Source organism: Juglans regia, chromosome 11, assembly GCF_001411555.2.
Source record: "Juglans regia cultivar Chandler chromosome 11, Walnut 2.0, whole genome shotgun sequence".
Taxonomy (NCBI): Eukaryota; Viridiplantae; Streptophyta; class Magnoliopsida; order Fagales; family Juglandaceae; genus Juglans; species Juglans regia.
The window spans coordinates 36,543,542-36,604,087 of NC_049911.1; the positions used below are offsets into that span (position 1 = coordinate 36,543,542).

The 60,546-nt window shown below is 37.3% G+C and overlaps 9 protein-coding genes and 2 long non-coding RNA genes across 19 annotated transcripts in view; 4 read left to right on the top strand and 7 right to left on the bottom strand.

Moving 5' to 3' along the window:
• LOC109005220 (probable phospholipid hydroperoxide glutathione peroxidase) overlaps positions 1–747 on the top strand; it is a 3,536-nt gene extending 2,789 nt beyond the window's left edge. Inside the window, exon 6 of the mRNA XM_018984038.2 lies at positions 462–747. Within this exon, the coding sequence (XP_018839583.1) occupies positions 462–494 (33 nt within the window). The 3' untranslated portion in view covers positions 495–747. The remainder of the gene's footprint in view (positions 1–461) is intronic.
• Positions 748–1,941: 1,194 nt separating this feature from the next.
• On the top strand, positions 1,942–4,664 carry LOC109005215 (probable folate-biopterin transporter 6). The gene is made up of 4 exons (XM_018984031.2): positions 1,942–2,705; positions 3,366–3,461; positions 3,705–3,878; positions 3,965–4,664. The coding sequence occupies exons 1-4, from the start codon at positions 2,016–2,018 to the stop codon at positions 4,553–4,555; spliced, it is 1,551 nt and encodes a 516-aa protein (XP_018839576.1). The 5' UTR covers positions 1,942–2,015; the 3' UTR covers positions 4,556–4,664.
• A 2,081-nt stretch (positions 4,665–6,745) lies between these two features.
• On the bottom strand, positions 6,746–23,641 carry LOC109005212 (protein RRC1-like). The gene is made up of 18 exons (XM_018984028.2): positions 23,447–23,641; positions 22,905–22,993; positions 22,665–22,800; positions 22,451–22,496; positions 15,187–15,247; positions 14,923–15,075; positions 14,441–14,560; positions 14,175–14,340; positions 13,265–13,377; positions 12,952–13,023; positions 11,172–11,393; positions 10,834–10,892; positions 10,637–10,721; positions 10,404–10,541; positions 9,874–10,098; positions 8,975–9,777; positions 8,337–8,503; positions 6,746–7,319 (listed from the first exon to the last, which is right to left on the bottom strand). Exons 2-18 carry the CDS (start codon positions 22,977–22,979, stop codon positions 7,018–7,020), a joined length of 2,943 nt encoding a protein of 980 aa, XP_018839573.1. The 5' UTR covers positions 22,980–22,993; positions 23,447–23,641; the 3' UTR covers positions 6,746–7,017.
• A 1,914-nt stretch (positions 23,642–25,555) lies between these two features.
• Positions 25,556–29,111, bottom strand: LOC109005211 (enhancer of rudimentary homolog). The gene is made up of 4 exons (XM_018984026.2): positions 28,907–29,111; positions 27,261–27,354; positions 26,472–26,592; positions 25,556–25,918 (listed from the first exon to the last, which is right to left on the bottom strand). The coding sequence occupies exons 1-4, from the start codon at positions 28,907–28,909 to the stop codon at positions 25,828–25,830; spliced, it is 309 nt and encodes a 102-aa protein (XP_018839571.1). The 5' UTR covers positions 28,910–29,111; the 3' UTR covers positions 25,556–25,827.
• LOC118343856 lies at positions 25,938–26,470 on the bottom strand. The gene is made up of 2 exons (XR_004797646.1): positions 26,366–26,470; positions 25,938–26,226 (listed from the first exon to the last, which is right to left on the bottom strand). It is a non-coding gene; the product is annotated as an uncharacterized LOC118343856 (long non-coding RNA).
• Positions 29,112–29,553: 442 nt separating the features above from the next.
• LOC109005201 (L10-interacting MYB domain-containing protein) lies at positions 29,554–37,006 on the bottom strand. Of its 3 annotated transcripts, none has more exons than XM_018984013.2 (9): positions 36,680–36,795; positions 34,451–34,791; positions 34,138–34,288; positions 33,293–33,633; positions 33,072–33,222; positions 32,189–32,529; positions 31,964–32,114; positions 30,578–30,918; positions 29,554–30,269 (listed from the first exon to the last, which is right to left on the bottom strand). In XM_018984013.2, the coding sequence occupies exons 2-9, from the start codon at positions 34,781–34,783 to the stop codon at positions 29,769–29,771; spliced, it is 2,310 nt and encodes a 769-aa protein (XP_018839558.1). In that variant the 5' UTR covers positions 34,784–34,791; positions 36,680–36,795; the 3' UTR covers positions 29,554–29,768. The 3 variants fall into 3 exon arrangements, with proteins under 3 accessions (XP_018839558.1, XP_018839555.1, XP_035538979.1); XM_018984010.2 differs by lacking the exon at positions 36,680–36,795 and adding an exon at positions 36,833–37,006 and having other exon boundaries at positions 29,555–30,269; XM_035683086.1 differs by lacking the exon at positions 36,680–36,795 and having other exon boundaries at positions 29,555–30,269; positions 34,138–34,262; positions 34,451–34,619.
• A 2,307-nt stretch (positions 37,007–39,313) lies between these two features.
• On the top strand, positions 39,314–41,623 carry LOC109005203 (L-type lectin-domain containing receptor kinase IX.1-like). Its single transcript, XM_018984015.2, has one exon. It carries the CDS (start codon positions 39,514–39,516, stop codon positions 41,476–41,478), a length of 1,965 nt encoding a protein of 654 aa, XP_018839560.1. The 5' UTR covers positions 39,314–39,513; the 3' UTR covers positions 41,479–41,623.
• An 887-nt stretch (positions 41,624–42,510) lies between these two features.
• On the bottom strand, positions 42,511–46,532 carry LOC109005205 (probable folate-biopterin transporter 2). The gene is made up of 5 exons (XM_018984017.2): positions 45,649–46,532; positions 44,300–44,559; positions 44,095–44,190; positions 43,857–44,027; positions 42,511–43,406 (listed from the first exon to the last, which is right to left on the bottom strand). The coding sequence occupies exons 1-5, from the start codon at positions 46,013–46,015 to the stop codon at positions 42,807–42,809; spliced, it is 1,494 nt and encodes a 497-aa protein (XP_018839562.1). The 5' UTR covers positions 46,016–46,532; the 3' UTR covers positions 42,511–42,806.
• A 1,099-nt stretch (positions 46,533–47,631) lies between these two features.
• On the bottom strand, positions 47,632–51,148 carry LOC109005202 (ubiquitin C-terminal hydrolase 22-like). The gene is made up of 3 exons (XM_018984014.2): positions 50,013–51,148; positions 49,390–49,508; positions 47,632–49,141 (listed from the first exon to the last, which is right to left on the bottom strand). Exons 1-3 carry the CDS (start codon positions 51,125–51,127, stop codon positions 48,363–48,365), a joined length of 2,013 nt encoding a protein of 670 aa, XP_018839559.2. The 5' UTR covers positions 51,128–51,148; the 3' UTR covers positions 47,632–48,362.
• Positions 51,149–52,182: 1,034 nt separating this feature from the next.
• On the top strand, positions 52,183–55,451 carry LOC109015594. Its single transcript, XR_001999938.2, has 3 exons — positions 52,183–52,366; positions 52,933–53,081; positions 54,922–55,451. It is a non-coding gene; the product is annotated as an uncharacterized LOC109015594 (long non-coding RNA).
• Positions 55,452–55,822: 371 nt separating this feature from the next.
• Positions 55,823–59,004, bottom strand: LOC109005209. Of its 7 annotated transcripts, none has more exons than XR_004802775.1 (4): positions 58,831–59,004; positions 57,533–58,054; positions 56,528–56,667; positions 55,823–56,277 (listed from the first exon to the last, which is right to left on the bottom strand). XR_004802775.1 is itself a non-coding variant. In XM_018984023.2 (3 exons), exons 2-3 carry the CDS (start codon positions 57,945–57,947, stop codon positions 56,579–56,581), a joined length of 504 nt encoding a protein of 167 aa, XP_018839568.1. In that variant the 5' UTR covers positions 57,948–58,120; positions 58,831–59,004; the 3' UTR covers positions 55,823–56,578. The 7 variants fall into 7 exon arrangements, 2 of the variants coding, with proteins under 2 accessions (XP_018839568.1, XP_035551398.1); XR_004802774.1 differs by having other exon boundaries at positions 57,533–58,076; XR_001998433.2 differs by having other exon boundaries at positions 57,533–58,120.
• Positions 59,005–60,546: the final 1,542 nt, after the last annotated feature.

The following is a 60,546-nucleotide window of genomic DNA, read 5'->3' on the forward strand; positions in this document are numbered from 1 at the left end:
GCTAGGCTCTATGTTGTGGTTTAACTGGTATACATTTGGAACTATTAGCAGCTTCATACCCAAGGTTCCGGCGTCTGTTAAGAAGTTTATGATGTTGGTAGTGAACTAAGACTGTGAATGATGCTACCACAAAACTTTGCAAGTTAGTTCACATGTAATTGGGTTCTAAAAAGAGAATTCACTGCTCATCATTTTATTTTTTGGGGGGGATTGGGGGCACCACTTTTATTTGAATTTCAAGGTGGTTAATCTGCAAAGACCAATAAATAAATGGTATCATGTGATGATGCTTCTACCCATTGGATTTTCTGTTTATATTTCTAAGATCATGTGTTTACCTGTTGATAATGAATTCTTCCGAAACTTTTACCTGCATGAGTGTCCTCGTACATATTCTTTCATGTAACAAGTACTGGAAGAAATTACTCTGCTTCTCTGATGTATTGCTTCAATTATTTCAGAAGGATATCCAACGGCTCCTTGCAGCATCATAGAACTGCGAAGGCATGCATGGATCATCAGCTATGCTGAGGGGAAAATAATGTTGGGGTATATCTAATGTAGGGGTATATCTATATATATCTGGATTACTCGTTACTCAAGCAGACATAGCTTCTATGCAATTTATAATTCTAAAGTTGCTCCCTTTTCCCCCTTCCCCACCCCCAATTTTCTGTGCTGTTATTAATAAATTGCTTAATACAGGTCTACAGCAAGAGAGCCTCTGTGCGTGCGTGTTTGGGTTTGGGTTTGAGTTTGAGTTTGTGATTGTTTATCATAACTTTGGCAGGGAAAATGGGTTGGACCTCTCTTTATGGGAATACTGGAAGATGAAAAGGGAACTTAAATCACATATTAACAACGAGTCATCCCCATATTTCTTTCATTGGGTTGAGATTGAATTTACCAAACGAGGCTTTTTGCTTCAGGCCATCTTATTTAATCTATCTCATATGCCAAAACAAACGGGGCCTTACTAATATTTATGATTGTGTCCAAGTTTTTCACTTCAGGTCTCGAGGTTTTTTTCTTTAGAAATATATAAAAGCCGGGACACATGACCTGCATTAAATAGCTGCAGCACCAAACTAAAAAGACGGAGGAACTTGAAAAGAAATGGGATTTCAATGATGATTATCAGCCATCTGTCTTGGACGCATTTTTCTTGTTTCCCATGATTATCATAGCCACTTTGACATGCATGCATTGTGAGTTGCCCTGCAAAATATTACATGAAGACCTTCGTACTGACTGTATCATCAAGTATCCATGCAGTTCATACCTCTCAATAACTGGGTAACATATTACGACAAAAGCTGCCGTTATATATTTTGTGAGCTTTCGAACCATAATCTTGTATGACAGGCAGGTAAAGATTTGTGGCCCGTTCTGGAAGTCAAAGCCATGAATTTGTACGATACTTTTGTGTTTAAACCCGAACTCTGGCTTAAATCCTTACCCAGCGCAGACTGCATCCATCCTTCCCGTCGAATACCAAGACTTTTGATTTTTGAAAAAAATAAAATAAACAAATGGCGTATCTCGATACTTTTGGTCCTTTGGCGTATCACGGTAGCTGATGAAGATTTTGAAATATTCAATGCTTATAAGAATACACCTTCCCCAGTTGTGTTTGATCGTTTCTGTATTGTCATATAATAATTGAGTCCTTTTATTTAAGCTTCACATTTTATAGATTTATTTAAAAACATGTTATTTTATCTTTTTATCTTGTTTTACATACAAATATATTTGAAATTATTTTTATTACGTAGATAAAAAAATAAAATAATATATTTTTAAGTGAATATGTAAAGCGTGAATCTTATGTCTAAAATTTTTTATAATAATTTTATATAACTCTGTTGGAAACTCAAAATTGTCCCAAGTCCACCACAAAGTCAATACTTTCAAGTTTACGTTTCCGTAGAATCCCAAAAGCTCGCTGATACACCTGGATATATTACCCTCTTGCGTCGCCTTCTCAGATCTGTTTTCCCTCCTATGCCTCAGGCATGGATGCTAATTTAGAAACCGAAAAGCTCGTCAAAAAACCTGTCCATCCCTCTCAGCTGTCCCCCAATCAAACTTTAAATCATAATGTTCGTCATTCTCTATTAAATTGCTCAACAAGTACTACTACTCCTGTTCTTTCTATCCTTCTTCAACCGTTTCAATGGCTACAAATGCTCTCTTCCCTGCTAAACCCGAGCTTTGTCCTCGGCATATTTCTCGTTCACGGCCTCAGCCAAGGGTTTTCCGGATCTTACTTCAAAGTAGTCTCTGACTACTACTGGAAAGACGTCCAGAAAGTCCAACCCTCAGTGGTACAGCTGTTCTTAGGCCTCTACTACATTCCATGGATCATAAAGCCAGTCTGGGGCCTCCTCACCGATCTCTTTCCGGTCGGAGGCTATCAGCGTCGCCCATATTTTATTTTAGCAGGCGCTCTCGGGACGGTTTCTGCAACAGTGGTTGCACTTGGCGGAAGTATGGCTGTGGTGGTGGCGTTGGGTAGTTTGATAGGCGTAACTGCAGCCGTAGCGATCGCAAGCGTGACCATTGACGCTTGTATTGCAAGAAACAGTATCGAGATCCGGTCATTGGCGCCGGACCTCCAGACCCTTTGTGGGTTCTGCTCGTCGGTCGGTTCTCTTGTTGGGTACTCCACCAGTGGGTTTTTTGTTCACCATCTCGGAGCTCAGGTTAACTTTTATTTTCGTTTTTTTAAAAAAAAAGTCTACGTTGTTCTTTTCTCCCATGCGAGATAAAATATTAGTTGATGGTAAATATAATGTTAATCAATCGAGTTCATAATTTCATATCCCAACATCATATTTTAACTCATTACGTAGACTAGCCGTTATATATTTTTTATTTTCTAGCTTTGTCTTCTATTTAAAAAGAATAATTTTGAAATAATAGAATCTTTTATTAAAAAATTAATTTTTTTTTCAAAGCGATTATGCAACGATTGTATAATTTACGATTGTAAATATCTTTTATCATGAAATGAAAAAAATTAATTTTTTAATAATGAATCTCACTTTTTTTCAAAATAATTACGCGATGTTTACGTATTTCACGATTGTACGTCAAATTAATCCAAGAAATTAGATCCGTGACTGCCATCTTATAAATATTTTCAACTATTGATATCAAGACAACTAAAGTCGTGTAATTCAAGTGATCTGATTTCTATATATGAACTTGAACTATTGTACGTTAGAGATCAGTTGCTTCAGTTCATTAAATGACATATTGTATGTGTTGCCTATGAAAAACTGTTTTTGAATTAATCTGATATAACATTATTTTAATTCTTTACATTGCTCGTTCAATCTGTCTATCGTTCTTTGACGTAGGAAGCATTGGGTCTTTTGGCAGTCCCACAAGCCTTATTGATAGTGCTGGGTTTCCTGTTTTACGAAACGAAATCTACCATCCATTCTGAGAAGAAGGTTTCCTTCATTCTTTCCCTTTCTTGTACCTTGTAATTGTTCTACTGCTGTTTATGTATATATATATATATATATATATATGTTTTCTATCATGAAAACTATATATTCTCTTTTATATGCTTAGGTTAATTACTGATAAAAAATATATAGAAATTCCCATTGTCACGTACGTACGTACGTACGCCATTTTGGTCTGCAAACTGAATCTAGCTACTTTCTGTGTATATATGTACTCTGAGTTAGGCAGTACATAAGAAAGTAGGAGTGGCAATGAGGGCAATGCAGGAAACAATCAGACGCCCCCAGGTGTGGAAGCCAACACTTTACATTTACCTATCTTTGGCTCTCAGTATAAGTACTCAAGAAGGGCAGTTTTATTGGTACACTGACCCTAAAGCTGGTCCTGCATTTTCTCAGGTTAATTTCCCACTACGTACCCTCTCTCCTAGCTTTCTCCCTAAAGACACATTACCAAAGTTATTTTGCTCTGTATATGCATGCAGGAGTTTGTTGGGATTGTTCATGCATTCGGTGCGTTGGCGTCCGTGGCAGGGGTTCTAATCTATCACAAAGTTCTGAAAGACTACCCATTTAGAAAGCTACTGTTTTTGGCTCAGCTGCTGTATGCCGCATCCGGTATGCTCGACCTAATTTTCATGCTTAGGTGGAACTTGATTCTTGGAATTCCCGACTATTTGTTTGTTGTTATGGAGGAATGTGTGTCCAGTACAGTGGGTAAAATTCGATGGATGCCCATGGTCGTGTTGAGCACACAGCTATGCCCTATTGGCATTGAAGGTACATTTTTTGCACTACTGATGTGCATTGATAGCCTTGGTTCGCTTTCGTCTAAATGGGGAGGAGGAATCGTTCTTCATATATTCCATGTCACAAGGACTGATTTCACAAACCTATGGTTAGTCGTTTTAATTAGAAATTTGCTGAGAATTGGAACACTTGCTTTGGTTTTTCTTGTTCCCAATGCTGTTCAGTCAGATAACCTACTTCCATCGGATCTTTTGACAAAGAATTCGACTCAGAGCATAGATGATGAGAGCTTGCAACTTGTTTCTATGGAGAAGGAAACAGAATGAGCAAATGGAAGTAATAGTAGAAATAATTGATCTACCAAAGTCGAATAACGATCTAAATTGATTCATTTTACATATTCTTCTTCTACTGTGTATAACACTATTATAGCTAGGCCTGGTCCACTCTTTACACAACCATATTCATATTTTAAATGAGAGTTACTTTGGCAAAACGAGTAATATCATTTTATAAAAATACACTCATTTTAAAACATAAGTGGAAAAAAGTTGTGGAAAGAGATATACGTGCATCATTACTCTTTTTATTTTTTTTGTACTGCACTTTTTCACAGCAGTTTATTGTCACCATATTCACGTCTATTATTTCAGCATCTTAATTAAATAAATACACGAGGATACCGTGTTAAGAATAGTGAAATTTGACTTCACAGACACACAGCAACATGCATAGCCGTTTGTTGTTGTCCTTAAAAGGATTACTTACCCCATGAGCATTTTCAAACTCCCCAAGGCAATCATCAAGGCAATTAATTCGCTAATGCATAAATTTTGGTGGGGTAGCAGAGGAGACAAAATGAAAACCCAATGGCTGCCATGGAAACTGCTAGGAAAGAGCAAAACAGAAGGGGGTCTCGGCTACAGGGAATTTAATCTTTTCAATCGAGCTCTACTAGGAAAACAAGGCTGGAGACTGATTCAACAAAAGGATTCTTTAGTGGCTAAAGTATTAAAAGCCAAGTATTTTCACAGAATAGATTTTATGCATGCAAAATCGGTAGCTACCCTTCTTATGTCTGGAGAAGTATGATGGAGGCTAGACCAGTCCTTGAAGAGGGTTTGATATGGCGCATTGGGAACGGAAAGGAAGTCAACATGTGGAGGGATAAGTGGATCCAGCAACCAACCTCTTACAAGATTCAGACTCCTCGGGTTGAAGGTATGGAATACTGGACAGTAAACAAACTGATAGATGACCAGACGAAAAGCTGGAAGTTGGACCTTTTGAAGAACATACTCAGTGAAGAAGATATCAACAACATATCTAAGATCCCTATAAGATGGAGGGGTAGTGCGGATAAACAAGTATGGAGGTGCACCAAAGATGGGATATACACAGTGAGGAGTGCTTACCATCTCCTCGGGGATATGGAGAAACAGGTAAAAGGGCAAGCTTCTCAAGGTGCAAACGGTAGAGAGAGTTGGACCCATATGTGGAAGTTAATGGTCCCCAATGCAGTTAAAATATTTTTGTGGAGAGCTTGTCACAATTCGCTGTTGACAAACCTTAATCTCAGCAAAAGGAAGATCACGGAATCAAACATTTGTCCAGTGTGCAAAAGGGAACCCAAAAGTGTAATTCATGCATTATGGTCATGTGTTGCGGCACAGGATATATGGGGAAACTGCTCAAGGAAGTTTCAGAAAATGAAAGTCAGATTCCACTCTTTCAAGGACTTATTGAGCTACCTAGAATCAGAAGCAAGCGAGGAAGATTTCGAAGTTTTCGCAACCACAGTGTACCTAATCTGGAAGAGAAGGAATGAATTGGTATTTGAGAAGAAATTCAAGAACCCCTCCAAGCTCATCTATAACAACTATCAGAAACTAAGAGAGTATAAAGAAGCAAACGAAAGCGGTCTCTCCAGACAAAATGAAAGGACCTGAGCTGTAGAATGGACTCCTCTGCAAGTGAATGACTTTAAAGCAAACTGAGATGCAGCTGTTGACAGATCAAGGTGCAAAATAGGTATAGGGGTGGTGATGAGGAACTGGGAAGGGAAGGTAATTGCTACCATGAGATCTCAAAGACCTTTGTTTCCGGAAGCAAAGTTGGCCAAGGCATTGGCAGCTCTAAAAGCAGTTATTTTATGTAAACAATTACAGCTTCAAAATCTCATATTGGAAGGTGACGCACTCAGTGTGGTTCAAGACATTAACGCAGAGAGGAGAGATTGGAGCACAGTTGGTCTGATGATTCAAGATATTAAAGTAGAACTCAGAGGAATGAAATCCTGGGCATTTCAACATGTATCTAGATCATCAAATCATATAGCCCATAGTTTAGCAAAGGATGCTATAAAACTCTCCAAGGAGAGCATCACTCTGGAGGAAGCCCCTCCATGTATCCATCATTTGCTGGAGTAATGAAATGCAATTTGTTTCGAAAAAAAAAAAAAAAAAAGGATTACTTACAAACCACCATGTTTTCAGGTTTTTAGAAACACGCAACTCTCCAAGCAATTAAGAACTTTACTCGTTCGCCGCTGTTAACCAAGTTCAAATTTTTATATTTGCAACCAAAATACATCTTGTTAAAACGTGATTAAGCAAAACAGAAGAAGATTTTACTCCTTGAGGTTTATAACAGGAAAGGGAAGGAAACCTTCTTTTCATAACGATTTGATATAACCGTTTCATGGCAGGCAATCTGGCCCAACTACATGGAGTCTCCTCATCTCAAAACATTCCACCTTGATTCTCAAAAAACAGACCCTGCAAGTGGCTCACTTCGGTCTTCTCCTCCTATCCCTGTCCCTTTCTCTGCCCCTGTCCCTGTCCCTGTCCCTGTCCCTGTCATGGTCATCCCTCTCTCTGCTTCCACTCTTCTCACGGTCCCTCTCCCTCTCCCTCTCGTTTTGAATATCATGAGTTCTATCTCTATCCCTGTCTAATGTGTGTTCCCTTTCCTTGTCTCGATGTGATGATTTCCGTGGTGGGCTCTCACTTTGGCTCTGGCTGCGGTGCCTCTTTCTTGAAGAGTCACGGGCATCATCCCGTCTGTCCCTCCTCTCTGAAGATGTTCTCTCTGCAAGTTTAAATGTAAAGGAAAAATAGCCTATCAACATCAACCCTAAGCATGAACAATCAGGAATCTTGAAATTTACCCTAAACGTGTTCTGTGTGTGCAATACTAAAGGAAGATTACAATTTTCAAGACTAAGCATTGTTCAACTACCACATACATGGCATCGAGTATATTAAAAACCATACTTAAACACTCCTTTAATCATAGAATAAACTGCATAGTCAGTCCAGCAAATACCCATCTTTACAATCAAGCTAAACAAAGACAAAAATAATAAACTTTAAATTCACGACGATTTTGAAAGATCTAACATTGCAGCATTTGCCTTTGGTAAGCATGGTCTATCGGGAGAATTGATCACTGCAGCTTTTGATGCACTGATTAACGCTAGAACATTTAGTCATTCTAGTTAGCTAGTTCGGAAGGAGGAATACAATATTATATATCCATTGCACCCCATCTTATTAGTTACACAGGTTGACCATATATTTCTTAAAAGGCAACACAAGATTGTCAACTAACAAAAAGAGTAGGGTTCATTTGAGCACATAAAACCTTTCAGCAAAGGATTGTTGAGAATGTATTCGAATATCCCCATTAGCAACCTGATTCCAACAAGAATCAGCTGGAATTGTTTGGTTATCAGCAATTAACAAGATCTCTACTGAATGAAACTACAGTTAAGTTGCAGAGACTTCACCTCTAGTTCTATACAATACCTATGAAGACTGCACTTTCAGAAATTGTTTTTCAGGAAATCTCTAATGTCCACAGATAGGTTTTCGGAAAATTTCAGGATTTCACTCGATCAAAATAAGTTTGTTTTTCTAAGCAATCCAGGCAACTAATAAATTGAGTTATTGTTCCAATTCTTACATAATGATAGAGAAACTAAAAGGCGTGGAAAGCAATAGGAAAACCTAAAAACTAGCACAGAATAGGGAACAAAACATTACAATTCGAAAGAAATTCACAAATTCAATTTATATCTTGCCAGCTTACAAAATGAGAACTTACTATTTCCTGAAGAATCGTTGTTAGAATCTAATAACCCATATTCATATTGCAGCTGTTTCCGACGGATTGCAACTTTCCTCTCGATTTCATCTGAACTTTTAATTTCCCGTTCTTCAAGGGATTCACGATATTCTATTAAAGCCACCTCTAGACGTCTCAGCTTTTGTCTGTGTAACATAAGCACATTCACGTACTGTAAACACAAATGGACCACAAAATAAAGCAGCCTAGACACTTAATTGCCAACAGGGAACATTAGATAGTAGATGTAAATAAACTCATTAAAAGCATAGCTTCCAATAACCTATATGTCTATGGTGGTGCATTTGAAGGGAGCGGAATGCAAGAAGCTTTGAAGATAAGAGCGATCGATGGATGAGCTTAGAAATTTGTTTTTCAATACTTTACTCTATTGGTCGATTGTAATTGATTTCCAAGGCATGGCATTTCATGAATTCCTTGTGTCTCTAAATTAGCTCGCCTAGGCGTTGCTCTTTTGATCAATAAAAATTTGTTTACCAATCAAAACAAATAACTTCAAATCTAAATAATTAAGCTCCACCACTCCTTAAAAGGAAAAGAGGACCAAAGGAAAATTGGGAAGAATGAAACTAAGGCAAGCAGGTTACTACCATTACCTCTGCTCTTCATTCATTCCGTTGTCAGGTTGTGCTGAGATGCTTGTACCAGTTGCAAAGTCCATCTCATCACCCTTGCTAGGATCGTCACCAGCATTCTCACTTCCAGAAGATGAGTAGCTCAACCCCAAACCCCTAGCACTACCCTTTTGTTCATCATCGCTTTCATCATCCTCTCGAGCCCATTTAGATGCTGGCAGAACAGGATCAACTTTCTCTTTCTTTGTGAAAGCTTTCAGTTCAGGGTTTGGAATGGGAAAGGTTGGAGCCAAAGGAACAGACTCTTCGCATTTTGATTGCAAATCGTCCTCCCCATATTGGCTCCATCCAGACAGACCCACTGGCTCTGCTTCCAAAGTAGTCCCTTTACGACTAATGGAATATCTACCAGTACTCGAATGGCTCTGTGCATATTTCAAGTCATCATCTAGTTCATAGCCCCTCAGTTTTTCTGCCTCTTCCAGACTTAGCAACCGTGCAACCATCATTTCTCTACCACCAACAAGAGACAATCCGTTATGTCTGCAACGTCTCTCCAGCTCAGCAAGGGGAAGATGCATTAGCTCCTTCATTGCTGCTCCTTTGCCCATTGCCAATGCAGCATCTTGGTTGATCTTAGCTCCATCACCTGCATCTTCAGAACTAGTCTTTTTTTCTAGTTCAAGCGTATCACCAGATATAGAATGAAATGGGATGACACCAGAGCTCCCAAGCCGAACAAATGTAGCTCGCAAACCATTAACATATGCATCCGAAAACAAAAACCAGTCTGACCATACTTGCAAGACTTTGAGCACTCGTTCCTTTAGAATTTCAGAGCCATTTCAACAAAATCAGAAACAAACAAAATAAGTTAGGAGGGCCCAAAAGCCCAGAAACAAGAGATATGCAGAGCTTACCTTAAGGGCCTCTGCAGTAATTCTTCCAGTAACGCTACGAAACAAATCATTAAAACTCTCCATAATGTCGGGTAATGTTGCTTCAAATTTGGTGCGGTATGCAGATGCATTCTTTACAGGAGCACTACTATTATGAAGAACATCAGAAACGAGCATAAGCCTTGCAACTTTGGTTGGAATGGGAGTTTCCTTAAGTGTCAAAGATTCTGTCAGCACTTCGACTATCTGCAGTACAAAAGATACCAGTTAAGAAACTGAAAGTTAAAAGTAAATTTCATAAGATAATCTCAGCTTGGTCTTCCTCTATTTTCTTTTTCTATTAGTTTGTTTTAATTAAAATCTAATGAATCTCTGCTTAAATAAGCTTCTTATTAGCAAATGTAACTAGAATAAAGGTGTGGAAAACTATCAATGGTAGACTAGATGAAAAAATATACAGTTTAAATTTGAAGTATCAATTCCATTGTTCCATCCACAGAGTCAATTGTGGTAAAGGTAGCTAAATGGAATGACCCTAATATTAGTATTACCTCTCCAGCTGCATCAGCATTATCCAGGGCAAACCCCATAGCTTCCTTTATCTGACTCCTCTCTAATGTTAAAGCACGCAGCATATCCTCGAACTCATCCCTCTGTGAATCAGTAAGTGTTCTTTCCGGTTCCACGCGCTTTAGAATTTAATGAAAGAAAGGGAGGATTAAAGCATGAAACAACGTGGATAAATCAAACTAATACTGCTCATGGATTTAACACTGATAAATACCCTGCTTCTTCCTGCAGCAAATGTGGATCCGGACTCCTTCTCATGCTCTGGGCTCTTTACCAATGGCAGAGGTGGTGGAATCCATCTGGCAATGATAATAAAACAAATATCACATCATAATTGTAGTCTACTTCACCAACTTGCAGCAAGACTGGACGCCAATAGTCACTGAAATAGATAACAAAAGGTGACATTACCTTCCACTACCAGTTATCATGATAAAAGGTTCTGTTCGCCATCTTTGACGGGTATCACCCTGCATTCAAGCCAATATATAAGAACAATTTATATCTCTACGCAACAAATACACCTTTCCTTTTTCCAAATTAAGACCAACATATTTTAACTGCATAGCATTAAATAACCAGCAAGGTAATGCCTCTTAAAGAACAAAATTTAATGTTATTCTTATAAAAAAAAAAGCTTGAAGTTTTTATAAAATCTACAAGGCAAATGACACGATTCAATTCAATTGAGGCAAATAATATATTTCCCTTCTATTTTGGTGGCTGGAAGGAAAGATGATAAGATGTACCTGAGCAAAGGAATAGAGCCTCCAGACATAGTATGTATGTTCCTTTGAGCCAAGCTCAAACAAGAAGTTGAAGAGAGGATTCCCGCGACCTCTCTCCATAATAGCTTGTTCGAAGGCACATCCTCCATCCAGAACATAGAGAGCCATTGTGTCAATCACATGGTGGAGATGATCATCATTGGGTGGAACCACCGTTATATCGGGAACATTTGGTGTAAGAACCTAGTCACCCATAGGAAATAATTAACAAGACGAATAAAGTAAAAATGACGAAGTCAAATCACTGGCTTAAACATAAAGTAAAAACTATAAGATTAGAGAACCCCCCCCCCCCAAAAAAAAAAAAAATCCATCTGTGATGCCGAATTCAGAGTGAAGACGATAGAAATACAGAGTTTTGTTTGATCAGTAAAGACAACAGTAATTCAGAATGAAGCAAAGATGTGGATAAACTGGAAAAAGGTCTCCTGAGAACCATTAAAATAACCTCAAGTGCACAACAAATGACTGAATTTTCAGGACTTCTACTGGCGTACCAAGAAATTCAGATAGCACACTGCGCAAACAAAGTTAATCTCAATTATCCTATTTGGCAGTAGTAATGAAAAACTTTTTACTTCATTATTTCACCGAAAAAACTACCATAGATTTCAATGGGCTTGGCATTCATGATTCCTTATCTATTTCTAGCTAGGTGTTTTCCATTCTGTGTACTTGGCTACGCCTATTCCTCTCAAAGTATTAATAAAATCTCATTTACTTACAAAACAAAACAATAACATTTTACATTGTTACGAGAAAGCCATATCATGGTATGGAAATAATTTCAAAAACTTGCTAGTGTTTCCTGCATATGGGCTTTTGACAACGCTGAACCACCCAATAGTTTCAAAAAGTTCAAAGAACTTTTTGGGCGAGCTTATCTTTTCTGAAAACAAGTAATCAATGCATATTACTAACAAATTTTTAAGTTTTTGCTTTTCATAATGATAACAAAAAAGCAAGGATCTACCAAAAATGGAGAGCATGAACGGTAGATATAGACCATATTCAGGACCAGACAGCCCTGTTAAACGAGTTGAAACTGTCTGTCATAGTATCAAACCCATGATTGGCCATATAATTGACATGCGCTACAGAGAACTCTCTATCCACATTTGGTTTTTTTTTTTTTTTTTTCGATATGTAAAATATATATCCACATTTGTTGACACTGAAAAGAATAGATATTAAATACAAAAGAATAAAAAAAATGCATAGGTAAAAATTAGTTTTAGTTTATTTTTATCATGTCCATAGATAAGAATTGGCTAATTGAACACTAAAAAGATAATGACTTCACGAGAGAATGAAACCCAAACAAACTATAAACTTTTCTTTTTGACAAAAAATACCAATTACATCAAAATAGTTAAAGATATCAAGGTAAAGAGTAAGACTAGCTCCCTAGGAGGCCTAAAACAAAGAGCAAACCCTAAATTCAATAGAAAACAATGTAATAATATATGCACTACTATGACATTATTCTGTAATTTCTTTTATGACGTAAAACCTCATGAAGGAAAGGCCCTTCAAATCCACCCGAGTAGTAAAACCTAGATACATGACCCAACCTGCCAGAACCATGCATCAGGTAATCCATGAGAACTCCTAGTGTGGAATAAAAAATAATATGTTTTGAGCATACAGCTCATCCCAAGTATGCCCTTTGACGACTAGGCTGCACCCTAATGAGTGACAGTATTTTGTAAAAATGAAATAACAAAAACTTAAGTCCTACCAGTTCAGAATTCTGACTTGGAACAGAGGTGACCGGTGGGCCTGATGGACCGGATAAAATAACAGTGGCACCCTGTCAACCAGAAAAGGAAAATATGTAGCAGTTATCTCCTTTGATATTAACAAAGGGCCAAATCATAACAGAAAGTTGGAAGTATCAGCCATTTTGAATTATTCATTTGATAATGAGAATAATGAATGAAGCAATGTTCACATTCCTGCAAGTGTGGAATTAGCTCCACAGCATAAAAAATCTTAGAAATATATAAATGTACGAGTACACAATTATTTCAACAGAGTATCATTTAACAGACCTCCTTACTCCTGATCGCCATCTGTCCTGGTGGAGGAGCAGGTAGAGCTTGCGATGGAAGCGCAACAGACTTACCCCATCCAATCTTCAACTCATATTCATAAACGATGACTCCTGCACATAAAATACTTTGCTTCAATCCACTTATAAAAATAAAATAAAAATACTTAGCTTCAATCCCTTAATTCGGATGAAGTGAGTATATTTTAAAAATGGGTATTATGTAACAGTAAAAAACTCAAATCGATCCTAGACTAAGGACTCATAAAAGAATGATTACACAAGTATTGAACCTTTTAGCACCCCATGAGAACTAAACCAGTGAGTTTGGATGGCATAATCTTAGAGCCTTGCAGGCAACCAACCAACATAAGTCATTCAAAGGGACTGGAACCCAGAAACACGGAGGCATACATTTCAATTTCATGCTAAATTGCAACACAATCAAGTGCATACGGGGTCATTAATTAAGTTAGTGCTATCAACTATATTAGTCCACTGCCATTGAAACATACACACACCCTTAGTGACAGTGGAGCTTCTGCTTCGTGGGAAACTTCACGCACTTGAGAGACGGATCCAGAAGATAGTTATTTACAACTTTTTAAGCTCATTCAGATAGAAGTACAAAAAGTTCAAGCATATAAATGTATATGGAATTGTTTTACTTGTAATGGAAGATGTTATTTGCTTTTTTCTTTTTTTATAGGTAATGGAAGACGTTATTTGCATTTTTCCTTTTTTATAGGTAATGGAAGATGTTATTTGCTCAAAAGTTAAAGTTGTGCTTTCTTATCTGCAAAAAACTTTAAAAACATAGAAAGCAACTAAACAATACACATATCAAGCAATATAATTTGAGACAATCATCCAAATTATAGCAAAGAAAAACAGGCTTGAAGGAACCAGACCTTGCATTTCATCCTTTGCAGCCTGCCCATCAGCTCTATTCATGAAAGCTACAAAGCCACAATTTCTTTGCCGCCTTCGTTCCTCTTCAGTCCTAGGCCACATTATTTTCACACTAGCAATGGGCCCAAATCTTCCAAAAGTCCGCAGAAGAAAATTTTCATCAACCTGGAATTATTGAGAAAATAGGAAAAGATCAATGTGACATGTCATTATTCTCAGAAGCAACAAGTTTGAGAAGTTAAAGAACCAAAGAAAATTATCTTGCCGTGGGTGAGAGATTTCCAACATAGAGATTAGTAGTTTGGGGATCGCCGTCATCAAAAGACCCAGGAAGCTTTCCACTTGGGTCAAAATCATCAGGCAGCTCATCAAAGCGACTAGATGGCTGAAAACAATAACATTACAAACTTCATATATAAAAAATGAAAGATGAGAAATTGGAGCCGACAATTCAGTGCTTGACAAAGTATTGACAAAGTGGTGCAAGAGAATCCTAAATGACATCTCTGTGCTGATATCACACCATACAATTAATCTTATACATTTTTTTATAGGTAGTCAATCTTATATATTTAAGGGTGTGCGATGTGTGCACCTATTTGCCTATGTTTTCCACAACCCACCCTAACAGCCTTGCTCAAGTGCTAGAGAAACACAATAGAAGAAAATATATCTAAAATCAACGGATAAACTTGCCATTGCCTTTTCCAAAAGATGGAAAAAACGCCAGCATGGAACGATACTTACCGCAGAATGTTCATTGTGGCGCCCGTCACGCCAATGTTCACGATCTTGATTTCGCCTCTCCCTCATCTCTTGCTCATGCTTCAGCTCCTCCATGAAATGATCTATGTTTCGAGACTTTCCTTTTTCTTTTTCCTTTGGCTTATCATCCTCCTTCTATAAAGTTGAATACAGTTACCATTATAGATACCGGCAAATGACTTCTAAATTCTAAAAATAAAGTTCATTCTAAAAATAAAGTTTATAACTTCCTATCTATTCACTAACTTTCTTTTCCGATTCTTTCCCCTTAGCTGCCAGTGGAGGTGGTATGAAAGATGGAACATACCTGCAAGAAGAGAAATTAAAGGCAAAGTTTCATTAATTTGAAAGGGTAAAATTTTTTTTGACAAGTAAAAATATTATACATCAAAAGGAGAAACCAAGTACACTGAATGTATACAAGAAAACACCTTACCCAATATGACCCAAAAAGCCCAAAAAACACCAGACCTGACCCCAGCCCCTTGTTTCCCGTAGAACTAAAACTCTACCCGAACACCCAACCCCAACCCCGTGATTCTTGTCTTCACAATGCCCTCCCTTTTAGACTTCCATCTAGTTGAACTACCACTCTTAACGTCGTAATTGATTGTCCCAGAAAAGACGTTGTAACTCCCTGCTTTTCTTGAAACTTGATTTGGTTTTAAGCACGTGGCTAGTCTCAATTGCAGTGATTAGTTCTTTAAATTGGTCTTCACATCCTCCATGTGAAATTCTCACAAACCGCTGAATCTCGTTAACTTTAGGCAGAATTCAGTCCACTATTGGGGGAAGAGAGACCAAGGGAGCAACACTATCCCCAGACACAGCTTTCAACTGCACTCCCAACTCTAGACATTCCTTTACACAAGGCACCAACGCCAAACTCATTGGTTCTCCAGCAACACCATTGGTTCTCTCCAATGGTATCAGGGTTCCCATTGGAGATTCTAGGGTGACAGCAAATCCCTTCTCCTCTGGGGTGATAGCAGATCCTACATCTCCTTCAGACCTCGGCAGTACACCAATTTCCTTCAACTCTGAAGAGGGAGCCATAGTTTCTTCGGGGACCAAGGGTGTAACACCGACTATCGATCTATCCTATGTTACATGAGGCGAATGACATTCCATTACTGATGTCTCTATGCCGATACCCAATGTGGACCCCGCTTCAAATAACCCAGATTTCCTTTTGACCCGCCATACTCTCCTAGATCTAGTTATAGGGACAGGGCTGAATCCGATCTTCCGTTTTCCTTTATCTAAGTTTAAAAGATTCGGGTCTATCTTGTTTCTTACAACCCTGTTGCCTCTAGCTGAAAGCCAGTCTATTTTCATAAACAAGAAAGTTATCGTTGCCTTCAACTCGACAAGTTGGGTTTCTGGGTATGTTAGGCAAGTCACTACTATTCTTTACTTTATTATTACTTTTTACCTACTTTTCTACTATTCATTACTTTTCACCTACTTTTTACTACTATTCAATATTTTATTATTACTTTTTCATTACTTTTTTACTACTTTCACAAACATTCTCAACACTTCTCAACACTTCTCACTACCCAAACGTACCCTCCATCTCCTTTAAAGAATTGTGCATCTCTACAAGCTGGTCCTGAGGCGTGATTTGCAGACCCCCTTCACTTTGAACCCCTGAAGCATGACCCGTCTTTAGAGCTGCCACATAGGATCGCCTCACCACCGAGGATGTACTTGGGTCTTTATGCACCTCCAAGTTCTCCCTCTCTGCCATGCCACCTACATTTCTGCTATGCGACTCCTTGACAGAGCCATGTTCTGCAGCACCTTGTCCTTCCAAGCCGTCACTCCCTCTCTTGCTGAAGGAAAAATCACGCAGCACCTCCCCCATCCTTCTCCAGCCACTGCCCCCTCCTCTGGAATGAAAATAAAATTCCTCCTCCCACCACCACACTCCTCCACCGCCATATAACTTCCTAGAGCATTCGAGCAGCGATGCGCTATGAAACTGCATCTACCTTCCCCAGACAGTGGAGAAAAAATCTTGTTTCTTATCCTTTGTGCACGCTTCAATGGCCTTAGCCAGCCACTGTACTATTGTTGAACCCAAAACCAACTTAGATGTCAACCTTCAACTCCTTTCAGTAATGACCAACATGCTTCCCTCCTTCACCAGTGTAAAGGATTTAGATTCTATGACCAACTCCATAGAAGAACCCATACTGACCAACTCCCCTCCTTCAACAACCATTCGTCATCTCAGAGAAACCATAGCAAAATCTGAGACACAGGGACATGGCTGAAGACCAATGACATCAGAGATCAGAGCTTGACGCCGGAGTACTCCCAGAAGACTTGCTGAAAAACATCGACTCATTCTGTGTCGACGGCACGACCAATGGAACAGTTGGGAGGTTGCCGATGTACTCTAAGAGACAACACAGAAATTTGCGTCGAAAGGCCCTTACTGGAGTTGCCAGACTAGTCTATGGCAATGGGAAGGTGCAGATCAGGCATCAGAGATCCGACTGATACTGGCAAAACAGATCCCAGAAATAGATCCTACAAGAAAATAGGTCGCCAGTGGGATTACCAGTGTCGGACGACCCTTGGCTAGGTCGCTGGGGCCCAGCGATGTAGTCTGTGCCGGCAGTGAGCAGCCACTCGTCGACCTAGGTGGCAATGATTTAGTTTCTCTCTCACGTGTATTTCACTCTCCTCACAGGTGTTTCTCTCGTCGGCAGGATGACCAGCACCGGACAACCCTCAGCGAAGTTGCCGAGGTCCGACGATGTTGTATGTGCTGGCGGTGAGCAACCACTTGTCGGACTAGGTGGCGGCGATTCGGTTTCTCTCTTACGAGTGAAAAACCAAGTACTAATAATTAAACAAAATCCTAATTTTCAGAGAACCATACCATTTCCACCAGTTCCTTCAGGAACAACAATATAAATATTACATTGCCCACTACCATATTCCCCCACTACCAGAAAACAACAATGGGAATTTGAACCACAATGTGCAAAGAAAGCTCTGTTCCCAACCCTTGAGGTCCTCACACATTCCTTCTACCCTTCTGCTTGTTTCAGACCTTCCATAGTATACCACAAACTGCCAACACTCAAATCTACCTAGTGAAATTGAACAGTACACACCCCTAATCTTAGTGATTCAAACCACCGAACCCCCCTTTCCCAAAATGGAAAAAACACAAACTTTGGACTTTGAGCAATCAATGTGAAAACCCCATAACAAAAATACCTTAAAAAGAAAGAAGATGAAAATAAAATCAAAATAAGCAGTACAAAATGTGTCACTAGCGAGAATTAACTCAACTCTAGTAAGCAGAAACAACCAACTCCAAGAACTTAGTCGCCATCACAATCTCCCTCTAACTCCACCCAAAGAAACTCATAAAGCATTAACTCTCATGATCCTGTATATTTCCATGTGATCTGCATACATACTCTTCTCTATGTTCAAATTTTAGCTTATATAATAGCACAATTTCATGACCATTTTTTGATAAGTAAATGATATTATTTATAAGGATAGACATAACCCCAGTACACAAGATGATATACAAGATATAAAACTCATCTAAGTCGCAGTAGTGGAAACAAGAAAATCATATAAATTTAGGCCATTAAAGGCTATAGCTATGGCCCATAGAAATAAAGTACGAAAAAATAATGATTGAAACTCCTCTAGTATCCGCTCCTTATCTTCAAATGTTCAATCATTACGCTCTCACCATATGCACCACGTAATGCAAATATGGATAATCTTTCACATGGCTTTGATTTGTGAAGCACCTCCCGAAAGTGTCCAGTTGGCCAATAACTAAACCACTGTGGCAAGCATTACCCAATTTAACTCTACTTGGTTGAACACTTCACTCCACAAGGCTTTAGCTATCTCGCAATGTGGCAAGAGATGATCCACTGTCTCACCAGATTTCTTGCACATACAACACCAATCTAAAATAACAACCTGGTGCTTCCTCAGATTATCAGTTGTCAGAATCTTGCACAGGGCACCTGTCCAAGTGAAGAAGAGTGCTTTGGGGGGGCACCTTATTCCTCCAAAGCCTTCTCCATGGGAATTGAGTATTCAGTAAATGTGTAAGGGACTTATAGAAGGATCGAACCGAGAATGCATCCTTACCTACAGGTGTCCACCACAACTTATCGGCTCGTAGTCCATTCTACTTCCCAACATTGGGCCGCTCTACTGAAGGTGACATTCCACTGTACTTGGTCCCCTAATCAACCTATGAGGTCCACCATTGAAGCTTCTTGATCACATGCCACCCGAAAAACGGATGGAAAAGAATCATTTAGAGTCTCCTCCCCACACCATATGTCCCTCCAAAATTTTATTCAAGTACCCGCACCCAGAACAAATTTAGTATGGCTAGTAAACACCCCCCACCCTTGTCTAATGTGCTTCCAAACCACCACTCCATAGGCTCCGTTTGCTTCTCTAGTACACCAACCCCCCCCCCAAAAAAAAAAACAAAAAAAAAGCTTCCATGTTTGCAATCAACCACCAATTTCCATAGGGCTTCCGGTTCCATATTATATTTCCCTAGTTATTTCCCAAGTAGGGCTCGATTGAAAGTTCTCATATTTTTTTTATCCCCAACCCACCTAAAGAAATTGGCTTGCACACCTTCTCCCAACCGATTAAATGGAATTTGAATTCGTCCTCCATCCCGCTCCACAAGAAATCACGATAGAGTTTTTCAATCCATGTCACCACATAGCTAGATTTGGAAATAAATACAAAAAAATAAGTTGGCAAGTTAGAGAGAGTACTCTTGATTAGAGTCATCTGGCCTCCTTTCGACAAGTACGATCTCTTCCACCCTGTCAATCTTCTTTCTATCATCTCGATAACTATATCCCAAATTGATGAAGCCTGTGAAGCAACCTCCAACGACAATCCTAAATATTTCATGGGAAGAGAAGCGAACTAACACCCAAGTGTGCTAGCCATTTGCCGAGTGTTGCTGACGTTCCTAACTAGCACTAAATCTATCGAAGTCCAACTAATTTGATCTAAACTTCTCATAGAAGGTACTGCTGAAATCATGAGAAGCGAGGAATGAGCAAAACCCTATAAAGCTAAAGATAGTTTATAAATAGCATGGCTTACATGATTTATACCACGTATCAATTCTATGGAGCCTAGCTGGTGGTTATGCCTTGGAAGTTCTGGTTAGTGGGGATGGTTTTATGTTGATTGGTCTTAATGCTAGAACACTTTGATTAGTGTTGTTTTTTGAGGGGCATTTCGTAATTTTATTTTTGTGGGTTAGGATGGTACATTAATATTGTGGGGGAGTTTTTGTGGGGTCTTGCCTTTCTCGTCTTCTTTCTTCTTCTGATAAGGTGGCTTTATAATATCCCATACCAACTAATAAGTAATAAAGGTAGGTAATTTATGGAATCTCATAGTGCTTAGGAAGAAGAAATTTTTGCTCTTTATAATGATTCTAACGAGACTCCAATTGTATCATTGACTAGTCCTTTTAAAGAATAAACCCAGATGTGACTTGGGCCTTCCTTGGGGCGTTACAAGCTCTCTCTTGTATACTTCTAGTGTACTTTGTGCATTCTTTGGTTGTAATGAATTCCAATTACTTATTTAAATAAAATGCTTTGTACCATTAAAAAAAATACACAATTATATCAACGAATTGAAAAGTAAAAATTTACCCAAAGGTGCCTAAAACTCTTTCTTTTTGTATGCAATAAAATTTTAGTACAAAACAAAAAAGGTGCCCTAATAAATAGGATAATACAAGAGAGACACATATCTAGAAGGAGAAAAAGATACAAGAAAATTGTGAAAGGTAAGCCCATTGTAGCCTATAGAAGTTGTCCAAAGAAAGAGTATTTATAGAGCAAGTTTCAACTTTGCTCAATGTTCCTTCGTGATGCTTTGAGTTCTAACATTACTTTCCCTCCAAATACACCTTAGGAGATAAATAGAAACCAAGTAAGATTCCACCAAACCCGTTCCAAGAGTCAAAAAGGCAACCGTTGGAACACACCACGTGAGATAAGTAGGAATTGTCTTCCAAAGCAATCCAACTGAGTATGTTGCTTCTCAAAGTAATAGATCAATCCCAAGATGCCATGACTCTTCCCAAAAGCTACTCAAACCAGTCAATTCATCCCACAAAATCTTCTTTCATGATCACAATTAGGCCCATAAACTCCCAAAAATCCAAAGAAAAAACATCTTCAACATTCCTAAAAGAAAAATCACAACGTATTCTCCCACACACTCCCACTTATAAAAAAAAATAATTCTCCCACACAATCCTCCACTTTCTCCACCACCCTTTTGTCACACAAACAGAATCATTCAGAATCCCTCGAGGCTAAGTAACACCAATCCATCTGTTGGCATCCCCACAAGCTTCAAAGACATCTTCTAGAAACAAATTCCATCTTAGTCTCTTGCATACAAATTCTATCCACTTCATATTGTCAAATAAGATTTTTATTTCTAAAACAGTTCTTAGGATCATACAAACCTCTGACATTCCAAGAAAGTAGTCTTAACTAATGGGAAGAATGGACTTGAAAAGATATATACGAAATTTTGGAAACCAATACAAAGGACGAGAAATACGAACATAGAAAATCACCCATTAAGCACACCAAAAAGAAAACAAAGATATGACAATAAAATGAAATAAAAACTGTTAGTTTAATTGCTCATAAACAACCCATAGAAGAATAAGAAAGCATGTAAAATCTTAGTGAAATGTTACAGCCTTCGTAACCATTTAATTGAAATTTCAACCAAGATGTAAATGTAATAAATTAGTAGTTCCCAAGAATAGCAAGAACTAATAGATGGGGTACAAGAACATGAGTCTTTTGAAGACAAAATCTTATCTACATTGAGAAGCCAACAACATCAACATGATGGATCAAAAATTCATTATCAATTGCAAGTTCCACCCTAAATACATTATTCGCTGACAAGTTTAAAAGATCTAACTCAACTTCAATTGTGTAATAAAATATAAAGTTCTTTTTTTTTATCAGTAATTGTGTGATAAAAGATAAAGAAAGTTCTTTTCCAGCTAACAAAATGCTTTGACCAGCAATCAGTTTTGTCTTTTGAGTCAAAATACATGCAATATTCATATACCCAAAAACAAATTGATAAGTAAAAAAATAATAATATTAATACTACAAACAAAGCATATTTTCTGTAGTCTTACAAGATTCCATCATCAAGTACCAACTATGTTATATACATAAAGTGAATGAAAGTATGAATAAGATAGAAAACTACAACTTTCTAAATATTGAGATTTCAGCTTGTTTTCTCAACAATATGAATGTGATTTTCTCTATCAAAGCTAGAAAAAGTACACCTCAAATAGCCTCCTAGGACAGTACTAGAATGAATCTGACGAATAGTATTACCAAAATAATTATCCTATTGATGATGTCTGATCAAAACAGTATTGCAACATGGTTAATCAAAAGCATTTCTTTACCTACTTCCCTTCTTTGGAACAGAAACCCCATCTTTGGACTTTTCACCTGCCATCCGTGAATGAATAAAAAGGCCCATGCTTTTATTAATGTGTCCCCATAATAATAGAAAATCTATTTATTTATCCACAGTTTAAAAAAAATAAACGTATTGTTGAAAACTGAAACTGTAGGAAGTAAACGAGAGGAAATATAAATCTCTACAGTGACACTGACCTTCTGAATCAGCCTTCACTTTCTCATTGGGGTTTATTGTTCCACCTCGAACAAAAGCCTTCGACCCAGGCGTAATATCCCCTTGAAATGATTCCACAAACTCTTGGTACAGTCGTGCAGTTTCATCCTCTGCCCTCTGCGAAACAAAACGTCATTAACTTGTCCGGTAAATCACTTTTTAGTCAAAAGTCATCAGCTTAGCAGGTTTAATTCAAAAAAACAAAACAAAGCAAAACGTACCTTTTTCTTTGCCTCTTCTTCCTCTCTATGCTTCTGAAAAGGCGTCTTCTTCCGCGTAATGGAGAAAGAGCTCATCTTTGCATCCACTTCTGAAAATCAATTTTAAAAGAATGCACCAAAATTAAGGACTCGACTCCAAAATATATCAAACATAAGCATCGAAACTTAAACGAGAAAGTCATAATTTAAAACCCAAACCCCGATCATTAATGTTGACAATGCTCGACCAAAGTTCACAAGCCCATTCCATTTAATGCGAAAAAATAGGATTCAAGTTGTAAAATTGCTATCAGAAATTCTGGTTATAAAATATGAAAAAAGATAAAGAACCAACATCAGACAGCTAGCTAAAAATCCCCATAGCTTACAATTTTTTCTAAACCTAATTGACATTATTTTTCGAACTGACGAGCCATAATCAATTAATTCAACTAGGGTTTTCAAATAAGAAGAATCTGAACCAAAACGCCGAAACTCATTCAACTCAAACAACAAAAAGCTTCAACTGGAAAACGAAAGCAAAGTAATGATAACGAACGAACCGAGTTAGAGCGGAGCGATTCGAATCAGTGTCCGTTTCTAGGGTTGCTGAAGAAGACAGCTTGCGCGAGTTAGGAGAGAGCTACCAAGCCGAGCGGGACGTGTCGGATCGTAATAGAAGACCGGAGTAAGAAAGAGCCACCACCAAATTGGAGAGAGAGAGAGAGAGAGAGAGAGAGAGAGGTGAGTGGGGGCCTGGGGGAGAAGAGAATTCACGTTGGGTACCGCTTAATGGATATTTTAAAGTACTGTAGCGGAAGGACAATTGAGTGGCCCACTTCCAGCCACAAATCTCAGATTAAAGACTTCCAAGACTTTTGGGCCAATTCGCCACAGTCTTGACCCTTGACAAGCCCTTCTTATCAATGGGCTGAGAGAGAAGACTGGGAGCAAATCCTAGCACTATCAAAGGATCTGGCCTCGTCATTCAACCACATCTTCACAGAAAATTAATCGTTGTTCTTCCAGAACAAGGGGCAACAGTACAAATGTGAATACTAAGAATATATCAAATACGTATGCTGTGTTATAAGAATAATGATATATATTAGTTTCAAATGTGAATAATTTTTTTTTTTTTTAGTGAAGCCATTTTTTTACTAAAGACTCGCACAAGACTCGTATATTTAGATTTGTATATATCATTATTATTAATTTTACGTAGAGAACATAGACACAATTTTGAATTTGGTAATCACGACTTTTCTTCTCCAAAAATGAGGATTTATAAATAAATTTAATAAGAAAATATTTGTTCGAGTTTGAGGTTTCGTAGCACATACATCCATATATGCATAAAAACTTGAATTCAAATGGAAACTTTAACATATACTAGCATTTCCTAACATAAAAAGTGACCATCAAATGGGTAGCGAAAATTCCTCATTTTTCAATTATATAAAAAAAAAAAACTTACATATTAATCCAACCCATGAAATATAAATCAATCAATTCAATTAAGATTATAACCACGAAACACTTGAGTTAAAACATGAATATTAAGAATAAAGAAAGATCCAAACCAGTCTAAGAGAAACAATTCATATTATGTGAATTCTCTTGTTGAAGAAGAGTGCGTGCTGCACTATTTTTTAGAGAGTTTTTAAGAGAAAGATCGAGCCGGTTGGATTGAGATTTGGGAACGGAGGATTGGAATGCCCATATCATTGGGCCTGGGCACCACAATTGACAAACTCATATTTGACTATAGATTATTTTTCATTTTCATCATCTGGGATGACATAATATCTGATAATAAATATCTGATTAGCTGAGCTTACTTGGTATGGCAGGCTATTATACTTTAGTAAATTATTTCATTATAATATAAATGGTACCCCACATAAACCTTTCAAATCTGACCGTCCATTAAAAAACTCAAGGAACACTGAGCATGTATTGCATCATCGATGAACTAAATTGCAAGTTGTCATCAAGTTTAAAACAAGGTCGTTTTGATAAGTAAGAGAGAGAGAGAGAGAGATAGAGAGAGAGAGAGAGAGAGAGAGAGGGGGGGGGAGGACTAGGGGTGAAAACCAATACTTAGACGCGGTTTTTGCCCAAAATCGACGCCGACCGATAGAGAAAATTTGTATGGAACAACCAACTATACTGATAGATAGGGAGGAGAAATATCGACCATATCGACTCCGACGATTCGCTGAAGGTTCTTGATCTCCCCTAGCGACAAGGTTCGTCTGAGAGAGAGAGAGACTAACTAATTGAGAATCGGAGAAGACAAAGGGAGGGAAATAAGACAATCTCAATTCGAAACGACATTATTTTGTTTAAAATCAAACGGCATCGTTTCAATTATTATTATTTTTTTCAAATTGACATTCCAAAACGAGCATCGTTTTATATATGTATAATTTAAATATATATATTATTTATATAATCAGTTAATTCAACGGTCCGATCCAGCTTCAAATCATGACCAAACCGGCCGATGAAGGTTTTGACATAATTATGCCGCGGCCAACCGGTTCTACGTCGGTTTAGGTTGGTTCCGTGCTCTGACAACCGGTCCGAGGCAGTTAAGGTCGATTTCTTCGATTTGTGTACACCCCTACTAAGAACTTAGGCAAGCACATTCTGGAAAACCATAAAAGTTCACAGAAAAGTACCAGATCCTAATATCACCGTCAACCTCCCTAAACATGGGAGCACTTCCATAAGGGAATAACACGAACAAACAACAATAGTTGCCATTCTTTTGAAATCAGAGCATAGAGCCACCTTTGTCCTATAATATAAGAGCACAACGAGGTTACAATTTGCGTATTAAACACCTTGGGTCAAATGCAAAGCCCACGCACAACTAAAATTCTACAGACAATCCGGTAGTGTAACTACAGACTTAAGCTGCAGAATCATACTAAATTTAATGTGCCAATTTCTTTAGGTGGTGAAATGTCCGCTGTTTGATCCATTGTCTATCATACGGTAAATAGCCATGGATGGAGTGATCATAACTGTAAACCAGAACCAAATGACAAATATATCAGTTTTCACATTGAGGTGTTGTTGGGGAAACATACACATTCCCCAAGTTTCCATAGAAAAGTTAACAACCACTATCAACAAAATACTTGGAGTGATAGGTAAACATATACATTCCTTAAGTTTCCATAGAAAAGCAACCGATCAAAAAAAGAATTTATGTAGAAAAGAGAATATTCACTATCACCAAATAAATTGCACATGCATGTTTAGCCTGGTTTGGTTTGGTAGATGAGATGAGATTATCTTCTCATATAATCATTGCAACTTTTCCAAACTCCTACACAAAATATAATAAACAATTCAATTTTTTCAAATCCCAAAATAAAAATTATATTAATAAATTATATTCTAACAATATTTTATTTAACTTTCAACTTTTATCTCATCTATGTAACCAAACGAGACTATCTCTTAACCTTTGTAATTCTCTTTGTTGTTGTGTAGTTAGCAAGTTTTAGGGATCATGGACGTGCTTCTTTCAAGAGATAATGAGAGGGGAAGGGTGGGGAGGGAGGGACATACACCAAGGCACTCATGTCCGCAAGGCCGTCGATAAAATTGTAGAGATCTGCAATGTCATACGTGATGTTTCTTAAGGCTGGATTTAACTCTTTAAGCTTCCTTTCGTATAGCCCACATATACCTGTTACACAGAGTATTTTTTTTTTTTTGATAAGTAAACAATAATGTTATTAATAAAGAATAGGCAAAGCCTAAGTACACAAGATGAAATACAAGAGACCTATCTAGGTCACAGTATTAGAAACTAGAACCTCTAATACTGTTAAAGTTATTATAACCTCTAGTAAATGCAAGAACATCGATAGACCAACCGCATTAAAGTTTTGGAGGCATTAGGTTTTATTATTTTCCAAAGGATCATCTCCATCAACAAAACAGATCCATCCCCCGAAACAGTCCTTACAAAGAAACCATGGACATAATATGGGGGTTGTTGGAACAAGGGCTACATAGGCAAGTAATGCCTATTCTGGTTTTATCCTTCTTCAGCTAGCAGATATTTTAGGTCAGAGCTTGGTCCTAGGTATATTTATCGTCAGAAGCCCTCTTCACTTTATTTTGGGCCTCATGAAACAAATAGTAGTGGATGTTGGTTGACAACATTTCAGAAGGTTATCTTTAAGGATTTTCATAGAGCTAGGTCAAATCCTGTTCAAAGGCTACTCTGTTAGCTATACTAACAGTTACCAGCACTTAAGAGCAACCTTAAACAATGGATGCAGATGATGATGGAGATAGTATACTGGTAACTAACAACCATATGTAATATATACATGGTTCATCACATACCATCCATAGCTTGGCTTATCGAATCATAATCCATAAATGTTCTAGAGGCCTTGTTTGGGGAAGTTTGCATCAAAATAATGGTGTGCTTATTAGCCTACATACGAAGACAGAAAAAAATTAGTTGGCATCCTATCCAATAAGCATGCAATTAATAACCAGAGGAAAAGTGAACTATTTCACACAAAAAGTTGCATGCTTGTGAAAGATCAATCATCAGGTTTAACACGAGAAACTAATAGATATTTGATAAGTAATAGATCTTTTATTAAAAAGCGCAAACAGCCCAACTCAAGTACACATATTCTGATAGATATAACTGCAATGTTATATTGCCACACTCACATGTGTAAATAAAAACAGCCAAGTTCTGTGGAAGTGCTAATTTTTTTTTTCGGTAAAATAGAAGTTATGTGGAAGTGATAATACTGGATCTGAAGAGTAAAAATGCAAATAAGGGAGCAAGGAAATATGGGCAACACTTATTCCTCTACACAAGTGCAGAATGTGCAGGAACAACTCAATAACTGGCAGTTTATTAATAAAAATAAAACTATGAATGACCACACAGATTCATTGTCCATCATATATTATGAACTCAATTGTTCAATGCACCCAACGGAAGACTTCTATATCAACTATAACCACATCCAATTTGATACATCATCTGAAGTTTTTAAAGAAGCATAACGATCAGAAAAATGGTAAGGGGGAATAAATCAATGACTTTTCAAAGCCAGGAAACCAAGATATACTCTCATACCAGAGATCATTTTAGGCCTCAAATACAAGAATATGTAGATAAACAAATATCGAGAGTTTAAAGCATCAAACATCGCATGCTAGAACTTTGTACCATCCACTTTCAGTTCAAAATAAAATTACACAAGCGAATTTATCATATTGGCTTATGCATTAGGGAATCAACTAGAAGTAATCTTATATTTTCTTTCGTGACAACTGCAATATAATCTAAAAATTTAATGTTTTACCGTTCTTTTTATTCCTGAAAAGGTTATCTCACAAGAAAAAAACCCTGATGAGTTTTCTAACAAAAGGATATTTAACACTTCAATATACATCATATCATACTAATAATAATAAAAAATACTTCAATATGCATCGCAGTTACTCTTGGTGAAACAAAAAAAATAAAGCCCGTGAAAAAAGCTAATAAATCAATAATTTAAAACCTTACCCCAACCGTTTGGTTTCATATAAAAGGGACAAAGAGTGGGCAGAGAAAGAATAAAGCCTCACGTTCGATGCTGTTTTCGTTCCCAATCACATTGAAAAACAATCCAAGACTGGTAAAACGTAAAGAAGTCTTAAATACTGTTTTTTCTTTCCCATAATTCGCACGTAACAAAAAAAACCTAAAACTTGCCTTTAAAATTTGGTCAAATAGCAGGGCCATGGATGGAAAGAAAAACAAAAAAGAAGGAAGATCGGAATTTGAGAATTTTTTTTTCTTTTTTAGAAAAAAAGGCATGAGATGAAAAGGTTGTAGTAAAGTACGTAAACCCTAATAGTTAACGAAAGATCGACGATTACGTAAAGTGGTCTGTGATTCTCAAGATTAGGGCGAATTTGAATTAAATTAGTTATAAACAAATAAACAAATGAATGAAGATTAAAATATATATTACCATGAGGAACAGTAATCAGACAGAGCTCGAAGCAGGAGAATGGTCTGCGTGCAGGTGCAGCGACGAGGGAGGGAGGGAGAGAGAGAAGTGGAATCGGGGATTTGGACATGGATTGGCATATTGCCAGGTCACCAGGGAGGGCAAAAATGGAAATTGATATGATGGGCCCGACTAGACATGGGTGCAACTGATGACTTTTGGGCTGTTAGTTTTTCGATCGCCCACGCTACTACACTCTCAAAATCAACCCCCTTTGAATTTGATGCCTCGCTCAGCTATCTATGAATTTAATTGGCAAGTTGGTACGAAGTATCCTGCTAATATTGTAACAATTAATTTATAATGATTTACACGAGAAGTCGTTTTTGAAGTAAAACTGAATGCTTCAGCACGTAGTTTGATTCGCACATAAATAAAAAGAAAGAGTATTAAAACCTTATCTTATTCATTGTAGAAAGTCCTTTCACCTTTATAGACGGACAGACTGATTGACTATTATAAGTAACGTCTCTTTTATTTTCACAACTCATCTAAATATTACAATTTTTTTAAATTTTTACACAAAATAAAATAAATAATTAAATTTTTTTAAATTTTAACTTATCTGTGAAAACAAACAACGTCTAAATGTTAACGAAAATTCTTGTTAACATTCTATCATAGACTGTATTCATTCTATCGGATCAAAATCCTTGTTTTCCTACAAATATTAACAAAAAATCTTTTCTACTCTTTGCAAATTCAACAAGAAAATACATTTACAAACTAAAGCATCTAATCCAGTCAAAAAAACACTTTTGTTACTCAAAAGTGAGAGAGTCGAGACAAATGGATCATGTCACTCTCGAAATAAGGAACTCTACTACCGAGGAAGTTTTCTTAATAACCATTTCTTTCTCAGAGTGATATCCAATGCCAAAAACGTTTTTGCCTTTTTTTCATCTTCCATAAGATCGCAAGCATCCAACATTAGCTCATCATCTATGTCAGGTATTGCTTGGAGAGCATCGATTGCACTTTCTATCAATTTATAATTCTTATTCTCCTTGTTATGCACCAACCTTTTCACCACACACGCCATCTCCGAAATAGCTTCTTCCATTCTTTTGCCAGTCTTTTGTGCCTTTCCAGGACGCTGTGATTTGGATGTTGTCTCAGCTGGTCGCTTCCTCTGATCATCACATGGTTCAGTATTCCCAGCTGGAACTTGTGGATCTTCTTCACACGCTCTATCCATTTCTATTTCCAACCCCAGAAACTGATCACCATGTCTTCCATCCAATACTTCATTTCCAAAGATCTTGCATAGACCGCTAAAACTGCATAACAATTTACCTCTGTATGAAATAGCATCAGGGTAGCCCTGCATAATGCATACATACATACATAAGCAACTTGTCATTGGCAGAATCAATAAACGATAATTTTGGCTAACATTGAACTCATTTTTACAGTCAGTACAATTATGCAGGAGGCATTGCTGCAATCCCACATTAAAAAAAAAAAAAGCAGCATTAGCTGTTCAACTGCTAAAATCTCTCTCTCTCTCTCTCTCTCTCTCTCTCTCAATAAGCATAATTCTCACTCCTATGTGATGTGTTGGAGGTGGAGCACTAACAGGTAGCTGTCCAAAAAAACAACATTAGCATTAGCAGAGAGGAAGAAATGCACCTTAACATAATCTTCCCAGACATTATTTTCAGCCGTAACCATTTGTTGAGATTCATCCCACATAAAACCACCATGATTGAGAATGCTGCTGATGTCATCATGCTGTTTCATCAAGCATATATACCAATCTTCTAGAAGATTCTTGTTACATTGGAGCCCAAATTTTCCATTAAATGATTCGATCATATCAGCCCACGCTTGCTCAGTGAATGCGTGAGTAACCTTATTGCCTCTCTGCACATGGTCTATCATGAGGTCAATAAAATAGAGCTCCATTGATGGTGTCCGATCCATCCTCAAAGGAATATCACCAGCAGGGGATTGGTCATTGTTTGGCTCACCTACAAAATGAGGAAAACCATGAGGATACAAAATTATTTTATTTTATGTAATACAATGAAAACAAAATAATTCAGGTTCACACAGCATGCAATACATTTCCCGGCACACGAGACAAATCCTTTACCCAGCATTCATGCTATCATCTAACTTGTAGTTTAATCACAACAAAAAGATAATGACCTGTTCAATTTCATTCCAAGATGATTCATCCAATTCCAGCAACAACTTTGTTTTGCAGGTTTAAAAGCTATTGAGATCAGAATGTACAATTTTAAGCAATTCTCAATTAACAAATATAAAGTATCAAGAAAATATGTGCATAACAACGCTAAAGGCATTAGCTTACACCAGCTTAACTAATGCAGGATATTGCAGCTCACATAAACCCATCCATGTGGTCCTCGGACACTAAGGTTTATAAAAGTGAACTTCTAGAGAATCCAGATAATTTATCTTCGATCATGCATTCAACAAAAGTTTATTATTATATATTGCAATTTGCTGTAGGCAAATGAGTGCATGGGTGAAAGAAGAAAAGAAAACCACATGGTATGAGGGGAACTGACATGCGTAATTATAATTGTTAAAATCTAGAAATGACATAAATGCGTAATTATAATATGTTTTGCCTTAGTTCTATTTTGCTATATCTTGTATCTAGGTGTACTCACTTGTATACATCCTATGTACTTGGGTTATGCCTATTTACTTGGAATAAATTCATTATTACCTATCAAAAAAAATATTCCTAGACACATCATATCGAGAACAAATCATCTTAAAGGACGAGTTAATTGTTCCCTTTGTTCAATATGATTGTGTATGATTTTGTTCCTTCAAGTTAACCTAAGTTCACAAATTAAACCTAAATTTAAATCTCCACAGAAGAGGGCCCATTGTGTTGAATTTAATGCCAGCACCACAAAGGCGCACATATATTTTGCTTTAAGAGCCAATAGAACTCACACTCATTGTACTAAACTCGTGACTCAAGATAATACTTTTGACCACTGCAGCCATCAGGATTTTCAGTAAGATACATACCAGTCATCAGCATAGGTAATTCACCACTGGGTTCTTCATTGCGTGACAAACGGCTGTACCTACCATCAGAATGTTCTTCCCCAAAGATAGCACACAATTTGTGATAGCTTGGAAGAGTTTTAACTCTGTATGATCGAGCATCAGGATGTTCCTGTATGCACTCTGTGTTAGGTGCAGTAGGGTAAAACAAAGTAAAATTAGAATAGAGAGTGGTTCACTGTTCACCTTGGTATAAGCATCCCAAACACAATCATTAGCTGTTACCATTTCTCTTCTTTCATCCCACGAAAACCCACTCTGCTCCAGAAGAATCTTTACATCATTGTATTGCCTCCTCAAATGTTTGTATCGATTCTTCAGAACATCTTTGTCATGATGAGATCTGAATTTTGCATTAAAAGATGTGACCATGTCAATCCAAGCCTGGGTTATGAAAGTCTGTCCAAGTTTATTTCCTCCATGCACCTGTTCTAGTAACAAATCTATAAGATAACGGTCCATTGGTGGTGTCCAATATGTTCTTGTACGATCACTAAAAGTAGGGGTCTGTACTCCCTCTCTTTCACCTACAAACCCAAAGTTATAGGAGTTCATCAAAGGTCTCAAACAAATGAAAGATACAAGCATTGGCAAGTACTCAAGACATCTCAAATGAATAAGCAGCCTTTCTTGCATGACTACACTTTAAAACCATCTTCTGAATATTACCATGTTCATCCTTGTAACTCTTTGGCCATGAAAATATTACAAGAGAACCTTGCTACGATATATAGCCTTGAGAACTCATGTAAATATTGATTGACCAGAGAGATGTGATAAGGAAACCAGAAGACCCAACTACTAAGTTTCATCTGAGAGAGAGACTTTAAACATTTATGATTTATAGGCTTGAGAACATGTGTAAATATTGATTGACCGGAGAGATGTGATGAAGAAACCAGAAGACCGACAACTAAGTTTCATCTGAGAGAGAGACTTTAAACATTTACAAAATTGATAAATACTGGTGAGGTTCCAATTTCTCTCTCCATATGATTTCCATTTGATCGGTGTTAAGCAAAAGCTATCTTATGAAAGTCAAAGTCGAGCAAAGTAAGTCGTAACTCACCAGCCTTTCTGTCTGATAAGTCATCTTCAAGGTTTTTGTCTTGATGTAAGTCGCAGGGGATCCCACCATCAATTTCATTTCCATATAATAGAAGCAAATCATAGTAGTTTGGCAAGGTTTTTGTTCTATATGCCCGCGCATGAGGGTGTGCCTACATATATTATATGTCAGTAAAGAAACTTTAGAGAAGAATGAGAACAAAAATATTAAGAACGATGTACCTTGATATATGCATCCCAAACATCATCATCAGCTGCAATCATTTGTTGTGTTTCATCCCAGGAAAAGCCATTTTGTTTAAGAAGAAGTGTAATGTCGCTATAGTACTTCCACAATTTCTTATATCGATGCCTTAAAACCCTTTTCCCATGTTGAGGACCAAATTTTCCATTGAACGAAACAAGCATATCAGTCCAGGCTTGTTTATTGAAAGTATTATCTGACTTATTGCCTCTTCCTACTTGGTCCAGCATAAGCTCAATGAAAAACTGGTCCATGGCAGGAGTCCAATCAGTCCTCGTTCGCTCGTTACTTGAAGGGCCAAGGCAGCCCATTCCGTCAACTACAATTTGAGGAAAACAATTGTAAACATAGTCATATCAGGTTATCAGAGCACATCCTTATTTACATTGAAGAACATTCTGGGAAACAAACCATCACAGGAGCAGTCATCCTACATATTTAGAGTTTTATGCAGCTCATGTTCAGTTGTCCACTAAGAAAGGTCATCTTTATTTATTTTGATAAGTGAAGAAAGGTCATATCTATTAAACTATATAACATGACAACTAGGCTGCAACTTTTTGTAGAAACAATTTGAAACACTTTCCATTTTGAAGATCGTAAGACTGAATTCCAACTGCATCTCAATTATTCCATATCTCATGTGCAAGTTTCATACACCATGAATAGGACAAGCAGCTCAGAGCTTTTTCAAAATGTGTATAAAAGCTTAGCAGCAAATAAATAAATCATTATAAAACTAGTCTATTAAACAGAGTATCAACACTATCATATTCAGTCCCCATAATAAAGCCAACTCCACAGCAGGAAAAAGGATAAATACCCATATTTACTCCTTGCACTTCCTCGTCAAAGTCTAGATCATGACTCGATCGGCTGTATCTTCCATCAGCGGTTGTATACCCATATATCAGGCACAAATCGCTAAAATTCAGCACTGCTTTAGTTCTGTAGGAGCGTGCATCAGGGTAAGCCTGCATGCACTTTATGTTCTTAAAAAGTATGGACTAGATGCCTTCATGATATTATTTTTTGGAGAAGTAATTGGAGACTTTATTTAAAAACACAGAAGGCGTAGCCCAAGCACACTGAATATATATGCTTTTACGATATGAACAAAAAGAAAAGTAATGTACCTTAATGTAAGCATCCCAGACATAATCATCAGCCACCACCATTTGTCGATTTTCATCCCAAGAAAATCCATTCTGACCAAGAAGATTCTTCACATCATTGAATTGCTTCCACATATTTGTATAACGACTTTTTAGAACATCTTTGTCATATTGAGATCCAAAATTTGCATTGAACACATTGAGCATGTCAGTCCATGCTTGCTTGTTGAAAGTGTGGCCAATTCGATTGCCTCTATGCATCTGCTCTAGCATAAGGTCGATAAAATAGCGTTCCATTATTGGCGTCCAGTATGTCCTTGATCGATCATTGCTTGTACCAGTTTGGCTACCCATTCCTGGCCCTAAAATTAATCAATATTATTAGTCAGTTCATTTTGGTTGTATAAAAAGGTAGCTGATAGACAAGAATTGCAATAAAGGTTGCAATAGTACAAATTGATATTGAGATATCTCAAAAGAATTAGAACAAAAAAAACAATAGCAAGATTTTAAATTGAGATGGAAAAGAGTAACCTTCTTAACAAAAAAAATGTACTTATTATAGTCTCTTTCGGCGGTAAAGAAATTGGTTAGTATAAGGAATTTGACTTCATCTGTTTATCTGAAGAATGATCTTGAACAAATGTCCTATTGAGTATGTAAATACAAAAGTTTGACAAAGACTAAGTGACTAAATAATAGACTTTATCCTATCATTATATTTGTATTTTTGGATGAATGTAAAATAATTATTGACTTTATCTATAACAATATTGAGTTTGTCTAGAAGTTTTAGAGTTTGTTTAGATAAGTCAGTTATGTTAAAATGGAGTCCATAAGAATTTGCACTTATCCAAAACAGAAGATTGAACTGGAATCAGAAACTACAGTGAAGAATTATCTCGAAATATCAGCAACCCGTCAGGAGATGTTCTCGGAACAGACTTGATCCGTTAGCAGAGTCATATCTCAACTAGAACTCTTTCCAGACTTTATATTTAAAGGGATTCGATTTAAAAACTCTTTAAGGAGTTTTAGCCAGTAATTATTGAGAGTATATTCTGAGTGCTTGAGAGTGAAAATTCACTTGAAAATTTTTATCTTGTTTTTCATCTCTCATTGAGTGTGATCGTGCTCCAAGTTTGGAGAATCGTTGATTGGATTTTAGCCATTGGAGTTCCATGAGAAAATGCAATATTTGAAGATCGCCAGAAGTTCTAGTTGCTACTGCGATAGAAGACAAACGGGTCTGGTCAAGTAAGAGAGTCAATACAAAGGTTTTATAATTGATAATTTATTTGTAATTTGATTTTCAAATAATAAAATTATATTTTCTAGATTTGGCTACCCCTTAGAGTTTTACCTTTGAAAAGTTCTTCAAAAGATTTCCATTCGTTACCAATAGTTGTCTTTTGCAAATCTATTTATTTACTTCAAGTTTTTTATTGTTTAAATACCCACAAGATTGAGAACTAATCAAGTTGTTCAAGTGAATTGGTACACAATCTTGTAAATATACAGGGGTACATTGGAAATTTCAGAGTACTTGACTACCTTGACTTTTCAAGACTAAAAAACATATAGCCAAAGGGTATTTTTTGAGATTTGATAGTTTATCTTTGGAGCCAGGTAGCAGGTTGCTTAATAGCCCCTTACCAAGCCAATCTAAAGTAACACTGATATCTTTCGCGAGAGCAGTTGATTTTACTCTTCAAACAAAAAAAAAAAAACCAGTTCCAAATAAGTAATAACGTGAGATCATCACATTTCATATCTACAAGTTTTTGTGTTGATTTTCCTACGGATTCGAAGTAACAAGAAAAGTTTCCTATTTTCGACAAAAGGATTTATCTTCATATATTACATTGATGCTGACAAACTCTATTGTATCAGCTATAGCTTAAAGATAATTGAAAAAGAAGAAGCAATACTACTCAAAGATGGTCTCGGATGAGAGTAGCAGTGGAAAAGGGCTTGTCCAATGTTTTATATAACCTCAAAGCGTTGCTACTATTAGAACTCATTATATGTAAGAAAAGAAATTACACAAAGGGATTTGTCTATGACTTCTACTCTTTCCGAATAGATGGAGGAGCTAACGACTTTTGATTCCTCACATCCCAACTATGATCTGATCAGATAATCAGAACCGAGGTTCAGTCAAAATATGAATGCAATTCAATAAAAACCAGAAAGCGAAATAGGGAGGAATTGATTTTTTTTTTTGGGGAATAAGACACAGAAACGGACCCTGGAATTTTGAAAATACTCGAGCATTTCGTCGAACAATGGCGTTTTCCAACCATGAAATCCATGACAGAGATAAAGCAGTACCCAGAAGGAGAAAACAAAAGCAATACAGAGAAGAAAGCGTAGAAACTTTCGAGAACTGAAAGGTTTTACCTGGCGGTGAAAAGGTTACAGCTTTAACCTGTTTGTACCGACACGAGAGAGCCTGAATTGCAAGCGCTTTGGTTGGCGCCTAAAGCGAGTCTGTGAACTGAGATTGTGAAGAGTGTAACCCTAATCCGGAATAAGGGCAAAACGACCGAGGTGTTTGGTCACAGAGCAAGTCTGTTATCTGCTGCGCCGTGGTCGTCAAGTAGCCCTTCCTATATTATATATATATAAATATATCAGGCCAGCTAAGGCCCATACATCTAAAGCCCATAGTAGCCCAACTTAATCACAACCGTATTTAGACCCAAGTAGATTAGGCCCAGCCCAGACAAGCGTCACTCAAGTCTTGGGTTAAAGGGAGAAGAATGTACAAACACATGGAGGACTTTATTAAAAAAAAAAAAGAAGAAAAGAAAAGAAAAGAAAAGAAATGTGAGTGCATAAGTTTCAAAGTTACGCTGTAGCTTTATAGCTTGTTGAGATGAATGGAGTTTAATTATAAATAGTAATATTTTTTAAATTTTATTAAGATGAATTTAATTTTATTTAGTTGAAATATATGAAATAAATTGAAATGAGTTTAATTTTTTTATAAAAAATTAAAAAAAATAATAAATTTTATCGATAATTGATTTGAGATTAATTTAAATAAATGAGTGTGTTCATCAACCAAACACATCTTTATATTCTCCGTTTCTTGTAAATACACGTGAAAATAGAACACGTATTTTCCGAAGAAAACTATGAAATTTTGTCGATGAAAACTGATAAACAAAAAAAAAAAATATTCTTATTATTAATTGTTTTGTGTAAAGTGAAATATTGACAATTATCTGTAGAACGTGGAAGTTGGAACTCAACTCGAGTAGTTTGAGAAACTTTATTGACCAAAGCGAAAAGGCAATACGGGGGGGGCGGCGCAGAGGCACAAACGTGGCCGCTCCGGGTTCGCTCTGATGAAGCACACGGCGCGGACCGACATTCTTCCCCAAAATTTGAAGGGCCACACCATTACCAGCAGCTGTTTTACCATTTGCCACTTCACATGAATGATGAAACTCCTTCACGTGTTGTACACAAGGTGGCTCTCTTTATCAAATGAAAAATATAAACACACTCACTTTTCACATTATTTATAAAAAACTACTAAATATATTTAAAAATTTATAAAAAATTTTAGTTCTCCACCTTAGTTTTTGATATATTAAATTCAAAATTTAAATTTAAAAAAAAAAACTAACAAAATAATAATATTATACATCACACTCTCATCTTATTTTTATCATATTAAATAATATATAACACATTCATTACTATTAAATAATAAAGAAGTATGTAATAAATGATCATTTAATAGTGATAAATGTATCACGTTTTATTTAGTAGGATGAAAGTAGTATAGTATATAGAATTTTTTTTTTATAAAATACCTTATAAAACTAACATTATTTTAAAAAAATATCTTTATTTTATAATAAATATTGTAAAATATTATTGTGTGAAAACCGTTACTCTCTATGCTCCATTCCTAGGCGATGATCATAGCCAGGCGATCATACCTAACAACATCAGTTTTGGAATTTAATTACAAGGGTCATCACAAGTTTTCAAAACCAAAACAATAATAAATAAATAACAACATGAGTTTTGGATTTTATCAATTCAAGAACTCGAGACCAAAACACTTTTCCGAATTTAAACTCAACCATCACCTGTTACCTTTTGCCAAACAGTTGAAATCCTTGTAGGCCGCCCTTCTCTTTTTGTAACGCAAATTCTCCAATCGATCATTCTCAGCGATAGACAGAATATGGGAAGGCAACAGTCCAACCCCACCCGCACGAGCTATTTGGTCGATTCTCAACCTCCAAGTCTTGTGATGTGTTACTCAGGTTGTGTTTGGATGTTAAAGTGAATTGAATTGAGTTGAGTTGAGATGATAAAATATTATTTTTTAATATTATTATTATTTTGAGATTTAAAAAAGTTAAATTGTTTATTATATTTTGTGTTGGAATTTAAAAAAATTATAATGATGAGTTGAGATGAATTAGGTAACCAAACGAAGCCTTAATTTACTGTACAAAAAAGGGGGAAGGAAGCAGCTCCTTCATCCACACCCACACCCACGCTCTGCTCTATTCATTCTCACGTGTACTGGTGAATAGGATAGATTACATGGTTTATGACACAATCTTACTTCTTATCAAAGTCAATGCCTATACACTGCATCAGAAGAAATCAAAGCAACCCAAAGTTAAAAAAATAATAAAAAAAAAGAAATGATGAATTACGCATGCATTTCTTCTTATATTGACGTAGTAAATGTTCCCCATCTTAACACAAGAGAGGGTTATAGACACAAGTTCAAAAGCATCAAAGTGATATAAATATTATTAATAATACATATAAGTCATATGCGAAATGAAAGTACTTTCCTCATACAAGTCATATATCATTCCGTTTTCTAATGATAGCCCAAATATGAAAGGGACGACACACTTTGCATACAGCAGTGGGGAATCACGTGTTATTTCGGCACAATACAAATTCCTTCTTGGAAATGAGGATTTCCTAGTCTCAGCCTTAAATTTGGACACAAAACCCCTGAATCCCAGTCTATATATTCATCAACAGCTCCTGAATCCGTTCCACCCAGGCCGGACACAGACAGCACGCCTGGCATGGTCTCTTACAACATACTTTCATTCACCATGTCTCCGACCAGCCTTCACTTCTTGAATTTTCCCTGCATTTTTCTCTTTGTTTTCTTCCAAATTTGTATCCACTTTGCCCATCCATTTTCCTTCCATCTTGATCGTGATTCCAGTAATCCAAACATCAACTACGAAGGCGATGCCCGGCTTTCCATTGGAAAAATTGTGCTCCTCGCATCAGATTTGCCGTATCGCGTAGGGCGGGCTAAGTATGCAAAGCCCCTGCAGCTATGGGACAGCTGCTTAACGGGGAGTTATGGGGCCGACTTTACAACCCATTTCTCTTTCACCATTGACAATGTTAGCGGGCCTAGCGGCCTCGCCTTTTTCCTTGCTCGTGTTGGGTACGAGCTTCCGCCCAACTCTGCTGGTGGAGAACTGGGATTATTCAATTCCACCAGCGACTCCGACATGACCAAGAACCGTATCGTGATGGTTGAGTTCCACACTTCGATGCAGCGAGTTGGAATCAGTGAAAACTCACCCCGTTCAACCGTCAGCACAAGTTGGGACGCTAAATCGCATGCTGGGAAGGCAGCTAACGTGTGGATAACTTACAAAGCTTCGACCAAGAACCTTAGTGTGTTCTGGACATATGAGAAAAACCCTGTTTTCAAGGGTAAATCCTATCTTTCTTGCCATCTCGATCTAAAAGAGGTTCTGCCCCAGTGTGTAAAGATTGGTTTCTCAGCTTCTACAAGCTCGACGCATGAGCGGTATACGATTCATTCATGGGATTTTCACTCAAATTTGAATCAAAGCTGCAATAAAATGAGGAGGACAATTTTGGCAACGTCTGTTGCTGCGGGTTTCTTGATTATGATGTTGCTGACGAGCATCATCGGTTGGTTAGTTCTGAAGAGGAGGAGAATCGGCAATGATCAAAGCCATGGAAATGACGCGGACTCAGAATCCTCCATAAGTACAAATCTTGAAAGAGAAGCGTTGCCTAGGAAATTTTCTTACCTAGAACTATTAGCAGCCACCAACGGCTTTGCCAAGGATAGAAAGCTAGGACAAGGAGGGTCTGGCCAAGTCTACAAAGGAACATTGTCCGATCTAGGACGCCCGGTTGCTGTGAAGAGAATCCTCACTGAATCCGAACACTCTCAGTCTCTATTCATCAACGAGGTGAAGATAATTAGTCGTTTAATACATCGGAATCTGGTTCAGCTCATCGGGTGGTGTCATGAGCAAGGCGAATTCTTGCTTGTTTACGAGCACATGGCTAATGGCAGCCTCGATCATCACCTCTATGGCAAGGGAGAAGCGCTCCCATGGAATGCCAGATACAAGATAGTTTCAGGCTTGGCCTCAGCCCTTCATTATCTCCATGAAGAAGCGGAGCAGTACTGTGTCCTTCACAGAGACATCAAGTCTGCTAACATATTGTTGGACACAGATTTCAGCACCAAGCTTGGTGATTTTGGGGCTGCTAAGTTGGTGGATCCGAGGTTGACTCCTCGGAGAAGTAGGGTGGTTGGGACTTATGGCTACATGGCCCCGGAATATGCAAATGAAGGGAGGGACAGTAAAGAATCAGACATGTTTAGTTTTGGAGTAGTGGCTTTAGAAATCTCTTGCGGCAGGAGAACTTTTCAGGATGGAGAATTTCATGTCTCACTCGTGACGTGGGTTTGGGAGCTCTACCTTGCAGGAGATATTCTCAAAGCAGCTGATGAGAAATTGGGCATGGATTTTCACGAGGATGAAATAAAACGCTTGTTGGTTGTGGGATTATGGTGTACTCAACCAAACGACAGGAAAAGGCCAAAGGCAGGGCAAGTAATTAAGGTTCTTCGGCTTGAAGCACCGTTGCCAGAGCTTCCACATGACATGCATGACCCTGGGTTTCATCCATTGAGCCCTCAATCCCAGGATCAAAGTTCTTCCTTTCAACTTACCTCAAGCCTCGACGACTTGGGTCGGTAAAGTGGTGCTGTTACAAATACCAAGCAAAACCCTGCTGGAATTTTTACTGTTTTTCCCAGTCAGATCCTTGTATAATTTTGCCCCTTGAAACTCATTACATTATTTTTTAAGTTAGGCAACCATCACTTAGGAGTTTTTTTTTCTGGTAATTTTGCCCAGATAAATGTTTGTTTATATGGAATCTCTTATTTTCTTCTCATTATTTTAATGAAAATTAATTTTTTGTTGTTGTTTCCTGTAATGCCCTTTTTTTACGTGGTCTAACTCATCTCCTATCTCGGCAAGTTTTAATACAACCTGACCAGAGAAAAGGTTAGCTAAGAGAATGAAAATGTAACAGGCCGAAACCTGAGTCACACGATGTTTAAAAAACGAGATGCAGTCAATATATTAGACTTTGAGCTTGAAAGGATCAAAGATTTCACGGGGGTAAAGATTACCTGTCTGTAAGCGAAGTTGGGCATATAAGGCTCGTCAGCAAGCCAAAGACCCCCCCACCAGGAAAAAGAAAAGAAAAAACTGTAAAATACAATAAATGATACTTTTAAATTGAAGATATGAAAAATATAAAATAGCTTTTAAACTTGAAGATTAGAGAATAACCTTAGGGCCTATGAGGTGAAATTAAGGAACTCAACGCACACAAGCTTTGCATGTCAGTAGGGCCAATACATGATGTAGCTTTTCGTGCAATGCTAACAAGAGCAGAGCATGGAGATCACACCAAGAAAACCTGAATTACACAACAAGAACTATCTATACCAATCATCAGGAGGAAGAGTCCATTGATTTATTACGTCTTTGTCACGTGGCTGGCCATGCAACTTTTAAATGTCGATTACGAGTAGCAAAAAAAACAGAGTAGTACACCGCTTAGAGCGGAAACTGAAGGGATTTGTTTCCTTGTTTATCGCGAAATAAAATACAATAAAGATTATAAAAAAAAAATTACAATATTCATGACGAAAGTGGGCTGATAATTCAACAGGAATACATGCAATGGTTGAAAGGAAAGATCGAAAACCTGTTGTACCAATTTAACATATAACTAGACATTAGGCTTCATGAATGAAAGAGCAATAACGGTATCAAAAGTTTTTGGTCTTTCATCCGGTCAATATTCTATGAACATCAATTTTAAAAACTCTGCAACAAAAGTCTGAGGGAAAGACTGAAGGGAAGATAAATGTTACAATCATAAAGAAGGGCTACCCGCATAATCTCAAGAATGCACCTCGCCAGCCCCAAGCTTGCAACTTTAGCTTCATCTACATATGTTTGTAATTGAAAATCCAAGAATATTTCGCTCTGAATAACTTTGTACTTAGCTATTTGACATCAACATCATTTATGAGGGAAACCAATTCAATATCCTCAGTTTCTTGCGTTTCAATCCCCTCTTTTGTACCCAAGACTTCACTTGGAAGAACGGAGGAGTTCGGATCACCTCTGGGTATCAGATACAGCAGACAAAGTGGACTAATTCTCAACAAGTTCCGAATCAATATGGCCAACCATAGACCATCGAATTTGGTTCGGGTAACCTTCAATATATGAAGGAGGAAGCCTCCTCCCCATGATGCTGAGAGAATTCCGACGTTGTCAATCGACATGAGCAGAGCAAAGAAAGTGCCTGCAATACCTGAGGGACAAAGCTTTGAGCTGAGGACAAGAAGAGGCATCCATTTGAGCCTTCCAATCATTTGATATACACTTTCATCAATAACTATGAAAAAATAATCTGACATGCCAAATTTCAAATTCAATCGCAACACCAAGATCAAATCCAGCATTCCTGATAAACCAAAAAGCAGCTGAGTCCAGAAGAGCAAGTCTCGGAAGGGGTAATCCTTAAGAAAATTCTGGTAGAGGATCGCCCCCAAGAGGGAGCCAACTGAACCAATTGAGAACATATAGCCAACACTCTCCTGCATACATCATAAGAACCATAATTTACTACCATGCACAAAGTTCTCTGCATCAAGCCACAAATTAGAGGCAAGATTTTCATCTAGTCACTAAATCATAACTTGCCCAGAAAAATTAAACCATTCTAACATATAATCAATCATGTCTTATATTGTGCAATTCGGAGATGACACAGCATCTCATCTATATGTTTGTTACTGTGGTGTGTGCATAAATTCATTTATAAAAAATATAGTGGACTAGGTTCTATATTCCTGCAATAGCCACCAAGGCCTGAGAGTGAATTTTGGCTGGAAGTCACTATCACCTATCACTTTGCAACTCCTTTGTCTTCTTCCCATATTCCGAATTCACAATATCATAATGTTCAACAATCTCGTGGGTTTTAGATTCCCCTTGGCTGTCTTCACGATTGGGAATTGCTTAATGACAATTGCTAGATCAAATACCTGAGATAAAGAGGGTCCCCCCTTTGAGTCGGTGTACCAATAGAACATTCCCTCACGGATATCCAAGCTCAATGCAATGGATAAGTACATATATAAGCATGGCTTCCAAACGTCTGGGCATTTCAGTGTTGTCCACATAGCCTTGACAGCATCTAGAAACTTCTGGTTTACCTGAGTCCAGCCATATATTAGACTTTGAGCTTAAAAGGATCAAAGATTTCACAGGGGTAAAGATTACCTGTCTGTAAGCGAAGTTGGGCATATAAGGCTCGTCAAGCAGACTTCCAACTGAAAATACAAGTACAGCTGGGATAGTCAGCAAGCCAAAGACCCCCTACCAAGAAAAAGAAAAGAAAAAACTGAAAAATACAATAAATGATACTTTTAAATTAAAGATATGAAAAATATAAAATAGCTTTTAAATTTGAAGATTTGAGGATAACCTTTGGGCCTATGAGGTGAACAAAGATCCCACTTATGAAGAATCCTACTAGTGCTCCAATTGAGGAACTCAACGCACACAAGCTTTGCATGTCAGCTGCAAGAGAAGGATGTTTAATACTGTTCTGTGCCACACAGGCATCTATGGTCACATCTGCTATTGCTACCCCAGCACTTCCCGCTGTCAATGACAGTAGGGCCAATACAAGATGTAGCTTTTCGTGCAATGCTAACAAGAGCATGGAGATCACACCGAGAAAACCTGAATTACACAACAAGAACTGTCTAATGAGAGAACTGTACCAATCCTTCGTGTAATAGGTTACTTAAAGGACTAACTTTTGTTAAAATGTTATGGACAAATCAGGTCTAAGAATATAAAACTTGAAGTGAAAATCTCACAAGAATTTAGTTTTTCACTTTCCCCCTTTTAGGCTTCTTGTACTTTTGTTAAGTGACCACATTGCACATCACATGAGAATTCCTCAACATAGATGCTGTTGTCATTATAGTTTCCACTAAAGGGACAAGGGGAAAACGTCACTGCAAGCCGAATAGTCTAATTGGATAAACCAAAAAGATATGTAGAGATCAATTGTGAACCCCTGTGATGATTGCAGGGATAACAATATGAACAAGAATATAGAGTAAATATAAGGTAGGAATGTTCTTATTACGATTGCTTCTGTTTCAGACTCATGCATCTCCTTCCCACCTCCATTTTCCCCACCGAAAATGGGTTCCTATCCATGTTCTTTCTGTGTCACTCATTTACAATTGAAGCCCACGTTGATAAAACAATCATCCATGACTCCCAAGTACATCTAAATATAAGATGATTCGATCTTTAATGACAAATCTTTCTTAGGGGTGCAACCTCTGCTCACATCATCATCACTTTTCACAAAATATCCAATAAATGCTTCCGCATAAAATATGAAGAAACTCAAATAGTGAACTCCTAACAACAAGACCATCCACAGGCAAGCAAGACACAATATTTTGAAATTTTAAAAAATAAAAAATGTCCATCCGATCAAACGTGAACTAGGATGCTCAAAATGCAGATATCTAGCGTTGTTACTAACATGGAAACAAAAATAAATAAATATATAAATCTAGCTTTGTTACTTAACAATTTGAAAATTCAGTGAAATAACGTGGAAGCAAATTTTTATTCACTAAAATAAGCAATTATAGAATGAAATTAATTCCATTTTGAACACTCAAAATGGAATCTAAATTTGACGCTTTTATGGTAAACTATAAACATATCAGCGAGATCCCATAAAGCTAAATTGCATATTCAAGAATGACTTTAGAGGTGAAAGTTATATGATGTGTCATTTACCAGCTAAAATGAAATAAGGCCGCCTGTGATACCCAAAAATTGGAAGAACATCGGTAAGAAGGCCCCAGAGAGGCTTGACAATCCAAGGAATGGAAGTTATCGCTGTATAAATCTGTGCTTCAGAAGGCTGCACCTTCTGGACATCCTTCATGTAATACTCCATGTCTACGCGATTAAGAGCTCCACCTAATCCCTGACTTATTCCATAAACAACCACCACCCCAAATACAAAACTCCAATGCATCTCAGAGGCAAGCATTTTTAACCAACGGATTGGAATGCAAAAACAACCACAAAAATCCTTTTGAGACTCTTTTTCCCTCTCAGTATCACCAGGGGCTTCTTCGAGATTCTCGTCCTCTACCATTATTAACTTCTTCTGATACAAACTTTGCGAAAACAACAAAAATCCAGTTCACGAATCAATGTCTCCTGATCTGGAAATATCAAAGTGATCGAGTTTCCTCAGGAAAAATAGAAATTCCTGAAGTCAGTTGTGTTTTCGACACCATATTTCTTGAAAAACAAGAAGTCAGCAGCCACCCAGCTCGACAGAACAACATTTACTGAAATGGGCAACACCAGAGAAGATTGAAAATAAAATAATATTTCTGATCTGAGTTCTCTTTCCTGAACTGGGCTTCTTCAAACCGATGGAAATTCCTCAGGAAAGATTGAGATTTCGAAACTGGGTTCTGGTTTTTGCTTGGACCAACTTTGACTTAAAGCAAGTAATTTTTTAAAAGAGACTGGTAATATAGTTTCGCTCTAATTCCTTCCAAAGCCCCATCTCAGATTGGGGAGCGATTTATTTGGAGGCAGATCAGAAATGTGGTAGTTCTTAAGGTTGCAGATGCAATCTCTGACAACAGGTTTTGTTTTACCAACCAAACGGGAATACCCTATTTTTCAACCCAACCCATTGGTTTATTACTTTACCGCCAGTGTAAGTTTTTTTTTTTTTTTTTTTATCAAGATGGATACTATATTAAAACTAAAACCAAATACAACAGAGTCTGGAATTCTTAATTATACAACAAATTACTTCTTGTTTGTGAGCCTGAAAAAAAAAAGAGAAAATAAAAGAAAGAGACAGAGAAGAAGATAAAAGAAAGACCAAGAACCCAAAATCTACAGCTACTAGTTAGATAAGATCAAAACATTTTCAGCCATCAGAAATTACAGGAAATAAACAAATATGAAAGCGCCAAGCTTCTTTTTTTTTTTTTTAAAGAATAAGGATAAAAAAAAAAGAAATCTTAACCATTACCCTGAAGATTCCGTTTGATATAGAAGTGTATCATCTTATTTAATTTTAATTAATAATTTTATTATTATTTATAAATTATCTCAACTCGTTACAAATATTTCGTCTCATTATTCAAACGGCTCGGGAGAAGCAAAGTTTCAACAATTGCTTGTTTAACAGACACACGCGTCGATGCCAGTTTTGCTGAAAATTGTCGCACGCACGCACGCACGCCAGCCAGCCAGCAGTAATTAGAAGATGATTTTATTTAAGGTTTGTTAACAATTATTGGACACAGTTTGTAGAATAATTGCATGTTTGACTTCTCCATCGATAGGTGACGTCGTCAACACGTCGTTTTATTTTTACTGCCGAGCAACCTAATAATACGACACTGCCGAGCGCCTCATTGCTTGTTGCTCGTGGTTGTGTAAAGACTCAAAACACGAGTTTAACAAATAATTATATCGCTTTCACACCATTCTTTCTTCCTCTTTTTTTTTTTTTTTTTTGGTTTTGTTTAGCTGTGGTTCCCATAATGCTTCTAAGATATTGGCCTTCTGTAAGTGAATTGAAAAACTCGTCTACAAAGTCCGCAGTGCACGGAGTTCTAATACCAAGGTTGGGGAAGCAGTTTATCTAGCATTGAGGTAATCTGAAGAAAACAACAAACATTAGAAGTCAAAAAAAAGAAAGGAAAATGAGAATCTCCATTTACTGTAAATGTACAATGCAAAAAATGAGATATTTTGATCAGTTAACTTCAAATATCACTTGTCTTACACTAATCCTTGAGCAGGTATCGGAGTAATAGGGACGCGTCACAATGCTTTAAACAGTTGGTGCCATTCTCATTAATGTTTCTTTACTCTCCTCTCCATCTATCAGAAAGAGAAAACTGTTCACCACGAAGCGTGCGCAATGAGAACTTGCCCTGTGATTTCTACTTCTACAGAGAAAAAGCTACTTCATATTTTACAAAAGAACATGACAATGAGACTGCTATAAAATGAGCATAACATTCATAATTTCATAGTGTTTAGGACATATATAGCAGGGTACTGGGATAACACCCCGAAACCAATCATCATTTATGTGGCCAATCACAAATTGAAGACCAACCGTGAGTAGAATCCAGATTAAAATGGAACGCCTTTAGTCGTGAAGTTATTTTGCAAAGTGAAAGAATCTTGAGCAAAATCTTGTAAAATGGCTGCACAAGAGACTGGCTGTATGTAGGGTGATTATGGCTTAACCTTGACAAACAGTGAATTATGATGATGTTCATGCCCTCCAGGCCAATTGATTTCAAGTTTTCAAGCTTGAAAACTCCCATCAACAATTAGAAAGTCTTTCTTTTGCCCCTTCTCATTGGTTTTTCTTGACTCTTTAACTGGCCTTCAATGGCGTTGAAAGCCCATTTCATGCTCTGCCAACCTTCAGCCCTGATCGGTTAAAAAACTCTTCAGCAACATCCAGGAATGGGAATAAATGTGTCCCGCAGTGGGGAGATTGGCAGGCAACTCAAATCCTCGTTGGCTTTGTGGTAAAGCATTTTCTGCACGTAAAACATCATATAACACTGTGAAGCTCTCACAATCGCCTCGTCAACCTCATTAATCCAAGCATCATCACATTTGTACCATTGGTTTCTCAAGCGTAGATAAGTAACATAATGGCCAGATTCAAGCGTTCCTGCATGAGTAACCACAGCAAAAATCTCAAATTCTGTAGAAATGTCTGACTCGTCACCCTCAAAAGCAAAGATTCTGTTCCCAAATCTGTTTCTGACAATCGAGGAGGACAAATATGGGGTCATATCCATGGAGAAAGGAAAGTGCAGATAGCGGTCAATTTTTCTTGACGTTCTTCTGACAGGAGAATGCTCAAATCGTTTAATATGCAAACACAACACCAATGGGAGCCTCTTTATGGACATTTGCTTCACGGAGTCTCGCCTTTCTTGACAGTTTCGGCAGTAAAGTTTTGGGTCTGATCCCAACTTCTCCTGCCTTGTGAACAAATCTAAACAACCAAGAAGAGTAGACATACTACTGTTTCCATCCGGTTTGGTGGGCTTGTTAGCTATATTTGTTGGAGGGAAATTGCTTGTGTCCAGGTCAAGTGAGACGTCCACACAGGGATCAAAGGTTGTTGAAGTGAATCCACAGGTCATGCAGGTGACATCTGATCTCAGGAGCCCAGAGAATACCCTATGAGCGATACATTGGCAATCTCCATTATCTGTAAAAAATATTAATGATTTATATAAGAGGCATAACCACTAAGAACCAAAACAAAACTATCCATCTTCTTAACCCACATTTTCGCTGCACTACTTCAAAAAGTTCAAGGAAACTTGTCTGTTCATTCACTTAATAGGATATATCCAGTCCAAACTCTCAATTGTAGATACTACATGACTAAGAACCAGACAAGCCTCCTTTTTCTTGGAAATTAAATAAACCTAATAGACGTCCAATTTTAATTACCTCCACTTTGGTTCCTTGATTTGCCCTCTTTCTCATGGATCCCATCTAAGACTGAAATGAAAAACTCATGAGCATCCTGCTGCTCATAACTTGCCAGATTTGCTGAATGCTGCCACCAACTTGAAACGTAAACAAAGTTTCATCATTTCAGAGTAGTTTTATCTCCGGAAATTATTTATGGAGGAAAAAAAACAAGAAAGAAAAAGCTAAATAATTAATAAAATATCCAGATCCAGGATCCCATCAAACAAAACCAATGACATCATTGTAAGTGATTCCGTGCAGCTTTCAATTAAACTGTGTAGATCCAGCTCCAAACACATAACAGGTGATGCAAAAATGACGTTCACAACAATATGGATAACTTTATTCAAAATCTATGAAAAGAATTCACATTATGTAACTTTGAATCGGATAACACATGCTCCAAAAAATATAGATCATGAAATCATTAAATTCAATCCAATTGGTTGATCTGCTGAGGAGGCTCAAGCTCGATTACCCATCAAATAACAATTTGAATATTCGGTATAAAGTAATCATCAAAATCGTGCTATTTAAATTCATAACCAGCAAGATTTGCGAGAATCAAAGAGGCACATGCCGAGAATCAAAGAGCAAACCTGTAAAGAAACTGAGCAGGGCTATATGGTGCCCGATCACCTGAAAACGCAGCCGAGAAAATACCATCAATGTCACAAGCTAAGCATAGCCGATCCACCGATCTTTTCCGGCAATTTTCATGATTATGCCCCTCACTCAAGAAGTAATTCCTGAAAGGGGGTGCATGTAACAATGCTTGCAAAACGGAGTTCATGAAACAAGTACTCCCCAGATTATTTAATCCCCTCAAACCCAATGGATAACAAGATTTCGCCCTCCGATCCCTCAAGGAAATTAAATGTTTAGATATCTTCAAATCCACCAATTCCTGTCCTACACCAGAGCCCAACCTCCTCCTCTTAACCAATCTCTCTCCAATACTCTCATCACCATTCTTGCCTCTTGGGATGCCCATGATTTGCTTGGACATTACAGCCCTATCAAAATCAGGGTCGTAGACCTGATCACAGCACACGCAGCAATAAAGCTCAGCCCTTTCTATGTCCACAGCTACATCATGACCATTCTCAGACTGGGTATGCAATAGGGTATGGTCCAAACAGGAGACCGAGGAGCAAATCAGGCAAAAATAGAGTCTACCTTGAATACCATCACAAGAAATGCATCTGGGTATCTTTGTATCGGGTTTCTCGACACTTGTTCTCCCAGGTGGGGTGGTCTTGAGGTACTTTTGGAGGTATTTATAGCCACTCAGGCCGTGGCTGAGCTTGTAATCTGCAAGGTGCTTGCAGGGTTTTGGGCTGGTGTATGAAGGGTTTCCGGTGGTCATGTTGATAGAGATTGAAAGAGGCTTTGATTTGTTGCAAATCAAGAAAAAATTAGTTAAAAAAAATGTCGATATTAAAAATGATATAAATAATTGAGTTATTGCAAAAGAAAGAGATTCTATTTTTTCAACGGAATAATTGAAGAAAAACAAACGGACGAAGAAAAGGAATTGATATTGGATTTGAAGGTTTTGGGGAATAAAGAGTGATGGATTTGTACTTTGGAGATTTTTGCTAAGTTGAACCTCGGAGTAGCTTTGGCTAGTGTTCACCGATCTGAAGAGAGAGAGAGAGAGAGGCAAGGCTAAAAACACTGTTTGGAAACAGGGAGGAAGATGAAGGTTCATTCGTGATTAGTGAAGCCGACTCTCGCACGGTTTGAAGTGAAGCCTATGTGGAGCAGAGCAATGAACACGTTAACTTTCGACGCGGACAAATCTGAACCGCTACTAGTTTGACGAGAAGTTTCATCCAGTGGAGATAAACGGTTCTGGGAGATCAATGTCCTCAATGTCGGTGCTTTTGTCCAGATGGCGGGTTTTAATTGGGTGGTCAAAGCTTAAAGTCTTAGAAAGATAACAGAGAACCAACTGCAACACAGGGCTCATCCGAGCATCTGAAAGCTCTTTCACTCACGTAGAAAATATTAGACGTACTGAGAATACCAATACCGTATTTTCAGATTAATTTATTATTATTATTATTTATTATTATTTAATATTCTATTATTAATTTATTATTATTATTATTCACATAATATCTGAGAATATCTTATTATCCAAACGCAATCAATGAACACTAAATTCTTTTTTTCTAGAGAATAATAAAAAAAAAAAAGATATGGGGCCGCACAGTAAAGTCGTAGGACGTTTGGTTACTTGGATGCTCTCAACTCAGTTTAATTCAGTTTAAATTTAGACATCTTTTAATATTCAAACACTTAATTTTTAAATTATTAAATTCATCTCAATTCAAAATTTCTTTACATGTGAGACTTACAATCTTTTTTTAAGTTGATACATCTTTACACGTGAGACTCACGATTTTTTTTAAATTCTCATATATATATTTAAATTCATCTTAATATATAAATACATCTAAATTTATATTAAATAAGTCTCTCAAAATTTATTTTATCATCTTAACTTATTATTATTTATAAAAACTCAGCTCAATCTCTAAAAGCAGCCGTAATTGACCGACAGCAATGGTTTGTTTACCCCACTGTTGAAAGAAAAACGCTGCTTACAACCGTTTGGGGAACCGGTTGCGTAACCCTGTCCTACGTGGCGGGGACGGTGTCGTTTGCAACTTGTGGTTTTTGTTTCTAATTAGAATTTTCACATTCATTTCTCCCGCATCCTCCCGCTCGATTTCTTCCTTCCTCCCCATTCCCATCCTCCCCAATCCCATCGCATCGTCTTCCTCCGCATTGGTTCAGTCAGCGTCGAAACCAGTAAAGCCGGCGCCCTCTTCTCCCCATTCCCATCCACCGGTTCCACGAACCCACTTCGTCTTCTCCACCAAAGCACCGAAGCCGGTTCGTCTTCTCCACCATATCGACAATCCGAAGCCCTACAGAGCAGGTAGGCACTTCTACTCCTCTTCTCCTCGTACCCAAGACCCACAGAATTTTGAGTTTATAACGTTGCGCAGGTGGGTTTCTGAAAAAAGCGATTGGGCTTTGGTTTCTGAAAAAAGCTGAGGAAAGAATTCCAAAGAATTGACGCCGTTTAATTTTCTTTTTACTAGTAAAAAATATGCATCAACGAAAATAAATGGGGTGAGAATAAAGGTTGTTGTTGTTGTTGTTTTTTTTTTTTTTTCTTTTTTTTCTGGGGTCCCGGATATTGTTTGATTCCTGAGATACAAAGATAATGAGAAAATAAGAAATAAACTGAACATAGTATTCTTATTGAGCTGTCTGGGTTTCTGAAAATTGAAAACCTGCCTTAACTAAGCCAAATAGTCGTATTAGGCTTAGTTCGAGGAGTCTTGTAACTTGTTTTTCTCAAGCCCCCAATTATCAGTATTTTCATCAAGAAATTTATATATTTTTCTTATGCTATTTTTGCATCCAAAAAGAATATTTAGGGCATTAGGAAATTAGAAGCAATGATTGAGTTTGGGGCTCTGCTTGGTATTGTTGCAGAAAAGGTTGGCATACCAGAGTTTTTGAATGGAATAGGCAAAGGGGTCAAATCCCATGTGGCTAAGCTTGAGTCTGAGATTGGTGACTTTCAGAAGCTGCTTGTCTCTCGAACTCTTAAGCTCAAGAAACTTGGCATACCATGCCAACAGGTATTCACTGCAGATTATTCTCGTCTCATTGGAACAATGTGCATGCATGCATTCATGTCTGATATGTGCACGTGGGTTTCATCATAATTGTGGTTAGAGATATATTTGTACATAGGAATGTATTTCTAATGATTTGCGATTAGCACTTTTGAGTTCTTATTCAGAAGTTCTGGTTACCCCGTTTGTAATGTTTCCTCTAAGTTAGCAAATAAGGTTTGACATAAAAGAACAGGTTGCTCGTAAATCATCAAGTTATGTTTTTCCTGCCATACACACTTATCATGCTGGGACTTGCAGCCACACTATAACTATTTCCTTTTTTATGGTCCCAGTATGCTGATATAGCGCAAGGTAACTTTTAATTAGGTCACAGATTGTTCAGTCTGATGCACAATTCTTGTCTGAGAGGTTCCCCATATTTTTTTGGCAACAGCATAGCTATGATTAGCTTGTCTAATCAGTGAAAACTCAGAATGAGCTATTTCTTGATGTTTGCATAATATTTTTTTTTGCATAATATTAGGTTGGCAAAAGATAGATGGAAGCCTGTTTTACAGTTGCAAAACTCTTTTCTTACTTGTGGGACTTTGTACTAAGATAAATTTTATTATTTTGTTGACGTGTAAAGAGAGATGCAGGTTATGTTGATTAATATTTGAATTTGTTTTTTTGAGTTTCATCTTTAAGGTACTTGTGACTATCACAGAGATTCTCTGTTGTCAGCATGAGTCTCTCTCTCTCTCCCTCTCTATTTATTTTTATTTTTTTTATTTTAAGTTTTTATGCAACCAATTTTGGTTTGCAGTTGAGCAACTAGTATTTCTGAATTAATATATTTTTGTCTAGATTTCATGCATGTGTTATGGGTATAGTGATGTTGTAGCATGTTGTTTTATCACTGGCAATATGTTCCTATATGGCAGCTGTTTATTTTTATTCAAGTTTACAATCATGGTAGCTCCGTGATCTGGTTTTGGTATGAATATGGCTATCGAATGATATCTCAGCTTGACATTTGTCACATGGTATGAAATATAACAAGTTATCATGTCATATTGATCTTGATAGGTTGTTACATTTTTTCTATGCCTCAACCCAGAGGATTTGATTGGCATTGATCGATGGAAATGTTAGACCTTGCTTGACTTCCAAGACATAATAGGATTGCTATAGTATGATGACTTTGAAGATGTAATAACTTTAGTGTTGATGGTTCTCTATTGTCTCATCATATTATGTGCTAATGGTTGGTTCTCTTATTGGCTACCGATAAAAATTTTGGCCTATTATAGTAGTATGAGGCATTACTTATCAAAAAATTAAGTTAGTAGCAATCACTAGATTCTGTTTTACCCGCGTCTCATTCAAAACCTATTGGTATTGTGAACTAGTTCGAGGACGGCTGGCAGTACAAAATATTACGTGAATACGAGTGGTTAGACCTTTGACCGTGGCTGTATTGCCAGATGCCATTTTGCAAATTTGTGGATGAATGTAGTTGGGTTCATCTATATCTTTATACACACGCACACAGACATATATATAAATAGATACACACACAGAAAATACATTGGCCTTAACATGAATGAATTACATTTATGAGGTATGGAGGGGGGAAAATGGTACGAATCAGGTCTTGCGCGCATCTCTTTTATGCTGTTAATAACTTGTAAATGAGGCTGCCATTCTATGCTTACTACTTGTTAAAACTGGGGCCATGATTCTGTGATATTAGACATGATTACTCCTGGTTGGCTTTCTTAAATTCTAATAACACTTCCTCCCGTCCAAAAAAAAAAAAATCTTGCATAAATTCTGACACCCGTTTTTTGTCTTGCAGAGGAAGCTGATATTGAAATATGCCCACAAGTATAGGCTGGGACTCTGGAGGCCTCGAGTTCAGCCTGTGAAATCTTAATTAGTTTCTTAATAGCTGATCCTACTGAGGATTAAGATCAAGATGGTTGTCTGCTAGAGAACGTGATAGCTGGACATCTCCACATGAAACTGTTTTATTTTCTCCAGAGTTTTAGCATCTTAGTGTTCGTGATCCTTTTGAGCAATTTTATGGACACAATTTAGGAGCTTAATTCGAAGTATTTCTGCATGAACTGGGGTTAAACAGCCTGGTAACTGCAGCATCAATCATACAAGTTATTCTACCATAAGAGGAGGAGGCCTTGTTATGGATATGGATTCCACCTTCATGTACTAAGCTCATTTTATTGCAGACAATTATTGAATTATTTTTGGCTTTCCCAGATATGTCCAATAAACAGTTACTAGATATTTTAATGAGGATGAATGGTGCAAATTGTTTAGAAAAATGGTAATTTTGGCATCAACCATTAACTGCAAGCTATAGAATACAGGTAATCTTTTTTTTCCTTATTATGTTGAATCGATGTTCTTTCCTTTAACTTTTCAAGTGGGGGAGGCACTTCGGTTGCATGGATGGTGGCAATTGGAAAAGTTCTTCGATTAATTGGGTCAGTCAGGACTCTGTCCCTCCTTTTATTGACATGTTTACTTTCTCACTTTTGCAAACTTATATTTTTCCTCCTTTTCTTTTTTAGATTCCTTGTCTTGTCTGGTCGGAGTGCATCTTCTTAGTACTGCGATTTAAGATCAGTGGCACAATCTTTTCAAAATCCTTAGCAGTTACAAGGTGGTATAAAAAGTGAGAGAGAGAGAGAGAGAGAGAGAGAGAGAGAGAGAGAGAGAGAGAGTTCAATAGAAAAGCCACATGCCACATGCTTTATGCATAAATCATATAATGATGCTATTACATTCTCTTATCATTGTGGACAATGGAAGAAAAATAAATTGAAGTTCCCAACAAAATTCATATCATCTATACATAATATAGTTTTTGATGATATTTTTTGTATGTAAAAGAAATGTCATCATAATAGTTTCTGCTGATATTACATTCTCTTATCAGAGGGGACAATGGGGGAAAAGTTCCTCTTTCCTCCATGTCTGGCCACAGGACAATAGAACTTTGAACAGCCATATTCACCATTAGATGAAGCCGCGAGCCTGCACCAGAGTCCATTTGAATCCAGCTCTATGTGCTTTGTGCCCCATGGGAATGATAACATTAACTGTGACCAAACTGGCTATATTCCGTGAAACCAAAGATTGATAACTTTGCCACACATGGACAAATCAGGATCCAGATTTTCATCAGATCCTGCCCAAAAGATCTATTAATTATCCACACCTGTAAGAGACTCCGGCATCTACCAAAAGTATACCTCATGGAACAAAAGATTAAGCAAGACCTAAAGACAACACAGTTTAGATTTTCTGCAGATATGCAAAGTTCTCATTCTTCAACAATAAACACTACTATGATGTCAACACGAAGCCCCAAAATGGAGTTAGTAATTGCAGAGATGTTTTTCTACGTTAAAAGTTGAAATGGAGAGAGAGTAACATACTTGGGGATCCAAGAATCAGGTCCATTGGTCCCCTAGCAGAAGGGTGTTAGACTATTCAACTTGAATCTCACCACCAACTACTATCATTGCGGACTTTGGATATGTGGAGACTAATACTTGAACACTTCTAAAGCAAACTCCTGCATTTTATAACTCAAATTACAAAATAAACTTGCATATAGAATTTGATAATTCAAAGAGAGAGACAGATAGATAAACAGTCAGAGAGAAAGAGAGAGAGGGACAGAGAGAGCATTGTTCTTATATTTCTCCTTGTTTGGTAATCCCATTATATTGTCTACAATCACTTGCCTGTATAATAAGCATGGTACTTTTGCAGCTAACTAACAAATAATTACAAATATTTGCACACGTCTTAGCAAAATAAGAAAACTGGAAACAAAGTAGCATTGCTATTTATCACATCAGATCAAGTAAGTAATCTGATATATTATCAAACATGGAATATAATTATAACATAAATTGCAAAGCCAAACCGAAACAATGATAAGGGGAGAAAAAGGACAACAAGCAGATGTACAGGAATCTACTTGGTGAAATCTGAAGACGACCACATCTTGAGGCATCACATTCGAAAGCCCAATATACATGAAAGTAGAAAAAAGATAATTATTGAATGAAGGACAACTATAAGCTGGGAAATGTACAAACAAAAATATATGAAACGTGCACGCACACACACACAAGGATTAAATTGGCACCAGTATATACCATATTCTCATATTCCTCAGCTACTCTGCACTACCAAAATTTATTTGTTTATACCCGTTATATAATTTTGAGAGGACTATTATCTTTTCAGTGTCATCACTCTTGAGTATAAGAATAAATTTTTAATTTTTTTTTTCAAAAGCCTTTATCTTCAGTGAAGACCTTTAAGGTGATGAGATGAATAACAAACAACCAAAAAGAAAAAATAAATTATCAATCAGTGACAACATAATGCAATCTCAATAGTAGTAAACATGATTAGGACAAAATTACCTTGGAAGATTATCACAAAGAAGAAGAGCATGGTGATGACCAATGCAACAAGGTTACCGTTTGAAGATGATGCTTTATCTGCTCTCATTTTTTTCACTTCCTTCCTTCGTTCAATCCTTGCACGCCTCAATCTTGCAAGCTCAGAAATTTCTCTGACCAACTTCATATCTGCTGCATCCAATAACGGACCAGTAGGAGGACGGGGTGGCTTGGGAGGCTTCTTAGAGCTCGCCTTTTTCCTTTTCTCACTTGCCATTTTCATCTTCACCATACCCGCTGCCTTTCCTTCCACCTCACCTTCCAATATCTCCAAATTCTCATCAGGCTGTAATACAATCTTTGTTGAATCTAATCCATCAATATCCCCCACTGATCCATCAAAACTAATACATCCACTCCTCAGCCTACTCAACATTTTCTTTGCATGCTTACCACCCACATCCAAGTCTTCAATTCCATCTTCTTCGCTTGTGGTCTCACCACTTTCCAAATCAACAATTGAATCACTTTCCTCGGAATAACCTACGATTGGGCGCAGGTGGGTCTTGTGTGGGTTTAGAGAGGGCACGACATCTATGAGTTTATTTACTTATAAAAAAAAAAACAAAAAAAAAAGATGAGTTTATAATGTTGCATTGTTTCAAATTTTGCACTGTCAAGACTTTTGAGATTTTTTCTTTGGTTATGATATGATTCTCTTCAATTTTGGTCTCTCAGTTCAATGAAAGGGTTATCTTAGTTAAGTGCTGCAAAGCTGATTTGAGTTTTTGTGATTATTGTCGTTGATTTTTCAACTAATCAAGAACTGTGACTTGTGAAGGAGATTTAGCCAAAATAAAGATGATTAATCTTTTTTTTGCACTGAAAACATGCGAGACTAGAGGAATAAGGGTACCATAAATCTCCTTCACAAGACAGTAGAAAAATGGCGAGAATAATCTGTAGCTTCCTTTGTATTTTTATTGCCCCACGAGTTTTGCCCTCTCTAAACCAAAGAACCTTGCTGCAAATCTAAACCAAACTTCATTAACTAAACTTCCTTAAATGTTCTGCCCAGTGTTGGTTGCTACTTGCTAGTATTTCTTTCATGCATCTTATCAAACAGGAAAAATGCAAGCGCAACTGTAAATATTTTTTGGCTTACAGAGATTGCATTAAACTAATAAAATAGATACAAAAGGAAAGGAGTGTGTGAAGCTTCAACAAACATTAACAACATTCGAAAACGCACACCCTGGAGAAGTAAAAACAAACAATGCAGTGCAAAAAAGAAAACCCAAACGGTTGGGGAAATAAACCTTTGCTCACTTCCTTGCTCAGTGACCAGTGTGCTTTCGGAGCTGTAAAGAAGGCGACGGAGCCGTGAAGAAGGCGACGGGGGCGAGACCGGCTTGGTCCACCGCGGCGAGCACAGACTCTTGGTTCAGAGAAAACGAATCGGACGGTTCAATTTTGGGTTTTTTCTTTCCCTCCATTTCTACCGCATATTTCACTCACTTTCTCTCTCTTCTTTTTTTTTTTTTTAAATAAATTAGCACTGACGTGGCAGTGCCACGTCAGCCGATTCCGCAAGGGTTCCACAACGGCGGTTGCAAGCAGAAGAACTGCTGTTGAAATTCCAAGCTTGGGAAGAAAATGTTGGAGAGAGAGAGAGAGTGACAGAGAAGGCCTGTACCCTTGTGGTCCGTGTAATGTGAAGTCGAGGCTTATCTGTCTTCGTCTTCGTCTGTAATTGTTTCGTTTGTTTTTTCTTTTTCAATATAGATTTGTAAATAAACCATTGGAAAGTAGTTTGTTTTTTGGTAAATGTTTGGCAGCCATCAGAAAATCTTTCCTATTCTAAGGAAGCTTGCTGTTTACCGATTCATAGTGATGGGTTAAACGGAATTACCTTTTTCTGCAACTTTGGTGGCTCAATGATTCAATATAGATAAAATACAACAGTAGGATAAAAAAAAAATTATTATATTTGTAGCTAATTATTCAAACTTATATTATAAGTCGGTAAAGTTGTAAAGATTACTCACCTTTTTTATTTTTAAATGACGCTCACTTGATCAAAAAGTTGGGATGCCAATAAAGAAATTGAAATTGCCTGAGAAATGAGAAGAAAAATGTTGAAAGGTAGAAAGATTTTAGTGCTTTGTACTACTTCCATCGGTGCATGATAAGACACGCTAGACATGAATAAGCAAAGCATCTACTTTATTGCAAGCAAAGCGTGGAAAAGTTTTGTAAATGAAACTTATATGAGATGAGATGCATGCTAAACGAACGGTTTAGAACCTCCATTATAGGAAGTAGTGCATCTATGAATACTGCCGATCCTGCCATGGAAGAAAAAGATAAGTTCTTGATCCTGGCTTGGATCGGATGAGGGATCTGCTCAAGAGTTGGGATGGTGATGACATTTAAGGGTTATGTGAATGGTACTTCCAGAGGGCACTCGGGTCTAGCAGTAGCACAAGACACGGTTCCAGCAATGACCTTTAAGACCAAAAGCTTCCTGTAAAGAAGGTACCCCACTACATTATTTCCCTATCTTTAAGAAGAAAATGACTTCATTTGGATTTTCCTTGTCGAATAATGCTATACAACACACACATCCCACTGTATAAGATGTGATACATTTATCATTGTTAAATAATAAAGAATCATCCAATAAAAGATCATCCAATAATGATAAATGTATCATATCTTACATAGTGAGATGAAAGTGAGATGGTAGTGCGGTGTATAGAATTTTCCTTGTCCATATACTTAATCAAACTGCAACAATTTTAAAACGCATTCGAACATCAGCAAGATGAAAATCTACTGGCCAGTCTATCTGATACATTAGTAACAGAAAAGCTCTCTGGATTCAAGTTTACCGATAAATCTGGGGCAATTATAACAATTCAGAACAGGAATGGGGAATATCCAATATCCAAATAAATAAATTGAGATTTAGGTTAGACTATGAGCAAATTCAGAGCAAATACTTCAACTTTTTAGAAAAGCAGCAAAAAGCA

Excerpts from the sequence above, each read along its gene's own strand:
- LOC109005209 (XM_018984023.2), bottom strand. The coding sequence starts at position 57,947 with ATGTTGAGTAGGCTGAGGAGTGGATGTATTAGTTTTGATGGATCAGTG. Across the intron at positions 56,668-57,532 it reads CTTTGTGATAATCTTCCAAG|GAGTTTGCTTTAGAAGTGTT; the intron begins GTAATTTTGTCC and ends TATAAAATGCAG.
- LOC109005215 (XM_018984031.2), top strand. The coding sequence starts at position 2,016 with ATGGATGCTAATTTAGAAACCGAAAAGCTCGTCAAAAAACCTGTCCAT. Across the intron at positions 2,706-3,365 it reads TTCACCATCTCGGAGCTCAG|GAAGCATTGGGTCTTTTGGC; the intron begins GTTAACTTTTAT and ends TCTTTGACGTAG. Across the intron at positions 3,879-3,964 it reads CTGGTCCTGCATTTTCTCAG|GAGTTTGTTGGGATTGTTCA; the intron begins GTTAATTTCCCA and ends ATATGCATGCAG.
- LOC109005201 (XM_018984013.2), bottom strand. The coding sequence starts at position 34,783 with ATGGGTAGCCAAACTGGTACAAGCAATGATCGATCAAGGACATACTGG. Across the intron at positions 33,223-33,292 it reads TTTGGGATGCATATATCAAG|GCACACCCTCATGCGCGGGC; the intron begins GTACATCGTTCT and ends TAATATATGTAG. Across the intron at positions 30,919-31,963 it reads ATTACCTATGCTGATGACTG|GTGAGCCAAACAATGACCAA; the intron begins GTATGTATCTTA and ends CTCATTTTGTAG.
- LOC109005202 (XM_018984014.2), bottom strand. The coding sequence starts at position 51,127 with ATGAACCTTCATCTTCCTCCCTGTTTCCAAACAGTGTTTTTAGCCTTG. Across the intron at positions 49,509-50,012 it reads CCTGCTCAGTTTCTTTACAG|TTGGTGGCAGCATTCAGCAA; the intron begins GTTTGCTCTTTG and ends TTACGTTTCAAG. Across the intron at positions 49,142-49,389 it reads ATCAAGGAACCAAAGTGGAG|ATAATGGAGATTGCCAATGT; the intron begins GTAATTAAAATT and ends TATTTTTTACAG.
- LOC109005203 (XM_018984015.2), top strand. The coding sequence starts at position 39,514 with ATGGTCTCTTACAACATACTTTCATTCACCATGTCTCCGACCAGCCTT.
- LOC109005205 (XM_018984017.2), bottom strand. The coding sequence starts at position 46,015 with ATGGTAGAGGACGAGAATCTCGAAGAAGCCCCTGGTGATACTGAGAGG. Across the intron at positions 44,560-45,648 it reads GCCTTATTTCATTTTAGCTG|GTTTTCTCGGTGTGATCTCC; the intron begins GTAAATGACACA and ends TGTGTAATTCAG. Across the intron at positions 44,028-44,094 it reads CCAACTTCGCTTACAGACAG|GTAAACCAGAAGTTTCTAGA; the intron begins GTAATCTTTACC and ends GGCTGGACTCAG.
- LOC109005211 (XM_018984026.2), bottom strand. Across the intron at positions 26,593-27,260 it reads GATAAGCCAAGCTATGGATG|GTATATGTGGGCTATACGAA; the intron begins GTATGTGATGAA and ends TCTGTGTAACAG. Across the intron at positions 25,919-26,471 it reads GCGGACATGAGTGCCTTGGT|TTATGATCACTCCATCCATG; the intron begins GTATGTCCCTCC and ends TCTGGTTTACAG.
- LOC109005212 (XM_018984028.2), bottom strand. The coding sequence starts at position 22,979 with ATGAGCTCTTTCTCCATTACGCGGAAGAAGACGCCTTTTCAGAAGCAT. Across the intron at positions 13,024-13,264 it reads TGGCGATCAGGAGTAAGGAG|GGTGCCACTGTTATTTTATC; the intron begins GTCTGTTAAATG and ends TCTGGTTGACAG. Across the intron at positions 11,394-12,951 it reads CAAGTCAGAATTCTGAACTG|GTTCTTACACCAAATGTTCC; the intron begins GTAGGACTTAAG and ends ATGGGTGACTAG.